The sequence below is a fragment of the Leptonychotes weddellii genome, chromosome 5 (assembly GCF_054177405.1).
Source record: "Leptonychotes weddellii isolate Sample4059 chromosome 5, ASM5417740v2, whole genome shotgun sequence".
Taxonomy (NCBI): Eukaryota; Metazoa; Chordata; class Mammalia; order Carnivora; family Phocidae; genus Leptonychotes; species Leptonychotes weddellii.
The window spans coordinates 14,739,807-14,806,509 of record NC_138373.1 but is presented as its reverse complement, the minus strand read 5'-3'; the positions used below and the strand labels follow the sequence as shown (position 1 = coordinate 14,806,509).

General features: G+C 55.0%; 5 protein-coding genes across 15 annotated transcripts in view; 4 read left to right on the top strand and 1 right to left on the bottom strand.

Moving 5' to 3' along the window:
• ORAI3 (ORAI calcium release-activated calcium modulator 3) overlaps positions 1 to 4,814 on the top strand; it is a 5,147-nt gene extending 333 nt beyond the window's left edge. The window contains exons 1-2 of the mRNA XM_006729843.3: positions 1 to 123; positions 3,321 to 4,814. The exon at positions 1 to 123 is cut by the window's left edge and continues 333 nt beyond it. Coding sequence (XP_006729906.1) covers positions 1 to 123; positions 3,321 to 3,983 — 786 coding nt within the window. The 3' untranslated portion in view covers positions 3,984 to 4,814. The remainder of the gene's footprint in view (positions 124 to 3,320) is intronic.
• Positions 4,815 to 6,455: 1,641 nt separating this feature from the next.
• SETD1A (SET domain containing 1A, histone lysine methyltransferase) lies at positions 6,456 to 29,137 on the top strand. Of its 5 annotated transcripts, none has more exons than XM_081819678.1 (19): positions 6,456 to 7,101; positions 7,887 to 8,051; positions 8,273 to 8,368; positions 10,114 to 10,384; positions 11,511 to 11,632; positions 11,862 to 12,091; positions 12,382 to 13,240; positions 13,397 to 14,182; positions 14,522 to 14,698; positions 14,833 to 14,920; positions 15,659 to 15,816; positions 15,961 to 16,048; positions 18,101 to 18,442; positions 24,451 to 25,479; positions 25,878 to 26,050; positions 26,154 to 26,264; positions 26,449 to 26,568; positions 28,150 to 28,287; positions 28,375 to 29,137. In XM_081819678.1, exons 2-19 carry the CDS (start codon positions 7,902 to 7,904, stop codon positions 28,546 to 28,548), a joined length of 5,112 nt encoding a protein of 1,703 aa, XP_081675804.1. In that variant the 5' UTR covers positions 6,456 to 7,101; positions 7,887 to 7,901; the 3' UTR covers positions 28,549 to 29,137. The 5 variants fall into 5 exon arrangements, with proteins under 5 accessions (XP_081675804.1, XP_081675802.1, XP_081675805.1 ...); XM_081819676.1 differs by having other exon boundaries at positions 6,456 to 7,140; XM_081819679.1 differs by lacking the exon at positions 6,456 to 7,101 and adding an exon at positions 7,166 to 7,306 and having other exon boundaries at positions 18,155 to 18,442.
• A 224-nt stretch (positions 29,138 to 29,361) lies between these two features.
• On the top strand, positions 29,362 to 33,041 carry HSD3B7 (hydroxy-delta-5-steroid dehydrogenase, 3 beta- and steroid delta-isomerase 7). 4 transcript variants are annotated; one of them, XM_031024313.2, is made up of 7 exons: positions 29,362 to 29,760; positions 30,094 to 30,261; positions 30,468 to 30,623; positions 30,876 to 30,984; positions 31,117 to 31,162; positions 31,337 to 31,499; positions 32,014 to 33,041. In XM_031024313.2, exons 1-7 carry the CDS (start codon positions 29,574 to 29,576, stop codon positions 32,427 to 32,429), a joined length of 1,245 nt encoding a protein of 414 aa, XP_030880173.1. In that variant the 5' UTR covers positions 29,362 to 29,573; the 3' UTR covers positions 32,430 to 33,041. The 4 variants fall into 4 exon arrangements, with proteins under 4 accessions (XP_030880173.1, XP_030880172.1, XP_006729907.2 ...); XM_031024312.2 differs by having other exon boundaries at positions 29,367 to 29,760; positions 31,063 to 31,162; XM_006729844.3 differs by having other exon boundaries at positions 29,371 to 29,750; positions 30,090 to 30,261; positions 31,063 to 31,162.
• Positions 33,042 to 33,127: 86 nt separating this feature from the next.
• STX1B (syntaxin 1B) lies at positions 33,128 to 52,580 on the bottom strand. 3 transcript variants are annotated; one of them, XM_031024317.2, is made up of 10 exons: positions 52,475 to 52,580; positions 42,953 to 43,027; positions 42,640 to 42,739; positions 42,444 to 42,518; positions 39,904 to 39,977; positions 39,393 to 39,501; positions 39,137 to 39,210; positions 37,033 to 37,170; positions 36,820 to 36,930; positions 33,128 to 36,462 (listed from the first exon to the last, which is right to left on the bottom strand). In XM_031024317.2, exons 2-10 carry the CDS (start codon positions 42,971 to 42,973, stop codon positions 36,382 to 36,384), a joined length of 783 nt encoding a protein of 260 aa, XP_030880177.1. In that variant the 5' UTR covers positions 42,974 to 43,027; positions 52,475 to 52,580; the 3' UTR covers positions 33,128 to 36,381. The 3 variants fall into 3 exon arrangements, with proteins under 3 accessions (XP_030880177.1, XP_081675819.1, XP_081675820.1); XM_081819693.1 differs by lacking the exon at positions 52,475 to 52,580 and adding an exon at positions 51,299 to 51,465; XM_081819694.1 differs by lacking the exon at positions 52,475 to 52,580 and adding an exon at positions 51,299 to 51,465 and having other exon boundaries at positions 33,128 to 35,238.
• Positions 52,581 to 63,945: 11,365 nt separating this feature from the next.
• Positions 63,946 to 66,703, top strand: part of STX4 (syntaxin 4) — a 7,754-nt gene continuing 4,996 nt past the window's right edge. For both annotated transcript variants that reach the window (XM_081819673.1, XM_006729845.3), the window contains exons 1-5: positions 63,946 to 64,235; positions 64,424 to 64,525; positions 64,639 to 64,738; positions 64,874 to 64,948; positions 65,459 to 65,529. In XM_081819673.1, coding sequence (XP_081675799.1) covers positions 64,206 to 64,235; positions 64,424 to 64,525; positions 64,639 to 64,738; positions 64,874 to 64,948; positions 65,459 to 65,529 — 378 coding nt within the window. In that variant the 5' untranslated portion in view covers positions 63,946 to 64,205. The remainder of the gene's footprint in view (positions 64,236 to 64,423; positions 64,526 to 64,638; positions 64,739 to 64,873; positions 64,949 to 65,458; positions 65,530 to 66,703) is intronic.

Here is a 66,703-nt window from a genome sequence, read left to right as displayed (position 1 = left end):
TTGGACCTCATGGGGGCCAGTCAGCACTCGCTGCGGGCCCTCAGCTGGCGCCGCCTCTACCTCAGCCGGGCCAAGCTCAAAGCCTCCAGCCGCACGTCTGCCCTGCTCTCGGGCTTCGCCATGGTGAGGGGAGGGAAGGGGCGCACAGGGTGGGGGTGAGGCACATGGGGGTAGGGGGTCGCGGGCCAAGTAAACGGGTACCCAAGGGAGATGGGACAGAGGAAAGGGAAAGCAGGGGTTTTTAAGAGGTAAAGGAGTACAAACAAGGTCCCAAGGGACTACTCGAGTCCCGTTTTACGGGTGTGCGTGCGTGTGTGTGTGCGTGTGTGTAAACAGACCCCTAGCATATACTGGGCCATAGGGAGTATAAACAAGCCTCCAAGGTGCCATGAGGGAAGACAAATCACCAAGGGGGATACATATGCGAGGGTGGGGCAGAGAGGTCCAGAAGGAGCGTGGTCCCAGACAGAAGTCATTACCAAGTTCACCGGAGAGATTCAAAGGCAAATCAGAGCTGGGTGGGGGCCCTATAAACAGGACTGGGAGAGTCAAAGAAAATAAACTGGATGCAGTAGTCCCCCAGTTGAAGGCGGCCCCATCCCCAGGAGGATGACCAGTCCCTAGCAGGCACAAAGAGGGCTTGGTGTAACCCAGGACAGCTTTGAGCAGAGAGGATGCCCCTGAGGAAGCTGCTGGGGAAAGAAGGTGATTAGGAAGCTGATACGTGATTCCTGATCTGATAAACTGCAGGTGTGGGAGGATGATATCAGCTAACGGTCCCGAGGAGGCCTCATAGGAAATGGGACTGAAGGAGTCCCAGGGTCAGGAGGAGTCAGCAGACACAAACCCTGCCTCCTCTGGGCCTGTGGCCAGCTGTGTGACCCTGGACAGGCATCCAACCCCTCGAGGGCCAGTGGGAAACTGTGAGATCATAGAGGCTGTGCCCTCTGTAGCCTGCAAATAGCTGCCCCAGAATGAGCTGATTCTTGCCAAACTCTAGATCCCAGTGTGTCAGAGCAAGACACACATCAGAGATGGCTCAGACTACCTGTTTATTGGGCAGGCATAGAAACCAAGGCCCAGAATGGGGCAGTGCCTCTGCCAAGAGTGCTCAGCAGATGAATGCTGCAGAATGATCTAGGACCCTGGATCACTGAACTGTTGTTAGTCCAGAGTTTCTCCACCATCATGATGGGAAGGAGAAAGCAAGCTGGAGGGGGGCGGTCTTCATAGGAACCTATGGAGATGGGGATGGAGGGGTCACAGCACTAGGTGATTTGCGTTAGTCTCTGCCCTGCTCTTTACCAGAGCCTCTGTATTTGAATGATGAGAGGAAAAGTCTATCCCTAGGCGACATCCAGGGTCTATGGTTTTCTCTTTGGGGGCCCAGTATCCATAGGCCAGCCCACTTTTCCTGATGTGGGGTCAGCTAGGGACAGGGAAGTGACTCCCTTTCACCTGTACAGACTGCAGAGGGAAGGAAGTGACTTCATGGACCTGGCTGAGGGAGGTCCCCCACCCCCATCCATGCCGTGGTCCAGCCTGTTCCCAAGGGGACAATCCAGCCTGCTGCTGGACTTGCATGTTGCCAGGGTGACAGCTTAAACGCCAGGACCTTCTCTGCAGGATCAAAAGGCCAGATGAGTGGGTTCTGGGGGCAGGACTGCCCCAGTCCTGCCAGGGGAGAGCAAGGCTGGGTCAGGCTCTGGGAGAAACCAGGCCTAGGCTTGGCCCAGATCTCTGTCTGTGGAAACTGCTAACACTCGCCATGGCCCAGTTTCCCAAAATACTTAGCTTTGTCTTCCTAACCACCACCCTCCAGACTGTACCTTCTTCCTTCCCCCAGCCCCAGAGCAATCTAATGGGTCCTGCTAGAACCAGGCATGGGGAAAGATCCAGATTCTGGTATTTGGGTACCCTGGATTAGAATCACATTATACAAATTGTATTGCCCTGTCATGCAGTACCAGGTAATGTGTGTCCCATGTTATGCAGTACCAGCTTTTAATGTGTATCACATTTATTATTCTGTGAAGTAGGTACCACTACTATGACCATTTTACAGATGAGAAAACAAATCAGAGATGTTAAGAGACCTGCCCAGGATCCCACAGCAAGTAAGTGACAGAATTTGAACTTAGGTAGTCTGGCTCTGGAATCCAAATTTATACAACTCTAGAATAGGATAATCAACGCAAATGTTTGCAAAGGACAGGCAGGTATTATGGACTGAGTGGGGATGGCTATCAGGAGACCCCATGACCTGTCCAAAGGGAGCAGTCATGACTCAACTCTAGCTGATAGTTGACATGTAGGAATGTGGGTCTGGTGTAACCAGATCTTCCAAATTTTCAAGGGGATCTAGAAATAGGGATATTTATAGGAAATCTCTTGAGTTTTAAAAGTGCAACCTAGTTCCTTAAAAAACACACTGTATGAGCCAAGCAAAACATGTGTGCAAAGTTGGCTTGGGTTCATGGTATACCAGTTTGCAAACTCTGGCCTTGGACTTCATTCAGTGTTCTTAAGAACCTTGCTGTCCCCTAACACTAATAATAACACCAGTATTAAGAACAGTTAATAACCAAAAAAAAAAAGAACAGTTAATAACCGTAATAATAACAACAAACACCTAGAGCTTACTGTGTGCCTTATACTATTCTTAGTGCTTGGTGTACATTATCTCACTTAATTTTCACAACAACCCTGTAAGGTAAGCAGGTATCATTATCAATCCCCACTTTCCAGATGAGGAAATTGAGGCATAGAACTAAATCACTTGCTCAAGATTCCGCAGCTTGTAGAGCTGAGAGTAAACCCAGGCGGCCCAGCTCCAGAAACTGCTTTAAAAAAAAGATTTTATTTATTAGAGAGAGAGTGTGTGTGTGTGTGTGTGTGCACGCGTGCGTGCAGAGGGAGAGGGAGAAGCAGACCCCTTCTGAGCAGGGAGCCTGATGTGGGGCTCGATCCCAGGACCCTGGGATCATGCCCTGAGCTGAAGGCAGGCGCTTAACCGACTGAGCCACCCAGCCACCCCCACAACCTGCTTTTTTAACCCCCCTAACAAGGTAAGATTTTCAGAAATGTGTCATCTAATGTGTCAGCCCTCTCGATAGCCAGGTGCAGAAACCAAAGCCAGAACAGCACAGAGCCTTACCAAGGTGGCCAGTTCATTCACTCAACAGAGACTAAGCACCTCCTTCCTGCCAGGCACCGTTCTAGGCCCCAGGGATGCCCTGGTGATGTATACCAACGGGCAAAACAACCCTCTACTGCCAAAGAGGTGGTGGGCACTCAATCCGTCTCCTCTGTCCCCATAGGTGGCCATGGTGGAGGTACAGCTGGAGAGCGACCATGAATACCCGCCAGGCCTGCTGGTGGCCTTTAGTGCCTGCACCACCGTGCTAGTAGCCGTGCACCTCTTTGCACTCATGGTCTCCACGTGTCTGCTGCCCCACATAGAAGCCGTTAGCAACATCCACAACCTCAACTCTGTCCACCAGTCGCCACACCAGCGACTCCACCGCTACGTGGAGCTGGCCTGGGGCTTCTCCACTGCCTTGGGCACCTTCCTCTTCCTCGCTGAAGTTGTCCTGGTTGGCTGGGTCAAGTTTGTGCCCATTGGGACGCCCTTGGGCACACCAGCCCCCGTGGTACCTGCCTCCCAGGTGCCTGGGACTCTGTTACCACTGACCACCTCCCTTCGTCCAGCTTCCAAGGCGTCCTCCACTTCTGTAGCTCCATCACGGGCTGAGCCATCTGAGGCCTGCCCACCCCGGCAAGGGTGTGTTGCTGGAGGAGGGGCCCATGGGCCAGGCTGGCAAGCAGCCATGGCCTCCACGGCAATCATGGTACCCGTGGGGCTTGTGTTCGTGGCCTTTGCCCTGCATTTCTACCGCTCCTTGGTGGCACACAAGACCGACCGCCACAAGCAGGAGCTGGAGGAGCTGAGTCGCCTGCAGGGGGAGCTGCAGGCTGTGTGAGGCCCACGTGCGCTACCGCTGTAAACACTGCCGCCCTCCGGTCTGCAAGGGGACCCCGGTCCGCAGACCCCATTCCCTGCCCCTGCCTGGAGCCGCTTCTTGTGGCCACTCTCAGGCAGAGACCAGATTCCTGCCTTCAGGGTCCTTTGGGCTGGGCCTTGGGGCAGCTTCCACATTCCCAGGGATTCTCCCTGTCAGTCTATCCCAGTCTGTCTACTCAACATCTGGGCTGGGAGGAGCAAGCGAGGAAGTAGCAGGTCTTCAGTCCAAGGATCATGGTAGGTAGAGGGGAGGCAGGGAGATCCTGGTCAGACCTTTGGTGCTGACCCTTAGCCACTTACCCCTGTACAGGATGTGGAGGTCAGAAGGTTACACACCCAGCCAGCTGCCTCAGAAGGCAGTCAACCCTTGCTTTATTTCTGTAGAATCTACTTTGTGGTTGGCATTTGGGGGAAGCTTTCCCCCATCTCCAGATTTTGATGGGTTCCACATTCTTGCTTTAGTTGCTGTAGAGGATTTGTGTGGTTCTACCACAGACATAGGTCCAGCCTTACCTAGGAGGAGCCTCCCTATTTTTGGAGGTTCAAGTGCCTGCCCCACTGCCCTACACCCACACTTAAGCTTCTATGTCTGGTTCTCACTCTCCTAGGCCAGGGCTGGAGATCTTTGGAGACTGAGGGCCCATGTGCCCAACCTGACTCCCTAGAAAGGGTCTTGGGGTGAGAAGGTTTTAAGGGAGAAGGTCCAGTCACTAGCCCTTGGAATACAGAGCTATTCTGACACTGAGTTTTTGATGCACCTTGTTTTGTATAATAAAATGTGTTTCACAGATGTCTCTGTGGCTTTGAATGGGGTGAAGGAGAGGCCGCCTTGGGATCAGGTGACTTTCTCTCTCTCTCTTATTTTTTTAGAGTTTATTTATTTGAGAGAGAGAGTGTGAGCAGAAAGGGAGAAGCAGACTCCCCACTGAGCAGGGAAGCCGACATGGGGCTCGATCCCAGGACTGTGGGATCATGACCTGAGCTAAAGGTAGATCCTTAACAGACTGAGTTGCCCAGGCGCCCCCAGGTGACTTATTCCTAAGAGCCAGGTGCGAGCAGGTATACCAGGAGGTGGAGAATGGTTCCAGATATGACCCCCTTCTGGCGCTGACAGGGGCCAGTAGCTCCTGATTTGGAGACTGAGTTATTCCAAAGCCAAAAATGTTTGCACTCTTGTTCCTGAGCCCAGAGTCTCCATCTCTTCCGTTGTGGATTTAGAATAAGCTTCTTTTGGTGTAACTTTGAGTGACTACTACATACTAGAAGCTAGGTAACCTTATCTAATTCTCACAACCACCTCAAGAGACAAGTATTTATCATTTGCATTTCAGAGATAAGGAAACAGACCTGCGAAAGCTGAGGGAGGATCTTGCCCAAAGCCAATGAAAACTTGGACTACCTTTACCATAGCACGGGGAATCTCTTTCTGATATAAAAAGCCAATACCTTTCAACTGAGACAAGAGACAGGAATCTGCTCTCATCACCATGCGTTCATGAAAATTCTTTTCAGCCTAATTTTCCTCAAAATTTTAAGGGGTTCTAATCCTCTCATCTATTCTTACCACGTTGCGACCTCGGTCAAGTCCGTCTTTTCTCTTTTCCTGTTACTTAGAATTGCGAATTTGCATGAACCAGGCCTACCTTTCCTGCACTGTTCCGACGCCTACAGTAGTCCTGCGTGACAGGAATTAACATCTTTTCAGAGGAAGAATCTTAAGTTCAGAGAGGTCAGTGGCTTGCCCAAGGTCACACAGCGAGGGACTAACGTAGATAGACATGTCTGAAAGCTAGGGCATCCTCAGCTCAAGCCGAGGGGTCTCCTGGGAGTGCCATTACCCAGAAACCAAGATGCCCTGCGTCCCAGCGAAAGAAAAGGATGCCCAGCCTCGGTGACCTCAGCGCCTGGGCCGGTGCTGCCCTCGAGCGGCGGGACCACGTAAGCTTAGCCCCCCCCCCGCTGAAAACGGTGGGCACTGGGACCATGATGCTTGAAGAATCGACCATCCCAGCTCCAGTACGTACTAGTTTATTTTTCACAAGACCTGTTCTAGGGCCTTTAGGCCCCACAAGTCTTATAACATTACTTTGAGGTAGCCTTCGATTGAATCACGAATGGTGGGTCGAGTATAGGTAAAATGCGGCACCTTCTGCAGGCCTCAGTCTCCCAGTCTGTCAAATGGGCATCTTAAACAGCTAGAGGCCCAAGGGGGATGGCGACAGGAAAACCTTCCCCGCATTATGTGCGACGCCAGGCAAACGGCCTGAGTCACCACTGTTGGTTGTATTTTTCCACCTCCTGGGCGCCCCTCCCAGCCCGCACGGTTTCGGTGGGTCCTACAGGAAGCGCCCCCGCGACGCCCGGCTTTACACGCCCTGGCCACGCCCTCTGCGCGCCGCGCCTTGGCCCCGCCCACAGGAGGGTCCGCAGATTCGCCAGGCCGGCTCTTCCTCAGAATTACTTGGGCCTCTCTACACTCGGCCGAAAATTCTCATAATACTCCGAGAGCAGCTTTGGGCCGTAGCCATTTCCCCAGGGTCGGAATTGGGCATCCCCTAAGCTGCGCTACTAAGAAAGATCCAAAAAAGTGGCCAACTCTGCCAACAGGGCTTGGCTAACCAGGCATTATTTTCTTGACTCCAGCAAGGCGGGTGAAGGGAGGCGACAGTGAGGCCAGACCTGTGGCGAATCTGCAGCCTTTTAGGTCTTTGGCCGCGCGAGGAAGAGGCAGGAAAGAGGAGAGAAGGAGCGCGCATCCCGTCCACCGATTCGCCCCGCCCGCCTGACGAATCTGCGTCTGTTCAACGCGCCACTCAAATCTCCCCAGCTCTGGCTGGCCTCCTCCCCTCCGCCCCGCCCCCTTTTTCCTCAGGGATTAGTCGCTGCTTCCGTCGCCGCCGATTCGTCAAGGACCCCAGGCCAAAGCAGCTGGATAGTCGTGGTGAAGCCCACTCTCCGGGGAATGCGGCCAATCTCCAGGCTCCCTGGGCCGCACCTCTCGAGCCTTAAAGGGCGCCGGCCGAGGCGAAGCCGCTCTCCTCGGCCCCGTGGATCTCCTGGCGGCACCCGTGGCGAAAGTGCGAATATAGACGCTGTGCCCGCTGGGCCTCGCGCAGGTGGCGGTGGTGTTTGGTGCGCGCGCCGGGGAGGTGGTGGTGGGGGGGCGCCGCCGCCGCCACCGCTGCGGGGCCGGGTCTCGCGCTGCCGCCGCCGCCGCCGCCGCCTCGCGCCGCTGAGGTGCCGCGCGGGGTGGGGGGAGGGGGAGCCGCTCGCCACGAGCGGGTGAGTGAGGCCTCGCCGCGCGTGCGCGGAGATGGGGGGGCAGATCGCGCCGGGGCGGGAGGAGAGGGCAGCGGCGCGCGTTCCCCCCACCCCCCCCGCCCGGATTCGGGGCCGAAGCCGGGTCTCGGGCTCGGTCTCGCGGTGTTTCCAACGCCCCGAAGAGGTGCCACCTCTTGGCCAGAGGATCGGGGCGCGGGGACGCGAGCGGGTGTGTGGGAGCGAGAGCCGGGCTTGGCCCGGGCCGCTGGCCGGTGAGGAGGCGGGAGGGGGCGGGGCCTGCCAGGGGGCGGGGGAGGGGTCTTGCTCTGAGGCCAAGTGGGGCGCGCGCTAGGCAGAGCGGGAAGGTAAGGGGGCGCGAGATGGGCCTGGGGGCCTGAGGGGAGAGTTGGGAGGTGGAGAGAGAATGGGGTGTTGTGGTGAAAGAGGGTACTTGGGGGAAAATCTGGGGGAGTCACGGGTCATGGTGAGGTGTGGAAACTGGGGTGATGAGAGGACCTGAAGTCGGGGCTAGTCAGTGAGGGGCAGCAAGGGAGTCAGGCCTAAGTCCTGAACCCCCTTGCGTATTCTTCTTTCCTAACAGTGTAAATGAGCAAAGATGGATCAGGAAGGTGGGGGAGATGGGCAGAAAGCCCCGAGCTTCCAGTGGCGGAACTACAAGCTCATCGTGGATCCTGCCTTAGACCCTGCCTTGCGCAGGCCTTCTCAAAAGGTGTACCGCTACGATGGAGTCCACTTCAGTGTCAACGTGAGTGCCCCAGGCCTTGCCAGCTAGGGAACTCTGGGCCCCATTCGTCTCTGTTACCTCTGTTGAGCACCCTGAACTCCCATACCCATAGCCTGCCTTCTTAAAAGTGGGCAACCAGAACCCTGCTCTTTTGCCTGTGGGGCTCCAAATGTGCTTCCTAAAGCTCAACGGCACGGCTTTTTCACCTTGAGCTGTCTTTCTGTTCCTGCTTTCCTTCCTAGGACTCGAAGTATATACCAGTGGAAGACCTCCAAGATCCCCGTTGCCACGTCAGGTCCAAAAACAGAGACTTTTCCCTCCCAGTCCCTAAGTTTAAGGTATGTATCTGCTAGACTCTGGGTGTGGTGGGCCTTGTGTGTGGGGGGGTGTGTGTGGAGGATCCATCCTGTTAGTTTAGTCTCAAGATAAGCTAATGAAAGGGGGAAGGGGCTTTTCTATGAAGGGATCATAACCAGATCTTATAATCTCTGAGGCTGTGAAATTGAGTTGTTCTGGAGAAGAGTTGTGTTTATTTTCTAGAAAGGTATAGGTGAGGTGTTCCAAGCAGGGGTGCTGACTTCTTGAAGAATGAAGTAAAGGTACATTTAGTTGCTGTACATGTCACTGCGTACTCCTAGAAAATGCACAGCATTACAGTGCCCTGGTGTGGTACCCCAGTTTCTCAACAATTAAGGGGAGTGACAAGGCCAGGGACTCCATCTTTGGGAGTCCTCTGCTCCTTACCCCTCGTTTGGTCACTTGATCCTGCATCTTGTTTCTTCAGAAGATTCCTATTTCCCTGTCTAGGCAGGATATTCATCAGGCCTTGGACTGGCCCTCGAAAACTGAAGGTTCTCGGTTTCCTTCACTAATTCTTTACTTTCCTTCCTTTTTAAATAAACCATTTGTAAGGTACTCTCAGTCCATTTTTTTTCACTTTGTATATTCTCTCCGGACAGTCTTTTTCATACGCATAATTTTGACTGTAGCTGAAACATTGGTGACTTCCAAATTTCTGTTTCCAGCCAAAATCAGTCTCTTGAACTCCAGACTTGTATGCCCTGATTGAGGGACAGCTTCATCTGGAGGCCCCACAGACATAGCAGACTCAAGAGATCGAAAACAAGTTATCTTTACTCCTTAATCCCACTTTCCCTTCCATTTCCCTTTTACTGATGAATGGTAAAACCATCTATTCAGCTGCACAAACTGGAAACCTGGGAGTCATCTTTTGATTGTCCTCTCCTGTATTACATAATCTGTTACCAAGTCCTGCTGACTCTTTTTCCTAAACCCATTTTCTTTTTAATCTTAATTTTCCTTTTTCCGTTGCTGTTTTTTTAATGCATACTCTTATATGTTATATGCCTGTGTTCTCTTCCCATTTCATGTTCCACCCTGCCATTTGTCTTTTTTATTTTACTCTTACATTACTTTCATTGCCAAGTCCCATGTTTTGTGCATTGGCACATATGATTATTGATCTGGCCAAGCCTCATCTCCTGCCACACATGTGTTCCACTCTACCGTACGTTTTGCAGCTCCTAGAAAATGCCAAGTTATTTTATAGTTCTGTGTCCTACAAGTCCTTGTCATCTGGTGAACTCTAGCTACCCAAAAAGCCAAACAGGAATGACACCATCTTTATGAATTCTTCCCTGCCTCCACTCCTTCGCTGGGCTCCCAGACACCCTGTCTATACTTATGCTGACATTTGTGTCCTGTTGTGACTGTGTGTCTGTCTGATCTGCTTTTCTGAACAGGAATCTTTTTTTTTTCATCTTTGTATTCCTAGTGCCCAGTCCATGGCAAAAGTTGAACTAGTGAGTTATTCTCTATAATTAGTTTTTTCCGCGTATGTTTATTTCTAAGTTGTACGTTTCTTTTCTTGGTTCTTGCGTTATTTGGTGATGAGAAGAACTCAGAGCAGAGAGGGGTTGGTCTCACGTTGCACTTGTTGGGGCCCTTTCCCCTGTTTCTTTGCCTGTGTTTCCTGGTCTTCTCTCGACCAAGTTTCCCAAAGGGCAAAGGCACCGTGGTCAGTATTGAGACCCCAGACTCAAGACTCCTGTCCTCTCCACAGCTCGATGAGTTCTATATCGGACAGATCCCACTGAAGGAAGTGACTTTCGCGAGGCTGAATGACAATGTGCGGGAGACCTTCCTGAAGGATATGTGCCGAAAGTACGGTGAGGTGGAAGAGGTAGAGATCCTTCTTCACCCCCGTACTCGCAAGCACCTGGGCCTGGCCCGCGTGCTCTTCACTAGCACTCGGGGAGCCAAGGAAACAGTCAAAAATCTCCACCTTACCTCCGTCATGGGCAACATCATCCATGCCCAGCTCGACATCAAAGGTGAGGGCTCTCTTGCCTGCTGCCTAAGGTTGAGCTCCAGCAGAGACTGCACGTGCAAATGCCTGTTTGGGGCCAGGCGCATGGTCAGGTTCATGATTCCTCAGCTGAAACTCTTGGGGCCAGATGTGTTTCTGAAATTAGAACTTTACAGAGGAATTATGGCTTTTATGTGTTTTCTGTCTGTGTGATCTTTGGCAAGGTTGGGTAGCGTCTTATAGTCTAGCACGTGACTGTATTTGTAAGAATGTAGGAAAGGTCATGCTAGGTATGATCAATAAGAACTAGTAAAATCACCTCAGCTCAGATCAGATTTTGAGATCAAATTCCAAAAAATGCTTGGTCTGGAGTTTCTTGGGGTTTTGAAATTTGGATCAAGAATTTGGGACCTGTACAGATGAGTGAAGCAGCCTGGGGTTCTGTGTTAAGAGGCAGTAGGGAGGAGCGAGGGACTTGTGGTGGGAGGGGGTCGGACTGTAGAGTACCGTGCCATCGAAAGGAGGCAGCTGTTAGTTGGTATTAGCCAGTTTGCAAGTGAGAATGAGGACTAATGTTGCCAAGTAATGTTTTGTTATTAAGTCAAAAATCTAGGTTTTTGTGTAAATCTCAGGGTTTTTAAATGCTGCAACCCCCTCCCCCAAATTTTTTTAAGTGATTTTGTAGGGCAAATAAGAGACCTGTGGCCTGGAGTTAGCCCTCAGGCTGCCATTTTGCAACCTTTAGTTTGTAGGATGAAGAGCATGGTGGGATCTAGCATCAGACGACCTGGGTTTGAATTCCAGTCTGCCACTGACCAACTTTGTGACTTTGTGCAGGTCAATTTTCTTTGAGCCTATAAAATAGGGGTACTGATGCTTCTCTCTCCTGGTGATCATCCAACTTAGTAATATAAGTAGAGGCGTTTATTTATAAGCTGCAAAGTGCCGTTCGGCACGTCGTTTGTAATATCGTTAGGTAGAGATGAGATAGAAGATCCCAAAGATAGAGGTAAGGTAACTGAAATCCCTGAATCCAGGACTCCCAAGAAATTGTAGGAAACTTGAGGTCTGAGAAAGAAGTGGGAAAAACAAATCAGGAAGGAGGAGTTTTTTCTGTCTGACTCTGATGGTTCCCATCTTCCTCCCTCCAGGACAACAGCGAATGAAGTACTATGAACTGATAGTCAACGGCTCCTACACCCCTCAGACAGTGCCCACGGGGGGCAAGGCCCTGAGTGAGAAGTTCCAGGGCTCTGGTGCAGCTGCTGAGGCAGTAAGTAGCTCATGGTTGCCGTGGCCCTCGCCACCTGGGCACAGTGCTTGGGTGCCAGGAACAGCATTTGGGAGGTTCTGGACTTCCCTGTTAAGGATAGCAAGAGCCAAGAAAAGATGCTGAGATGCTTTCAAAAGACAGGGAACTGGGGTTCGTGGTTTGGAGAAGGGCAAGCTGTCACATGGTACTTGATCTCTTCTTTTCTCCCTGCTCTACTTTTGCCCTCCAGACTGAATCCCGCCGCCGCTCCTCCTCTGACACGGCTGCCTACCCGGCAGGCACCACTGGTGTGGGCACACCTGGCAATGGAACCCCTTGCTCCCAGGACACAAGCTTCTCCAGCAGCCGACAAGACACCCCATCTTCCTTTGGCCAATTCACCCCTCAGTCCTCCCAAGGAACCCCTTACACATCTCGGGGCAGCACCCCCTACTCTCAGGACTCTGCCTACTCCAGCAGGTGCAGAGTGAACACCCTCTGGGACCCCCAGATTCTGGGAGTTGCCACTAGGAAGAAGAAACCTGAAGTCTCTCTAAAAGGGGAGTTGGGAGTCATTTGTCCTGGTTTCTCTGTGGATTCAGCCAACAAATCCCTGTCCTCAGGGAACTCACTGTCTAGCTAGAAACCCAACAGCGTTTAGATCTTCCTTTGGGGGCGTTGACTCAAGGGGCTTTGGGTCCTGAGAACCAGGACACTAGGGTTCGGTCCTACAGAGCTGAACCCAGCTAACTCCTGCACTCTCTCTCCAGCACCACTTCAACCTCCTTCAAGCCCCGGCGCTCGGAGAACAGCTACCAGGATTCCTTCTCCCGCCGCCATTTCTCCGCATCTTCAGCCCCCACGACCACCTCCACCGCTGTCTCCGCCACGACTGTAGCCACTGCCTCGTCCTCGTCCTCCTCCTCCTCCTCCTCCTCGTTGTCCTCGTCCTCTTCGTCCTCCTCTTCGTCCTCCTCCTCTCATTTTCGTGGGACTGACTCTAACTACCCAGCGTATTATGAGAGCTGGAACCGCTACCAACGCCATGCTTCCTACCCTCCCCGCCGGGCGACTCGGGAGGAGCCCCCTGGGGCATCTTTTGCTGAAAACGCAGCTGAGCGCTTCCCGCCTTCCTACACCTCCTACTTGCCCCCTGAGCCCAGCCGGCCTGCTGACCAGGACTACCGGCCTCCTGCCTCAGAAGCTCCACCCCCAGAGCCTCCAGAACCGGGTGGAGGCGGGGGTGGGGGGGGGCCCAGCCCTGAGAGAGAAGAAGCTCGGACCTCCCCCCGCCCAGCTTCACCTGCCCGCTCCGGCTCTCCGGCCCCAGAGACCACCAACGAGAGTGTGCCCTTCGCTCAACATAGCAGCCTGGATTCCCGCATTGAGATGTTGCTGAAGGAGCAGCGCTCCAAGTTTTCGTTCCTGGCCTCTGACACGGAGGAGGAGGAAGAGAACAGCACCACAGGCCCTGGGTCTAGAGACGCAGGGAGCGAGGTGCCTTCTGGGTCAGGTCACGGACCCTGCACGCCCCCTCCAGCCCCAGCTAATTTTGAGGATGTGGCACCTACAGGGAGTGGGGAACCAGGGGCTACCCGGGAGTCTCCCAAGGCCAACGGACAGAACCAGGTGAGGTTGGGGGTCAGCCAGCAGAGGTCCCTGGGATCTGGGAGGCAGGGTTGGGCCCGGCGGGGGAGGGAAGGGAATCAGGCAAGAGAATGGATTTGAGGAAGAGACTAGGAAATAGGCAGAAGCTTTCTGTGACCCTTCTCTGCACCCCTACAGGCTTCTCCATGCTCTTCTGGAGAGGACATGGAGATCTCCGACGATGACAGGGGTGGCTCACCCCCTCCAGCCCCAACACCCCCCCAGCAGCCTCCACCCCCTCCTCCTCCACCCCCTCCTCCCCCTCCCTACTTGGCTTCCCTGCCCCTTGGTTATCCTCCCCATCAGCCTGCCTACCTCCTTCCACCGCGCCCTGATGGGCCACCACCCCCTGAGTACCCCCCACCTCCTCCGCCACCCCCCCACATTTATGACTTTGTGAACTCCCTAGAACTCATGGATCGACTTGGGGCTCAGTGGGGAGGGATGCCCATGTCCTTCCAGATGCAGACCCAGATGTTAACTCGGCTTCACCAGCTGCGGCAGGGCAAGGGATTGACTGCTGCCTCAGCTGGTCCCCCCGGTGGAGCCTTTGGGGAGGCCTTCCTCCCATTCCCACCCCCCCAAGAGGCAGCCTATGGCTTACCCTATGCTCTGTACACACAAGGGCAAGAAGGCCGAGGGGCCTACTCCCGGGAGGCCTACCACTTGCCTTTGCCCATGGCAGCCGAGCCCCTGCCCTCCTCCTCAATCTCGGGAGAAGAGGCCCGGCTACCTCCCAGGGAGGAGGCAGAGCTGGCAGAGGGCAAGGCCCTACCATCAGCAGGCACCGTGGGACGGGTGTTGGCCACCCTCGTCCAAGAGATGAAGAGCATCATGCAGCGAGACCTCAACCGCAAGATGGTGGAGAACGTGGCCTTTGGAGCCTTTGACCAGTGGTGGGAGAGCAAAGAAGAGAAGGCCAAGGTGAGGGGCAGTGCCTGGGACTGGGGAGACCTTGGGGCTCCGTTGGAGAAGGACTTCTGGCTTATGTGAGGCCCTTAAATCTCTGAGTTTTGATCTTCAACATTTCTGTTTGTAGAATGGGAATGATAGTAGCTGCTTTGTAAGGTGGGTGGACTAAACGAGCAGACTTTGGAGAAAATGCCTGTACGGGGCTGGTGCAGGGGGGTGTGGCATAGATCTGTGTCAAATAGAGGAGTGAGTAGATGCATTTCTGTATTCCTGGGACCTGGGAGTAGTTCTCAGGCAGGAGGCAGGAGGGAGCGCCTGGGTTCTGGGGCTCAGTCCCCCTACTGCCTGCAGCCATTCCAGAACGCAGCCAAACAGCAAGCCAAGGAGGAGGATAAAGAGAAGACAAAACTCAAAGAGCCGGGTCTGCTGTCCCTCGTAGACTGGGCCAAGAGTGGGGGGACCACGGGCATCGAGGCCTTCGCCTTTGGGTCAGGGCTGCGAGGGGCCCTGCGGCTGCCTTCTTTCAAGGTACCCAGAACTGATGTTTCCTCAGAGGGAGGTGAGGGTGGGCTGGGGACCTCCCTTCCGTGGGGTAGGTAGGGGTGCTTGGGATCGGTGAGTGTGTGAGTTCAAAACAGGCCCCATCTCTTCCCACGCCCCAGGTGAAGCGAAAAGAGCCTTCAGAAATTTCAGAGGCCAGTGAGGAAAAGAGGCCCCGTCCTTCCACTCCAGCTGAGGAAGATGAAGATGGTGAGTGGGAGGTCAGGTGGGAGCAGAAAGGGGAAAGGGTACTAGCTTCTAATAGGAATGCAGGAACCAGTGAGAAAGGGGGAAGGTGTCTGAGGGCAAGTGGCCAAGTAGAGGTTTTGCTATAGAGTTAAAGCAGTGCGGAGAGATGTGAGAAGCTTAAGATAGGGTTATTCCTGGGTCCTGGTTGTGGTTCTTACTCTGGCGTGCTGGTTGAAGCTTCCTGTGTTTCATAGTTCCCCCGTAAAATAGAAATGGTAACTTTAACATCTAGAATCCTAGGGTTTCAAGGTTAAACAGGTCGCTTACCTTGGTTTCCCATCTAATGCTTAAGCTCTTCTCCAACCTTCTTTCCAGTTTGCCTAGGTCTGAGCTGTGGGTTGATGGCTTACGTGGCTAGGCAACTTCCTTACTGAGTCCGATTGGCTTCCCTGGAGACCCATTGGCTTAGTGCTATTTTCTTGGGGCAGGCGTAACAAGTCCGTTCCCTCTTCCACCCGACCCCAAAAAGGACAAAAGGTGAAGCGGGTGCGGTGTGGTTAAACTATAGAAAATGCTAGGTAGCTCTGGGGTTTTTGTATTTCTCTGTTGAGCTTCAGCTTCTTGTCTGTAAAATGAGGTCTGTCTGGTCGGACCGTCAGGAAGATCAGGGGTGTGTGCAAAGCTCTTTTCAGACCAGGGGACGGGAACTGTTCCTACTGATGGTAAATTGCCCTCTAACTGCCACTCAACTGCGCCTAGACCCTGAGCGGGACAAGGAGGGCGGAGAGCCTGGACGTGCGGGGACCAAGCCCCCAAAGCGAGACGAAGAGCGAAGCAAGACCCAGGGCAAGCACCGCAAGTCCTTTGCTCTGGACAGTGAGGGGGAGGAGGCATCCCAGGAGTCCTCCTCAGAGAAGGTGAGGGGCCATTGGCGCCCGCTCCCTGCCAAGATTTCCTGTCCCCGTAGCCACCGCCTCTCTGGCCTGGAGCCCAGGTAGCAGTGGCCTCCTGGAGGACAACTGTCCTTTTCTTGTTAGTCCCTATTTGTCCTTTTCTTTAAGGAGGAGGAGGAGGATGAGGAAGATGAAGAAGATGAAGAACGTGAGGAAGCCATGGACACTGCAAAGAAGGAGACCGAGGCGTCAGATGGTAAGTTACAGACAGGACAGCCAAGTTCTGGCTTGGGGAAGAAGGGGTTCCGCTGCCTGTCTAGCCCTTCCCTGAGTCCACAGAAACTTCGTGCTGGATGTTTTGGCCTCCTTTGCTCTTCCCCAAAGCAACTGTCTTTCAGCCCCATCTGTTGGAACCCTTGGCCCATTGTAAACAGTAACTCCGACACCCAGACCGCTCCCTTCTTCTTACCTGCTGTGCTGACACATGGCTCTCGCCTGATGACAACCCAGCAGAACTAACTTATTTTCTCAGCCCCTCAGGATGAGGGGTCCGAGTTCTCCTGCTGCCCCCTGGTACTACCAGACTGTGCCTTTCTGCCTTTGAGCACTGCTCGTCTTTGAAGGCCCGGCCGCCGAGCCGTGCGCCCCCTCATCTCCTCTCCCCCGGCTGCCATCCCCAGACACAACTCCGCTCTTCAGTTGGACACCTGTTTGTCCATCCACATCCATTGAGTCTGGGGCACATGGTTTAGTCTTGCTTCTCCTTCATTTGTTCAGTGCTACCTGTTGAGCCCCTACTCGGTACCAGGCACTGTTCTAGGTATTGGGGACACATCTTTTATGGAACTTGGGATCGATTGGAGGGGAGGAGGAGACTTGACAAATGAACAGATAGCACCTTGGAAGACAGATTCATAGTTTAAAGAAGAAAAACTAGGTTACTGGGGTGGAGAGTAACGGATGGGGGAGCTGGGGAAAGATGGGCTGTTCTAGATATCTTGGAGAAGGAGCACCTCTGAGAGGTGCCATTTCAGCAGAGGCCAGATGGGAAGAATGATGATCTGAGAGGCTGTCTTTTCAGGAAGGCAGAGGGTGGGGTCACCTGCTCTAAGTGGGGAGACTGCCACACATCCACTTGGTCACCGCTTTCTGTCCGTTTCACTGCCTCAGCGTTTCTGGGATTTGTTGCCTTCTTTGTTCCTGCTGGCCTGTCGTTCTCACTTAGAGTCTTTTGCAGCTGTGTTGACTGATTTCCCTGTCTTTGGTTCCATCCTTCCTCCTCTATTCAGTTCATTTTCCAGTCTGCAGATGGAATTCTCTTCCCTCCAGCACACACCTGACACTGTTACTTCCCTCCGTAAAGTCTGTTTCTAGCTCCCTATTTTCTAGAAGATGACTCCTCAGCCCAATACTTTGGGCCATTTATAACCTAGCTCCAATTTATCTGTTGAGCTCCATCTTGCCATCCTCCAGACCCATCTCAGGCCACCACCACCATCTATTCTAAATTCATCCACTTGTGTCAAATAAATAAATAAAATCTTAAAAAAGAATAAAAAATAAATTCATTCACTTGTGTTCTTCAGACACTTCAAAATTCTTAATTTCTTATAAAGTCCTTCCAACATATTGCCATTTCCCAGAGGCATAGAGCATATAACACCTTTTTTTTTTTTTTTAAGATTTTATTTGACAGCACAAGCAGGGGGAGCTGCAGGCAGAGGGAGAGGGAGAAGCAGGTTCTCCGAGGAGCAGGGAGCCCGATGCGGGGCTCCATTCCAGGCCTGAGCCAAAGGCTGTCGCTTAACCAGCTGAGCCACCCAGGCGCCCCGTGCTTATAACACTTTTAAAGCTCATTTTACCCTGGACTCCTTTTTATGAGTCTCGCCCCGGCAGCTTCTCTAAGACCCACCTTGGGAAAAGCTTTGGTAGTTAAAGCAGACCGCTTAGCGGTCTCTGGTCTCCCATCTCCCTTCACCTCTGACGCCCCTGTTTAGCCCTTGTGTCTTCCTAGTGCATTTCTACTTGTCCTTCTCGACTTGAGCATCTCCCTCACAGGGATCCCTCCCCTGACTGGCTCTTCGGCAGAAACCAGGACTTCCCTTTGCCTTGCTCCCCTGGTCTTTCATACTGAAGCTGGTCTCACTGTGAGCAAACAGTGTACTTATCCAACTCCTTGAGGGTTGCACTTCCCAGCACCTGGCACAGAGCCTAACCTATCCATAGTAGTGAGTCAGTGAATAGACCCAGGGCTTGGCCAAGTAAGGGGTGTTCCCACCTCGCCTGATTGCCCCTTCTGGATTTCCAGGCGAGGACGGGGAAAGCGATTCGTCCTCCAAATGTTCTCTGTATGCTGACTCAGATGGTGAAAATGATAGCACGTCGGACTCCGAGAGCAGCAGCTCATCCAGCTCCTCATCTTCTTCATCTTCCTCCTCCTCGTCCTCATCATCCTCCTCATCGTCTGAGTCCTCCTCAGAAGAGGAAGAGGAAGAGGAGCAGCCAGCAGCCGTACCCCCAGCATCACCTCCCCCCCGAGATGTCCCCGCGCCCCCGCCAGCACCCGTGGAAGAGCCCGAGCCAGAGCCGGTTGCGGGCTCCCCAGCCACGCCTCTCCCTGAACAGGAAAAGTCTCCAGCAAGACCTGCAGGTAGGTGGTGCCGAGCCGGTGATTTGGTCTTTGTTTATGTTTGCATCTGTCCTTGTGAGAACAGTGGGGTCCACATTTATGAATGATGTACTAGTACGTGGCTTTGTTTGAAAGCATACAAACTGGACAGAAGTCACCATCTCCTGTCAGTCCTCCCTTGGAGACACTTATGGCCACGTTCAGACTGTGCTGCCAGGGGCGGCTCGCAGAGCCAGAGCAGGCATGTGGCTACCGAGGACAGCAGTGGTCTCTTTCACCGCTCCCGCACCCTGCCCGTCCCAGAACGGTCTCTTTCTAAGTTAATTAAGGAGGAAATTCCCAATTTAATAAGTTCCCCCTATTAATTTTTTTGAGCTTCTGCTTTAATGTGTCATGTGTACTTGCAGGTGATTAAATGAACAAATAGGTGGAAGACACCTATGAACAGCTTTGGCTCAGAAGTTAATTTTACCTTTGCTTTGCCTTGTGGATTTGTACGTTTGACTCTTACTTTATTGTACGTACGCTGTTCGTTCAGGCAGGGGATATTTATTTACTGAGTACAGTTGACCCCTGAACATGCGGGGTTAGGGGCGCCATCCCCCTGTGCAGTTGAAAATCCACCTGTAACTTTTGACTCCGCAAAAGCTTAACTATTAATAGTCTACTGTTGACCAGCAGCCTTACTGATGACATAAGTAGTCGGTTAACACGTTTTCTGTATGTTATACGTATTGTGTGCTATATTCTTACAAAAGAGTAAGCTAGAGAAAAAAAAAACCCTCAAAATCATAAGGAAGATATGTTTATGATACTCAGCCATATTTCTCAGAAAAAGTGTGTGTGTAAGTGGCCCTGCACAGTTCAAACCTGTGTTGTTCTAGGGTCATCTGTACTTATGGCAGGTGTATGGGGTACAGTGGTAGGCACGATAGGCCCTGTTCTCACCCTCCTGAAGCTTATGGTCTATAGGGAAAGACCGTTTAGTTGAGTAATAAATACCTCAGAAAATCTCTCAAATCTGATGGCAAACTGATAAGCCCCATAAGAGAGAAGAACAGGGTTCTCTGAGAACCTGAGCACATTTGTGGGGATGTCTTTGCTGGTCTTTTCTGCTGAAGCATCCTTGGGCTGAAATCAAGGCAGAGCAGGCAGCTGGGCTTGATTAGAATGTGCAAAGTCCCTGAGGGCAGAGGAAACAGCATGTTGGAGACATAAAACAGGCCTTCCGGATGGTGGGGAGCGAGGGGAAGCTGGAATGGCTGGAACTGGAGAGGTGAGCAAGGACGGGGCCGTACAAGAGCACTCGGCCTCATTAGGAATTTGGTCTTTATCTTGAGGGCAGTGGAATGCCATCAGAGGAGTGACGTGATCTTATTTGTGTTTTAAAAAGATGCAGTGCAGAGAGAACTTGGAGAGGGGCCAGAGTATGTGTCGGGAGGCTAGGAGGCTGTTGCAGTTAGTAAGTGAGGCAAGCAATGGCGGTAACTCGGAGTAGGGTGTTCTTAGCATGGCATCAGTAAGTCAGTTTTCAAGATAGGCTTCGTAAATGCATGTGGCCCTCCAGACACCTCTCTCAAATGGTACTGAGAATCTGTGGTCTGAGATGAACAGTAACTGCATAAAGACCTCCCAGTGCTGTTGCACTCTGCTCTGGTGCAGGCCTCTCAAGAGGAGTCGAGGCTCTCATTAATCCTGAGACGCCTCTCCCGGCCTTTCCTAATAAGCCCATCGGTAGCAGGAGAGCTGGTGATCAGAGGGCATCACTCTCAGTAGGGCAGGTAGAAAGAGTGTGGCATGGTCCGTTTTGCATTTCTCCAGAAGGATCATCCTGGTAGGAAGGGGGGGATTTGGAAGGGGTGAGGAAGGAGGTAGGGTGACCCCTGTGAGGGTTTGAAGAGATGCAGGTAAGTGAAGGGCAGGAACCAAAGCAGGGCTGGTTACAGTGAGGTGTAAGGAGTAGAGGTGGGGCTGAGGATTTGAGAGAAATTGAGATGAACCACTTGGTTAAACGACTTCCCAGGAAAGGGAAGATGAGGAGGACCGGCATTAGGAAGAAAGCTGATATGCTTCCTTGGGGTTGACTCTGGTATGCCTTTGGGGCCTCCAGGTAAGAAACATCCAACAGGCAGTTGGATCACTAGATCTGAAGGTCAGATGGGAAGGAAATGTGGCAGCTTGGTTTTCCAAAGGATGGAGTGGTTATGTAGGAGCAGGCCGAAAGAGAGGTTGTTAAGATAGGAAGAGCTTCTGTTGGATTTGGCAGTTAGGGGGTCACTGGTGACCTTATCGTTTTCTTTTTTTTTTTTTTTTTAAAGATTTTATTTATTTATTTGAGAGAGAGAGTGAGAGAGAGAAAGAGCACAAGAAGGGGGGAGCGGGAGAGGGAGAAGCAGACTCCCCGCCGAGCAGGGAGCCCGATGCGGGACTCGATCCCGGGACTCCAGGATCATGACCTGAGCCGAAGGCAGTCGCTTAACCAACTGAGCCACCCAGGCGCCCCCTTATCGTTTTCAGTAGAGTGGGTCAGACTGGAGCCAACTTACGGGGTGTTAAAGGAGTGAGGGCAGGTGACAGAGATAACCAGTCTTGTGGAAGGGTAGACTACTCCTCTGAAGAAGAGTCTAAAGGCCGTGATGAGTGATACTAGGTAACGTTTTTTGAGTGCTTCCTGTGGGCCAGGCTCTTGGCTTAGCACACTGCTGATTGTTTCCTCATGCAGGCCGCACACCATCCCTGTTACTCCCGCTTTCCAGATGAGGAATTTGAGGCTTAGAGAGATGCTTGAGGTCACCCAGCTGGGATCAGAGAGATGAAAGAGAATGCAGGGTTGGTGGAGGGTTAGTTTTTCAAAAACTAAAAAGGTGAAACAAGCATGTAGATTAGAGGCAGGTAGACGGGCCAGGAGAGAGCGCAGCACCTGTCAGGGTGGCCTACCTGGGGGTGGGCGGGTGACCTCTAGGCCTGACGCACGTACACCCATAATTGGGGAGGCAGAGAGATGTGGGCTTTCATGCCCAAGGACGCCCTGTTTCACTCTGTAGTAGGAAGGAAGGGCATTTTCTGAGCACAAAGGGATGGGTAGAGGAGGAGCCTTGGGGAAGGAGAGTGAGGAGTGAGGATGAAAATGGACAGGGCTCGCGACCCAGATGTCCTGCTGAGACTGGGAGTCGGGTGAAGGAGGAGAAAATGCAGGTGGTTGGGCAAAGTTAGGGTTGGGGGTCTCCAGGGTGGCAGCGGTGGCTGAAGGCTGTGGAAAGTGCTGTGAAAGGGGAAGACAGAGCGAGGGCCCTGCTGGCGGGCACAGGGGGCAGGCACAGGAATGAGAGTGGCTCATTTAGGAGGAGGGTGACAGGCTAGGGGGAGCCTGAAGGTGGGAAATGGAACAGGTGCGGTGGCGTGAACTGAAAGGAGCTGAGGAATTGTGATCAGAGGGCAGGGCGTCAGAGGGTTAAGGTCCTGGGTGGGGCCATCTGGGGGTTACCAAGGTCATGTGTGTGAGTGGGGAAGGCTAGCTGAGAATGAGTGAAGGAAGGCACTGGAGAGGGAAGAATGGGGTGAACAGTCCTGGAAGTAGATGGCAGAGTTGGGAGAGGGAAAGAAGGTTAAGGCAGGTCCCTTGGCTTTTAGAGAACAATGGGGATGTTCGAGTTCCAAGGATGCAACTGGATAGAGAGTATGTGGCCCGATGGCAAGAGAGGACTTGTCTGGTGAAACCCAAAGATGGGACCTGGACACCTTTGGGATTTGCCTTTTTTCTGTCTTCTGGTCTGATTCTTTCCTCTCCTGCAGATGGGCTTCCCTGCTTCTGTCCACCCCTACGGAGAAACCCACTCCTATCTTAGATCCTTATTCTCAGGGAAGTTTCTGGTTGGCCTGGCTTGGGTCAGGTTATCAGTTAATGTTGGCTGGGGGCAGGGAGTGGGGCAGGTCATGTTGTAGAAACCTTGGCTTTTGGGAGTTGTATAGACTGGGCAGATATCCCAAAAGTTGTCTCCCTAAAGGAAAAGCATGGCCAGGTTTCTTTGAGAACAGGAAGCGAAAGAGAAATCTGTGTGAAGAAGCTGAGCCAGGAGGGGAATTCGTTCTCCTCAAGAGCCAGGCTTCCAGAGGGCACAGTGGCTCGGTTGGGATGATGGGTCAAAGGCAGGGCTGCCCCAGAACAGCAGAGAGAAGGAGACTTGGAGAAACTGGAGGGCCTGGGACGAGCACCCGGCGCCTCACTAGCTTCAGAGTGTGGCTCACTGCTGGCTGAGACTCCGGCTGCTCTCCAGAGCCTCGGGAGACAGCAGGCGGAGGGCCTTGCTCGGGGTGCCTGGCTGGTGAATGTCTGTTAAGGTCATGGACACAGGTTGGCCTGGAGCTGGCTGCCCTTTAGTTCTGGGAGTGCTAGAGCCAGACGTCAAACCACCGAGTCCCACTGTGGGATGCCCAGAGCAGCATGGGGCAGTTGAAGAGAGCTCGAAGTTCAACCCTGGCCGCCTGAGGTGCAGATCTTATTCTGGCATTTGTGAGCTGTGTGACCTTGGGCCAGTTAACAACCTCCCTCTGCCTCAGTTTCCTCATTGGTAAGCTGGGTTTAATAATAGTACCCACTTCACGGGGTGGTTGTGGGGAACGAAACGAGTAGTTAAGCGACTGCCTTCGGCTCAGGTCATGATCCTGGAGTCCCTGGATCGAGTCCCGCATCGGGCTTCCTGCTCGGCAGGGAGCCTGCTTCTTCCTCTGACCCTCTTCCCTCTTGTGCTCTCTGTCTCTCATTCTCTCTCAAATAAATAAATAAAAATCTTAAAAAAAAAAAAAAAGAAATGAGTAGTTAACATACGTCAAAGTCTTGGATTGGTGCTTGGTGCAAAATACTAGTTACCAGTCTGCTGCCGCCCTGAAGCCTGGCACTTGAGAACCACCGGCCTTCTGGTTCTGAGAGGAAGTTACTACCAGCGTCTTGAGAAGTTGGGGTAGCCTTCACAAAGATGGCGTTGAGCTGGGGCTAAAAGCCGCATGTGAGCTTTCCCAGTAGGCAAGAAGGGAGAGGCAGGTCTGAAAGGCCATGCCTGTTCTGGTGGCTGAAACCTAGGAGCGGAGAGGGTCAGTCCGCAGGACAGGGTCTGCCCCAGGGACAAGTCAGTGTACATCTTGAGCTGTATTCAGACCCCCACACTCAGCAACAGACTTGGGGATCCCAACAGGGAGGATGTGCTTCCTGTCTGGTGGACTGGAGAGAGATCACACCACCTACTCAAGACGGTGTGTCCCCTCCGCAGGCTATCCGCCCGTCCTTGGGATCTCAGCTTCACCCTCAGCTTCTTTAGGGGAGTCTTCCTGAACCCTCCCCACTTTGGCAAACCCTCCTGCTACTTGGCAGGTGGTGGGAAGGAAACAGATTTTATGCAGTGTTTTAATACAAAGGTTCAGCTGCTTACGTTATATCTTTTTCACATCACTAAACAGAGAACATTGTAGTTGAAATAACATACTTTAATTCAGAGAGGGTTAATTGCATCCCCATCATGCAGTGCGGCCGGCAGAAATAGTCTTGGCCTGTGTGCCTAGTCTTTGGACATAGTTCAGTCACTGCCAGTCTTGGTAAAAAGGCTGGAGCCTAAGCGTTGGTTTCTCTAGAGCCCCCATCTCGACTCTGCGCAGTTTGGGCTGTACATTTGTTTCCTGTCATTGTCCCCATTGGACTGTAAGCTCTGTTGAGGGTTTTGAAAGTGTTTGCTCGACTTGTTTACCCCGTGCCTGACACGGGAGTTGGTGCTCCATGAATGTTTGTCGACTGTGTGAACGAGCAGGTGCAGAATCTCCTCCTGCCAAGGGAGCCCACGGTGCCGAGGACATGGCGGGCGTGAGGCAGCTCTGTCGGCCGAGCGAGGACAAGTGACTGCCCGAAGCGGAGGAGAGCCGGCAGCCTGCGTGCGGCCTCCCCGGCGAGGCTGGCCAGTGCCCCGCCCGCACGGAATCCCCTCTGAGGATGGCTGGCCCGAGTTGCTGACCCTCTGCTTCTCCCTATGTGCTTCCTTCCCCAGGTTCCACTGAGGAGCCGCCTCCCAGTGTGCCCCAGCCGCCCGCCGAGCCGCCGGTGGGGCCTGCGGCCCCCGCCCCCCGGCCCGATGAGCGCCCCTCCTCTCCTATCCCCCTCCTGCCCCCACCCAAGAAACGCCGGAAAACTGTCTCCTTCTCTGCCCTGGAGGAGGTGCCGGCACCAGAGCCGCCCCCAGCCGCCCCTCCGCAGATCAAGTCTCCTGGCCCCGTTGCCCGCAAAGCCCCCCGGGCCATGGAGCGGACCATTCGGAACCTGCCCCTGGACCATGCGTCTCTGGTTAAGAGTTGGCCTGAGGAGGTGTCCCGAGGAGGTCGCAGCCGGCCTGGAGGCCGCGGCCGCTCTGCTGAGGAGGAGGAAGCTGAGCCAGGGACAGAAGTGGACCTGGCGGTGCTGGCCGACCTGGCCCTGACCCCAGCCCGTCGCGACGACTCGGAGGCCACAGAGACGTTGGACGAGGCCGAGCGCGCGGGCCCCCTGCTCAGCCACATCCTCCTGGAGCACAACTACGCCTTGGCCGTCAAGCCGCCGCCTTCCACACCGGCCCCTCGGCCCCTGGAGCCGGTTCCTGCCCCCGCCGCCCTCTTCAGCTCCCCAGCGGATGAGGTCCTGGAGGCCCCCGAGGTGGTGGTGGCCGAGGCAGAGGAGCCGAAGCAGCCGCAGCCGCAGCGGCAGCCGCCGCAGGAGGAGCGGGGGGAGGAGGAGGAGGAGGAGGAGGAGTCCGAGTCCTCGGAGAGCAGTGGCAGCAGCAGCAGTGACGGGGGCGGCGCCGTGCGGAGGCGAAGCCTCCGCTCCCATGCCCGGCACAGGCGGCCCCCCCCGCCCCCTCCGCCCCCTCCGCCCCCCACCTTCGAGCCCCGCAGTGAGTTTGAGCAGATGACCATCTTGTATGACATTTGGAACTCGGGCCTGGACTTGGAGGACATGGGCTACCTGCGGCTCACGTACGAGCGGCTGTTGCAGCAGACAAGCGGGGCTGACTGGCTTAACGACACCCACTGGGTCCATCACACCAATATCCTGGGCCCTAGCGGCCGGCCTGCTCTGGACAGGAGGGCAGGCCTCAGTGGTGGGGGCAGTAGCCCCCTCAGGTTGCAGCTAGCCTCTGGGTTTATCTCCCTGTCCGGTGCTCTCTGCCACGGCCAGCCTGGGTGTTTCTCACCTGGTCTCCAGGCCATTCTTTTCTTTCTGCCTCTTGCCCCTTCTCTGCCTCCCAGAGTTTTTCTGGCAGAAAAGGTGAGGTCTGAGACTTCCTTCTCTCCATGTTTCTGTCCTTCTCACACTAAATAATGCTTGGGACCTCCAGCTAAGGTCAGTCACCCTTTCCTTGGGCTGGGACTGGGGGGATAGAGGGGAGAGGGCCCCGGGGATCTGGCCAGTGAGGAACCCATTTTCTTCCTTAACACCCTGCACTCACCAACCTGAGCACTCCAAAACGCAAGCGGCGGCCCCAGGACGGGCCCCGTGAGCACCAGACAGGCTCAGCCCGCAGTGAAGGCTATTACCCCATCAGCAAGAAGGAAAAGGACAGGTACCTGGATGTGTGCCCTGTTTCGGCCCGGCAGCTGGAAGGAGCGGACACTCAGGTAAGGCTCTGGCCTGGTACCTGGCCCCCTGGCATCTCTTCCCGTGGTTTCTCCTTTCACTCACCTCCCGCCCCCACCCCGACCCTCGTCCTGCTTCTCCCAGGGGACTAACCGTGTGCTTTCGGAGCGCCGGTCTGAGCAGCGGCGGCTGCTGAGCGCCATTGGCACCTCTGCCATCATGGACAGTGATCTGCTGAAGCTGAACCAGCTCAAGGTGAGGAGCCGGGACTCGGGGGGGAAGAGCGGCTCGGAGGGAGGGCGGCATCACGAAGTCGCCTGGGGGTGGGCATGGAGGCACGGGGCCAAAAGCACGCTCCTCCCCTTGGAGGAGGGCAGCCAAGGCAAGGGGTTAGGTTGAGGGAGGCACCGAGCAGCACCGTTTGCCTTCTGCCCTCTAGTTCCGGAAGAAGAAGCTCCGGTTCGGCCGCAGCCGGATCCATGAGTGGGGTCTGTTTGCCATGGAGCCCATTGCAGCCGACGAGATGGTCATCGAATACGTGGGTCAGAACATCCGCCAGGTGAGGCCCTGTACCCAGCCCCCAGTCAGATGGCCGCACGGGACGCTGGCATGAGAACCACCTCATCTCTGGGTAAAGCCCCACGTGACCTCCCGGTTCCAAGATGTAGTTGGTGAAACCTGCCTCTTTGTGTTTCCTTCCTTCCATCAACAGTTAGTAATGGGTACTCCTAAGCTAGATGGGAATGATCCAGGAAGAAGCAAGACCAGTGTTCTTTCTCGCTTTAAGGGCCTCCTAGTTCAGTGGGGGAAGACAGCCGCTGCACAAGGAACTGCACCGAACGATGGCATTTGGTCGGTCGGGAAGGGGAAGTTCGGGGAGGCCGCAGCGGTGGGCACACAGTGATGTGGAACCCAGGAGCTGAAGGATGACGACGAACTCCCAGACTCAGATGAGGGGAGGGGTGCTCCAGTTGCCAGACAGTGTGTGCAAAGGCCCAGAGACAGGATAGTCTTAGGAGGGCAAGGAGGTCAGTATGGCTAGTTGGAGAAACCAGGGCCGGCGGCCGCAGTGAAGGTTAGAGAGGCCAGTGGAGGCCAGATTCCGCGGAGCTTAGGAGCCGTGGTGGTGAGCTGGGGCCGGCTGTAGGGGGAGGGAGGCCGTGGCCAAGCGCCCAGTGGTAACGGGCTTTGCAGCGTGAGGGGACAGCCAGAGGCCACGACCGGCGGGGGCGCTGTCACAGGGATCCCATAGAGGCCCAGGTGGCCCGGACTAGGCAGTGGCAGCCTAGTGGCAGCTGAGGTAACAGAGGAGCCTGTGGGTCCAAGGCAGCTGGCAGCAACGGGCAACGAGCTGGCTCCAGTGAGCGGGGCCCGGGGGGAGGCGAGGCCATTTCTCAGCACTGCTCGGAGCAGCTGGACGTAGCTCGGGCTGCCAGCGAGGTGGGCAGTGAGGAGGAGCAGCAGCTGTGTGGTCGAATGGAGTTCCAGTCGGGGACGCGTGCCATTGCCGGGCCCTGGGGACATCTAGAGGATGACGCCCAGCAGCTCCACCGAGGTGGATTTTGGCTGGAGATGGAAGTTGGGGAGGAGTCCCTAGCACTTATCTGGCAGCTGAAGCCGTGGAAGAGAGTGAGATCACCCAAGGAGAGAGCAGAGGGTTGAGCGTCCCATTCTCTGGGAAATAGGAGTCACTCCTCGCACAGGACTGTGGGCCCTTACGGTGCCGAGTGGCAGCCTGTGGGTGCCTGTTTGGGAGAGAGAGGGTCCTCGGAGAAGAGATGAGCAGGGTTCAGCCTCTGAAATGGCCTTGTCATCTCGGGAACTGGCCTGCCCACTTTGGGCCAGGCAGGGGCTCCTGCCCACTGACCCCTGCAGACTTCCCCGAGGTGCCCTTTGGGAGACTCAGAATGGCAGCCAAAGGTATCCGGGGCAGGGCCGGGGGGGCACCCTAAGAGACAGGGCTCCCGGAAGCAGACAGCACCTTGGGTTGGTGGGAGCCAGAGGAAGAGCTCTGCAGGTCCAGGACAGGTCGATGTGGCTCCCAGGGTGGTAGCTGGGGACTGTCCGGGGCCCCTTCACCGGGGCTGGTGGGGTCAGGCTCTGGCTGGCAGCTGACCGTGGCGGCACCCCGTTCTACCAGATGGTGGCCGACATGCGGGAGAAGCGCTACGTGCAGGAGGGCATCGGCAGCAGCTACCTGTTCCGGGTGGACCACGACACCATCATCGATGCTACCAAGTGCGGCAACCTGGCGAGGTTCATCAACCACTGCTGCACGGTACGTGGGGTGGGGGGTCCCGGCCGGGGGTGGGGGGCGGGGATCCCGGGGCAGGGCCCACGGCTCACACTGCCCTCCCCTGTGCAGCCCAACTGCTATGCCAAGGTGATCACCATCGAGTCCCAGAAGAAGATTGTGATTTACTCCAAGCAGCCCATCGGTGTGGATGAGGAGATCACGTACGACTACAAGTTCCCGCTGGAGGACAACAAGATCCCGTGTCTGTGCGGCACCGAGAGCTGCCGAGGCTCCCTCAACTGAGGGGCAGGACGGGTGCCCGCGCCCCTATTTATTCCCCTTGGGGCTCCGCAGGCCTCACCTGCCCCGAGCCCAGTGAGGGAGCCTCAGTTCCTTGAGGCAACGTCTGCCTGCCCCGTCGCCCCTGCCCACCCACCCCCTAACTTTTTTTCTTTGCGGAGAAGAAGCTGTAAATGTTTTGTAGCTGCCAGCAGCTGTTTCCTGTGGAAACCTGGGGTGCCGGCCTGTACAGATCCTGTTCTTGGGGGGCTGCTAGCCCCTTTGCTTTGTGTTAATGGGGACTTCCCCTTTGTGCCCTGCGTGCACCCCTCCCCAGTTTAGGGGTCTCTAGGGGCAGTGGCCATGTTCTCCCCCTGGGGGGGGGGCCCTGTGCCCCCAGTCCTAGGGACTCCGTGCCTGGAACCCTGCCTCATCTTCTGTTCCTGCCAGACCCTGTGGGTCACCCTCCCACCCTGGCGTCTGGAAGCTCCTGTTCCGTCAGGCCAGGATGGTGGGGGGTGGGCCCTTCCTGTTGGGCTGGATTGTACATATGTTAATAGCGCAAACCCAACGCCACATTTTTATAATTGTGATTAAACTTTATTGTACAAAAGTGCTTGGTCAGTATCTTTGGGGAAGAGTAGGTGGGGGATGGGGGTTTAAGGACAGAGGATGGGTTGAGTGAAGAGAGGGGGAAATGGGTGGCCTGAGGTTTGCGGTGGGTAGACGTACAGACTCAACCACCATTGCTCTGGGCCACCTATTAGGCTGGAATGGTCATCCAGAAATCCCCCACCAAGGTCAGCTGGAGCTGGGCCAAGGTCGGCCTCCCTTCCCTTCCCAGAACCACAGCTGCTGCTGGGCTTCTGGCATCCTGGGAAATCCAGCAAGAGGGGAGGACTGATGTCATGCAGTAGGAATGAGGTCACCGCACCCGCTCCGTCCTCAGTGCCCACCCAGCAGGTTGTGGCTTCCCCAGCCCCCTTCCCCAAGTTCTTTGCTGGAACCAGCTGCCAGCGGACTGCAGAGTGGCCGCCAGGGGGCGCCCTATGGCAAGAGTGCTGGGGACGGAGGGGTGGAGGCTGGGCTGGTGTCTGTTCCTGGAATGGGCCAGGAGGGAGGAGGAGCAAGCGGAAGGGGACGGTGTGGTGGCCGGCTGGCCCAGGCGTCGAGAGAAGACGGCCCGTCCGGTGGCCAGTTTGGGTATCCTGGGAGCGTGGCTGCAGGTAGGCCGAGGTGATGCCAGGGCCCCAAGGTCCCTTTCCCTAGTCACAGCCCTTCCCGTCTCCCTCTCCTTTCTTCCTCAGCTCTTTACCTCCTGCCCTCCATTTTTGTCCCAGAACCACCCCCTCCAGCTCAGCCCCTGAGCCCTTCCCAGACGCCAGGCCCTCAGCCTTCTTCTCTCGGGAGCTGCAGTTGGCAGGCTCAGAGGGCAGGTAGCCTGGCTGCTGCAGCCCCAGCTGCAGGTTCGGGAGCCTACCAGGCCAGAGGCGACGGCGAGGGGTAACAGGTGTGCCGCCGGCACCGGGTGTGCGGGGGCAGGCAGCTCGGGTTCTCTTCCCCAGCCAGGCATGGCCGAGTCCACAGAGGTCCGGAAGCTGGTGTACCTGGTCACAGGTGGCTGCGGCTTCCTGGGGGAGCATGTGGTGCGGATGCTTCTGCAGCGGGAACCCCGGCTCTCGGAGCTGCGGGTCTTTGACCTGCACCTGGGCCCCTGGCTGGAGGAGCTGAAGACAGGTGACCATGGTGGGGAGAGACGCGAGGGTGGGGTGGGCGGACTCCGCTGGCCGGGGTGGAAAAGATGATGCGTGTTTGTATCTTCCATGGATGGGATGAATGAGTCACCTTGGGAACATGTGGCTCCTAAGGGTGTAGGCTGAGCCCAGCAGCTGGCCGGCAGCCCCAGCTCTGACACTGCCTCTGGCTGCCCCCATCCCTACCAGGGCCCGTGCAGGTGACTGCCATCCAGGGGGATGTGACCCAGGCCCACGAGGTGGCAGCGGCTGTGGCTGGAGCCCACGTGGTCATCCACGCAGCTGGGCTGGTGGATGTGTTTGGGCGGGCCAGCCCAAAGACCATCCACGAGGTCAACGTGCAGGGTGAGGTGGCTGCTTGTTCCCTACCCCCTCTTTGACCTTGACTTCTGGGATTCTCCTGTGTCTCCTCTGGACACTCCTGCCCCCGCTGTAATGGCGGGTCCGGCGGCCCTCAGCCCCGCTGTGGTTTTCCCTGGACCCGGGGAAGGAAGCCTGGGGCCGTCATCCAGATTTGAGATGCGGGGTGGGAAAGATGCAGAGAGGGAGGAAGTTGTAGCTGGGGTCCACCCTTCCCCTCCCCACCACCTCTCCCAGGCACAAAGAACGTGATTGAGGCTTGTGTGCAGACTGGAACACGGTTCCTGGTCTACACGAGCAGCATGGAAGTTGTGGGGCCCAACATCAAAGGCCACCCCTTCTACCGGTAAGCTGAGGTTCCCCTCAAGACTCTAGGAGCCCCATCTCCCCTCAGCATTAAGAATTTTCCCTCTCCCTCAACTAGGGGCAATGAGGACACCCCCTATGAAGCAGTCCACAAACACCCCTATCCTTGCAGCAAGGCCCAAGCTGAGCGGCTGGTCCTGGAAGCCAATGGAAGGGAGGTGAGACAGGAGGCGAAGAGACACGAAGCCGGGGTGGGGAGGGCTGCCAGGGCGGGCGGGACTTCTCCGCAGCCTGCCCTGGGCACCTCCCTTCCATCTCCAATTTGAGGGGGCCGGGCCAGAGGGCAGGCTGCCGGGTCCTGGGCCTTCACCATGCCTGCCTTTCGCCCCCAGGTCCGTGGGGGGCTGCCCCTGGTGACGTGTGCCCTGCGTCCCACTGGCATCTACGGCGAAGGCCACCAGATCATGAGGGACTTCTACCACCAGGGCCTTCGCCTGGGGGGTCGGCTCTTCCGGGCCATCCCAGCCTCTGTGGAGCACGGTCGGGTCTATGTGGGTAAGGCCCCGGCTACACAGCGGGGAGGCTGAGAACGGGGCAGGGCCCGTGTCGTCCTGGGTGGGCGGTGTGCGCCCCCGGCCAGCGAAGGGTGAGCCACGCGTGGGCCGGAGCAGCCGGATGCGCGGGCCTTGCCTGCACGACCAGAGAGGAAGCGGCGGCCGTGCGAGCTGGGAAGGCGAACGGAAGAACTATGTCCCCGGGCGAGGACAGGACCGCGCTGACGGGAGCCGCATCTCCCCGGGAGAGGCCAGGGGCAGCACCCGCACGGGAGCCGCCGAAGCAGTAGCCTCCACCCAGGCTGGCCCTGGAGGGCAAGTGGCCACAGGGGCTGGGGAGAAAGCAGCCTTTACAAGGGCCGTAGTTACGCGAGCGCGTGCACGTGAGCCCAAAGCCGGGGGCGGGGGCCGGGGTGGGGGGGCGGCTTGGACACCGGCCGGCCCGGGAGAGGGCAGCCTCTCCGCGGGCTCCGGGGCACTCGGGGCCACAGCCGCCTCCCTTCCCCCACCGGTAGGCAACGTGGCCTGGATGCACGTGCTGGTGGCGCGGGAGCTGGAGCGGCGAGCGGCACTCGTGGGCGGCCAGGTGTACTTCTGCTACGACGAGTCGCCCTATAAGAGCTACGAGGACTTCAACATGGAGTTCCTGGGCCCCTGCGGGCTGCGGCTGGTGGAAACCCGCCTGCTGGCGCCCTACTGGCTGCTGATGCTCCTGGCTGTTCTCAACGCCCTCCTGCAGTGGCTGCTGCGGCCGCTGCTTCTCTACGCGCCCCTGCTCAACCCCTACACACTGGCCGTGGCCAACACCACCTTCACCGTGAGCACCGACAAGGCTCAGCGCCACTTCGGCTACGAGCCCCTGTTCTCGTGGGAGGACAGCCGGACCCGCACCATCCGCTGGGTGCGGGCCATGGAGGGTTCAGCCCAGTGACGGTGGAGCTAGGGCCTGGAGCATCCATCCGGGTCCGGAGCCCTCAAACCTTGGAGGGGGGAGTGCGGGTGGGGGGAGGTGGGGAGGCTGCAGTCTGGAGCTGGAGCAGGGGTCTGGGGCCAGCCTGGTTGTCCCTACAGCTCTCCCTGTGTCGCATCCACGAGCCTTGAGTCGGTGTCCTCGTGCCTCTTAAGTTCTAGGGCGGGGCTTTGGGACAGGCGTGTCTTCACTCTCAACCCAGGCCTGACGGCTGGTGGGCGAATGTCCGATGCCCCTGATGATCTCAGCTACCCCGTCCCATTTCCGGCTTTTCAAGCAGGAAGTGAGTAGGACTTCCACGGGCTTCGTGCTGGCCTTCTGAGGTCCAGGCCTGGACTCGGGCCTCCATTCGGCGGGAAGATTCTTTCTGGCTCCTCCCACCACCTTTGGCCCTCCTTGGGGGTCATAGTCCCGTTCTTTTAAAAATATTTATCACCTTTAGACAGCCCTCTCTTCTCTTCAACGAAGCCTAAGATCTGTGCATTCTCCCTTCTTCTGCCCGCTCCACCCAAATTAGTTCCTACAATATTGTGCTGTACATGGCCGAGCCCTGGATTAAAGCTCCCTACCCAAGCCTGTGTCCATCTACCTGTCCGCTCCCCCCTCCTGCCTCCCACCCTGTCTCCCCCTCCCCACGGCGCCTGTCCCATGTGGGGACAGAAGGAAGTGAGCACACAGCACGCCCGCTGTTGGATTGGTTGCTATTTCTCCCGTCCCACGGGGCCCAACCCGGCCCGCGGTGGGGGTGGGGGGGCTCTGGGGACAGGACATGCAGGGCGGGGTGGGGGGGGCAGAATTTTCCTGTGTTTTATCCATTTGCAACTTGTCACCAATAGAGAGAGATGGGACTCTGAGGGCTAACAGGAGAGGGTGGCCTGGCTCTGGGCCCCCAGCCAGGCCCCAGGAGTCCTGTCCCCTCCGGAGAGGAGAGGGAAAGAGCTCTAGAAACCAACGGAGAAACAGAAGGGGCAAGGGCTCATGTCAGCAAACACGGCTACATCACGTGACACGCCAGCGACACGGAAACACACGCCAACGCACACGGCTGCACAGCGGGCGGGGGCGGGACAGGGAGCCGGGGGCCACCCATCTTGTCCTGTGCGGGGCGGGCTGGGGGGACAGGGCGAATGCATAGAACACATCATGTACACACGCTCAACGCGCGGCAAGAGCGTGCATCGCCCGACAGGCACATGGGATGGACACGCAGTGTGCTTCGTGAGAGGCAGGGCTGGGGGGGGAGGGGACAGGAAAGCAGCGAGGCCCGGCCAGGCCCAGGGCCACCCACGGGGCACACATGGGCTTGGGGGGTCGCAGGTGCGTGGAGGGAGAGCCGCACACACTCATCCGAGAACATGCGTGACACCAGCCCCCAGACAACGGTCCACGACACACACCGACACAGCAGCCGACAAGCGGCCGTCACATGATGTGGGGACTTGAAGAAGCTGCGGCACAGCAGCCCCTCGGGGATCCTCCCAGAGACGTGGGCCTGACACCACTCACGGAGGCAGCACTCCAGCCGCGGCTCCGCCCTCGCGCTCGTGGCCCCAGGGCTGTGGGAATTCCGGGAACACCGGGGCTGCGAGGCTGTCCTGGCTCGGCGGCAGGAAGGGAAAAGGGCGGGGGTGCCGGGGCCCGTTCTGATGTCCCCAAAGGTGGCTGACATGGGAGCACGAGGGCTGTAATTAGATGCCGGGGCAAACTTCCCGTCCTGCAGAAGGACATTCTTGGAAGGGATGGGCAGCCTCCCTTCCTCGAGAGAGCCCACCGTGGGGGCTGTAACGACCGACCGGCCTTACACAGGCGGGGCTCAGACAGCTCAGGTAGGGAAGGGGTCAGCTACAAGAGCTGGGGGGGGGCGGGCGGGAGGGGTATTGTGTTCTGGAAGGCCACATCTGCATTGGCTCCCTGTCTCTGTGTCTCTCACACTCACACACACACATACACACACAATGCACAGGAAGCGGGACCCTGGGAAACAATCTGCACACACGTACGCGACCCCTTCGCCCTGTGCACACGCACGCCCAGCCCTGGGTGTACACTCCCGTCCACGCGGGTCCTTGGCTCATGCACCTCCCGCCTGCCACCAGCCTCGCGAACCCACCCGTGCCTCGGGCAGGTGTGGTCCACGCAGCGAGGGAGGCGCTGGCCTCTGCCTCGCCCTCAGACACCCGGGCCCGTGCGTCACCTCAGTCTCCACCCGGGGCATGGGAGGGGGCGGGCAGGGTCGGGGACAGCCATGGCCAACATCTAGCAGGAGATGTGTCCAGGGGAGGGGTCCCGGGACTCAGCTCCCCTGGGGCGGAGGCCACCACACTGGCAGAGCCCGGGGCATCCAAGGGAGTGCTGAAGACACACACTGGCCTCTCCCAGTTCTGAGGGAAACGTGTGCAAGGCGCGAGTGCCCTCCTTTTCAATCTGTCCGGGGCAGCCCTGGACGTGCCCCTCATCGGTAACATCTCCCACAAAGAGCCCTTCCAGGCGGCACCGGCGTGTGGGCAGCTTGGCCGCGTCGGCGGACATGGCCACGCCCGGGGCCGGGGGGGGGGCACCCGCGCGGGGCCTCCTCGGCCCCGGGCACGTGTGAGCACACGGACGTATCCCCGCTCTCCCAGCTGCAGGGCTACCCTCTGGCAGAGACATAGAAAAGACTGGCACGTGGGCATGTGTGCACAGGGGCTCGGAGACCTGGCAGGGCAGGAAGCGCCAGTTGCACAGTGTTGGTGGAACGGTGTGTGGCCACACCAGATGTTGGTCAGCAGCTCTGGGGAGAGAGGGAGAGGGCAAATACAGCTGGATGAACAACCCTGGACGGGGCACACAGGTTTAAAGAAGCACACACGTGTGCATAGGATACCCAGGCGGGCAGAAACACACTATGTAGAAAGCCTCACACTCACTCACACACACACAGAAATACAGATTTTTTGTGCCCACCCAACACGGAGGGCTCCGTCTGAGGGGAAGACCTATCAACACTTGAAGCACATCCTGGACACACACGCACACGCACGCACACACATACTCCTCACACTACCTGCTGGGAGAAGTGCACACGTACATACAGGCTGAGCTGGGTTACAGGTACGTGTATGCTTCCACTCACCTTGGTTACACTCCACAGGCTCACAATGCACACACGTCGTGCACACACACACGCACACGCACGCACACACACACACTCCCTGGGGTTTGCTCAACATCACACCGGGGTGTCTGCCATGGCCTCTGTGCACCTGGGCTGACCTGGATCGTCCGCGAATGCGAGTGTGAGCCCCCGTGCACTCACAGCCCGCCGTCTCTAGAGCAGGCACGGCGGAGGCAGGGGTCATGGGAGGAAGTGCTGTTGTACCGAATCCAAACACTCAAACACAGAAGTCCATGTACACCGATGGCGTCCGTAGAGCTGTGGCCACACACACACACACACACACACACACACACACCTATTCACAGAAGACAGAGCGGGGCTTGGTGGGCTGCTGTGGTACCCCTGGCCACAGTCTACACAGGACAGCCCAGGTGAAGGGGGGAAGCTCAGACGACACACAGACTTGAGGTGGGGGCCAGAAAGGTGATTTGGCGCTTCTACACACATCTACACACGGATACACTCACACACACACACACACGCTGGGGTGTCCACACGTCTTGAGCATGTGCCGGCGGCATGCATGTTGGTGTGCATGTGTAATCACGCCTGCTGCTATCTACGTGCGGGGCCGGGGGTGGTCCATGGCGGGGTGAGGTCCAGGGACTCCAGGGTCTGACAGGAGGTGGGGAAGGGGGGGCTGCCTGGGTCTGTCTCGGGGGTGAGCCTGGAGCAGGGGATGGAGTGAAAGGGGTGGTGGGGGTATTGCTCCCAATGTGGTGGGGGAAGGGTCTGGGAGAGACAGGCGTGGGGGGCCTACAAGCCCAGCGTCCCCCCAATGGATGACGCCAAGACCACCCCCAGCACCACACAGCAAATGATGATCATGATTTTCTTCTGCAGGCAGAAAGGGTTGATAGGGAAGAAGGACGAGAGAGACAGAGAGATAAAGAGAGACAGACAGATGGGGGGAAAGATGGGGGAGGAGGTGTGAGGGAAGAGAGGAGGGGAGAGAGAAAACAGAAAAAGGAAGAGGTCAGAGCCAGAGATCAGAGATAAGGCCTCCCTCTGGATTTCAACACTCAGGTCAGCCCTGGCCTGAACCTAGCCCCAAGCGCTCCGCTCCAGCCCACCTACCCCGCCTGCCTGTCCCCATCCACAGGTCTGCTCGCCTCCCCCAAGGCCAGCCTGTTCCCACCACCACTGCCCCCCACCCCCAGGCGCCGGCCCACTCGTCACCCCCCACCCTCTTACCCTCCGGGCCTTGCTCTGATATTTCACAGCTTTCTTGGTGTCGGACACAGCTCGTTCCACATAGTCCACGGAATGTTCCACGTTGTACTCGATGCGGTCAATCATCTCACCCTGCAGAGAAGATGTGCATAGGATGGGGTGGGGGCTGGGCTGGAGGAGGGGGCACCCCAGGGATCTGCAGGAGGCTCCTAGAAGGTGGGGGAGAGGCTGTACCTGGCTTTCCACGAGCATGGCCATGTCCACAAACATGTCATGCAGCTCTCGGATGCTGGTTTCCAGTTTGATGATCTCGTTGTGCCTCGTCTCGATCTCATTCAGTGCCTGCTTTGTCATCTGTGAGTCCATTTTGATCTAGGGCAATGGGGTGGGGGGCAGGAGGGGAGGAGCTGCAGAGCCCCCTTCACTCCTGTAGCAGTTTGGATTCCGCAGCCAGAGGGTCTGGGTTCAAATCTGACTGTCATTTACTAGCTCTAACTGTGGGCAAATTGTTTAACCTTTCTGGGCTTCAGTTCCCACACTTGGAAAAGGTGGATGACAGCAGTGCCCACCTCCCAGCGTTCTTGTGAACAGTAAGTGAGTTACTATGTATCCACCAATTAGAACAGCATCTGCCTGGCACACAGTAAGCACTAAAGAGAAGTTTGTTAAGTTACAAGAAATAGAAGTTGGCCTGAGCCCACCACCTCACCCAGGGCTTCCTCTAACACACACACACACACACACACACACACACACACACAAACACCAGGGAAGCCCAGGGAAGAGCAATAGGGGGGGTAGAGTACCATTAGTACTGGGGGCCCCTGTCTGGTCAAAGGCAGAGGACCCAGCAGAGAAAGCAAGTAGAAGCAGAGAAGGCCCAGATGAGAAGGCAGTGTGCCCACTCTGGAGCCCCCATGACATTAGGCGGGGGAGAAATAAAGAAATGCACCGCAGCCCTCAAGAGTCAGGGAGAGAGATTAACTCCAACCCACAATCAGATATTCCTGTCCCCCCCCACACACCTGGCCTGAGCCAGGCCACTCGCTTCCCAAACTGCTCACTGCTCAGACCTCATCAAGCCATTCCTCTGCTCTGAAGCCCTCCAGGGCTCCCCACGATTCCTCCCTGCTCCCCCCCCCCCCCACAGGCTGTACACCTCACCCTATCCGGGGCTCGGTCTCCCTTTCTGGCTTCATCTCCTACATATCCGCTAAGAGCCAAAATCATCCAGTGGCTGTTTGGCAAGTGGTCCTCTCTCCCTGTCTTTGTTCAATCTGTTCCCTTTCTCTAGTGGGCCTTTCGCCCAGCTCACCATGTCCAAATATTCCGTTTCTTAAAGCACAGCCCAATGCCACTTCCCCCAGGAAGCCCTCCCTGGCTCCAGTAGTTAACCACTACCTTAGAGCCTGTCTGCAGGATGCACATCCCTCAGGCAAGATCCCGACCACCCTGCATTGTAACGACGGGTTTCCACTGTAATGATGGTGGGTTCATTGGCAGGGATCAGATCTGTCGTCTTAGAACCCACCAGGCTCCCCTCCGTTCTCAGACAGAAGCCTGGGCAGGGCTGTTTGGGAGGGCTCCAGGCTAACTGGCCCTAATCAATTTGCTCAAAGCTAATTTAACAAAGATCAGTTCTCTAAGTAACAGTTTGCTGAAAACTGCTAAACAGTCACTGAAGACACTCGAGTTCTGGTCTAGAAATCTTAACCAGAGCCATTCTGCCATCAGAAGCAGAGACAGAACTGGGCAGGCCAAGGCAAAATGTACAAAGAGAAAGAAGAACTACAGTGGGGGAAGCCCATCCACTCACATTTAAGATGACGAGGGCAGGGCAGGGCGTAAAACTTTAGCAAAACTAAAACTGGTATTTTTTTTAAAATTTCATAATGTAGGCAAGTTAGTCATTTGGTGAAATGACCTGCTTCAGTAGGCAGACGTCAGAGCCCTAAGTGACAGGAGACGGCGGATCTGAATCCTGGCTCTGAGGCCTTGGGCAAGTTATTTAACCTCTCTGGTGAATCTCTGGGTCAGATGTCCTCATTGGTGAAATCTGGCTCCCTCAGAGGCTGGTGGTGAGGACCGAGTGAGATAGCAGGCAAGTGTAAATATGTAAAAGTGCTTAGAACAGTGTCTGGCTACTCAAAATGCTGACCATTTTTATGGGGGTGCCTTCCTGCAGGCCCTGCTCCCATGGAAATCCCCAGCTCCGGGTCCTGACTGCCCACTGTTTGTGATTCCAGGGTGGACTTAGGACCTTAATTCAACCTCAGCTCGGGGAGGGAGGAGAAGTAAATGTTTTCCAAAGCCAGATCCACCCCCACCCGGGGCTCACATCATCCGTGAAGATGGCCAACTTCCCGCTCTCCAGCATGTCTTCCAGTTCTTCGTTCGTCGTGGTCCTTCCAGCTGTGGGGAGAAAGGCCTCCGTGCTCAGGGACTGGGCCAGTCTGGGGGCCTGAGGTAGTGGGATGGGGCAGAGACCCAGGAGCCCACCCTCCCACCCGGCCTTAGGCCTCCACGGAAGGCCCGGGGCAGCCACGGAAGAGCGCTGGGGCAAGCCTGCGAACTCTGCAGCGGGGCACACGCACTGATCTCCAGCTGCCGCTGGATCCGGTCCTTGCAGCGGTCCCGGTACTTGGACTGGGTCGCGTTATATTCGGTCATTACTTCCACGAACTTCCGGGACAGTGTGGAGTGCTAGGGTGGGGTACAGACACATCAGGAGGCCGGGACAGAGCGGGGCGAGAAGGCCAGTGCAGGGATGCAGTGGGGAGGAGAGGCTGAGCTGGCCTACGGCCCTTCTTCAGCTCGCGCCGCGATCCCAACCCCGGACAAGTGCTCAGTCCCAGGACGCCCCCGCCCCCGCGCCCGCCGCCCTCCCCTAACCCCCTAGCGCGCCGCGGCCCCGCCAAACGCGCGGAGATATGGCCCGGCCCCGCCCCCCGCCAGAACCCCGCCCAGGCGCCTCCTTGGCCACAACCCCGCGCCCTGCTCCGCTCTGGCCCGCCCCCTCTCCTTTCGCGGCTCCCTCCCGGGGCTCCTTTCCCAGTCCGATCCGATCCGGTCCGGTCCCCGCCCCGCCAGGCCGCGGCCTCCTACCTGGGTCTTGCGGATGCGCAGGTCCGCGGAGGAACGGTTCAGCCCCTCCTCTTGTTCAATGCTTTGTTCGATTGCTGCGGGAGAGAGGGTGCAGTGACCGGCCGGGAGACCCGGGGCCTGTGGGGCGGGGGTCCGGGACGTGGGAAGGGTCGACACCCCGAGGCAGGCCCCGGGCCTGTGAAGAGATGTCACACCCATGGCGAGGGCAGACAGTAAAGGATCCAGGGTGCGGGTGAATAGAGGACAGGCGTTTCAGGGGGAGGGGAGATGAGGGTCGGTGGGTCACCAGGCAGAAAGGGGCTACTTGTCCTGGCGGAAGGGTTGGGACTTAGAAAGTTCCACAGCTGTAACTCCTGCTTGACCCCACGGGGGTCTCCAGTACGTGGGGAACTCTCCACTTCCTACAGCCTCTGGAAAGAGTGCAGGAACCCATCCTGCGGTTTTTCTGGCGGAAGGCAGGCACTTCCAGGTGGGTCAGGTTCTAGTGGCCGCCTCTTTCTTGGAAAATTCTACGCGGAGAGAGGGATGTCCGCCAAAAAACAGCTCTCCCCCCCAGCCCTGGAAGGTGATCTCTGTTTCGGGAATTCCCACTTCTAAAGGATGTTCTGGAAAAGCGCATAGATTAACTGGGATTCCTGCTTCTGGATCATGCACTCCTGACATCTGTCCTTCAGATTTTCTAAAAAAAGAGCTTGCCTGCGATAAGATCTACAGTGCTCTGAAAACGCAGCAGGGATGAATCACCTGGCCCTCCAGACCTGGAAGGGGCTCCAGGCCATTCTTGAGAACATCACTTCTTTGTTCTGCTGGCAGCGGGAAAAGTTGGGGGCTGAAAAGCACCCCAACGTTCCCCTGCCAGCAATGGTGGGCACAGTGACCGAGTGACACCTGGCCCACCTGCTGCAGGAAAGGCCAGAAAGGCATAGCACACCCAGGGAGGTCGCAACCTCTGGCCCCTACAGGGACCCTGTCGTCAGACTTGGGGCTGGAGCCAAACCCTGCAGTGGAAGGTCCTTTAGAGGGTCTCATTGACTTCTTACAAGAATCCTGAGAGTTCAGTGGTATCAGCCCATGGATCACACTAGAACCTGAGGTTCAACTGGGGAAAACGACTCACTTAAGGTCACACACAAAGCCTGAGCTCATGCCACCAAATAGCTGGAGAAAGATGGGGGAGAAGAGAATCTTCTCTTTTTCTGGAGGTCTGGAAGGTCAGCTTCTCTATGTCACTGCTACTTTTCCTAGCTTCCTTCTTGGTCTGTTCCCGGACCCCTAATCCGTGGAGCCCACCTCATGGTCTTACAGAGAGTGTTAAGGTGAGAGCTCGGTGGGCCCAAAGAAGTCTTTAAGCTCAGGGATTTTTAAACGGTGTTCCGTGGAACCCTGCTTCTGGGAAAGAACCTCAGGGGCTGTTGCTGGGAGTAAAAAGGGGAGACCAGCTGGGTAGGGCCCTGGGCCTCCCAACCCCAGTTCAGCCAGAACAGCCTGTCTTTTATGTATTGTATATATTGGAGTTCTTTGTAAGATTTCATTTAAGGAAAAAAAAAAATTTGCTACCCCTTGAAAAAAAAGCCTGCTTTGAAGTTGCTTCTGTTTTTCTTACTGTGCCAGTGAGGAAGCCGAGGGGAGGAATGAGTTGATGATGGAAGTTGTCCAGAATTGAGTTGATGATGGAAGTTGAACTCCCTCTGCCTGGATTTGTACTTAATGTGCTCCCAGTTTAAGTCATTTTCCTTTCCAGGATACAAGTGTAGAAGGCTTATTTTTACAGATCAGCACTGAAGGCTCACACATGACCTCCCACTGAGTCCGGAAAGTCCCTGTTCTCAACTCTCTGGACCCAGGTCGGTGTGGCCAAGGCCAGGTACCTGACATGGTACCTTTTCCCCAATGCCCCGCAGTGGGCCTCAGACAAAGTACGTGCTTGGCAAATGTTTTCTGATGCTGAATCTACCACATCACGGTAACACTGCTATTCCCCTGGCACCCGCAGACAAGGAGGTTCCCAACCCACAGTGCTTTGGGGGAAGGTGGTTATTACCAGCACCCAAGTCCTTAAATTAGAGTGAATACATAAGGATTTGGCAGGTCCCTCCTGAAAGCTTGCCAACTCCTGATGTCAGCCACACAGTCCAATCTGTCCTGAGCCGAGGATACCAGTTCAGAAGCATTTGCTGAGCCCACCTACTGGGTGCTTAGCGCTATGCCCGGCAATTGTTCTGGAGAAATAAGGATTTAATGAAACCGAAGCCACTTGCAAGACTCTCTCTTCTGGTGGACCTTCATGCTGGTGGATCCAGCAGCGCTCAGACGCAACTTGGGCAGAAACCCTCCTCTCCCTCATTTCTTTGCCATGTATCTTTCTCCAAAGAATCTGGAGCAAGGAGCGGGGGGCAGGGGGGGGAATCTGGGGTTCTTGCTTTCTCACTGTTTAGGAATCTGGGTCCTGGAAATCTGTAGACACTCCTTACAGAAAGACATGTTTGGTCTAATGAGGGCAGAGTTGTTTTTCTCCTTAGTCTGGGGATTGCATTCCTCACCTTTCAACTTGGACCGAACCTTGTTGGCTGTCTTCTTGATGTCTGCAGTGAGGTCCTCCAGCTCCTGTTTGGTCTCTGAGGGGAGAGCCAGAGCAGATGAGAAGTCTGGATGGGAGCCCAGACCCCCTCTCCTCCCTCCCCCCACGCACACTGTCCGCCCCCATCCCCCTCGCAGCTGCCCAGCAGCGGTACTCACTCTCATCTGGGTTGGGGGCGGCCAGGATGGCACTATGCTGTTTTTTCACTTGCTCCACATCCTCTGACAGCTTCTCAATGCAGCCCCGGATCTCTTCCACCTGGGGCAGCAAATCAGCTGTGCCCAGCCAAGTCGCTGAGCCAGGCAAGGGGCCCTGAGGGCTTAGTCAGGGTTCGGGTAAATGGGCCAGAGCCGAGGGATGGGTAAAAGGACAAGAGGGGGTAGGAGTGGAGAGCAGGGGTGGGAACAGGGCGAAGGGAGTCGTTGGCCGGGGGCCAGCTTCTGGGTCTGGGAGCACTGGAAGCTCCGTTACCTGTTCAAAGAACTCGTCCATGAAGTGGTCCCGATCCACATGGACCACCTCCTCTTCATCATCACTGTCTTTCGCCTGGGAGGCAAAGAAAGGCAGAATCCTACCCTGAGCCTGATGCTCCCAGCTCTAGGCTCAGAGCAGGGGTCTGAGGAGGTGTCATCTGCAGGGGGCAGGTCATTCGCAGGGCAAATGCAAGGGCCCCAAGCGGTCCGAATGAACACCGGAAATCTTGTGGAACAGGGTCCCGGAGGCCAGGCAGCTGACAGCCCAAAGGACACCTTGGAGGGAATTAGCAGAAGGCACCCTTTCAAGGGTGGAAGTGGACCTGACAATGCAGTCACCCTGGAGGTGGGTGACACCCAGGACAACTGCCATTAACCGGTCTCGTCCCCACCAGCTAAATGTCAGCCTTGCAGGAACCGGCTCTGGGCTCCCGGGAGGGGTCTGGAGTGGAGGCCCAGGAGGCTGACCCTGGCCGCTGTCTCCCCGGCCGCTCCTGTCCAGGCCTCACTTTGCTCCACTTTCTCTTCCCCTCCAGCCTCCACCCAACCAGCCGCGTCCCCTGTGCGAGGTCACTTCACGGGTAGCAGCAGGTGCCGAGCTGAGCAAGCACCGTCAAGCCCAGGGGGGCTGGAGGAGAGATACAGGCAGCACCCCGACCCCCCTGGCTCCCCGTGCCTGCCTCCTCCCGCCTGCTTTCACCCCCTCCGCTGCTCTGCGCCTCTCATGTATTCACTTGCTTTCATCCAGCCTCTCCCAACTTCACACCCACCTACTCTCACTTGCTTGGATTTCCCAGTTGCAACCTGCTGCGGCTCAGCCCTCCACCCCCCCGGGCTCAGAGACACAAAGGGATTTACCCACCCACACCGCCACCGCCAGACAGACCAGTGACACAGACAGAAGGGCTGACACACAAGGCACACAGAAATAGGCCCACTGACACCCACGCGGAGGTACACTGACACGCTGACGTTCACCCACCCTCGGCCCCACGGCAAAGCTGCCTATTGCCCTGCGTGGCCCCACAGATGTGTCCCCGCGCCCCCAGGGATATTCGAGAGGGCCCTGTGGGCCTGTTCTCCCGGGCTCCCCGAGCCTCAGGCCTGCACACTCATTCAGGGCCAGGTAAGAAGACGGGGGGGCGGACTGGGCTGCGCAGTGCTGCACGCTCCGGACTTGAGGCTCTTCTCCACTTGGGGCAGAAGTCAGAGAACAAAAGCTGAGCCCGGCAAGCTTAATTAACGTGCGGAGCCCTCATCAGCCCCAGTGGACATTTAAACAGAGTTCAGCCTGACTTCCAGAAAGAACCTATAGCCCAAACAGGACGGAATCGGACTACCGGAGCCTGAATGGTATCCAGACGGGATCTGAAAGTGTCCACCTGGAGCATAGCCCGCTGGGATCTAAAGAGAGGCGCTCCCATGGAACCTCGACAGGGTCCGAGCAGATCGCAGACAGGACCTGCCAGAAACCAGACAGGCTCAGCCCCAGCTAGACTCGGGCAGACGGATCCCACCAGACAGCTCAGATCGAACCTAGACAGAGCCAGATGGGACCGAGATGCAATCTAGGCAGCCAAGTGAACTCGGAATCAGCAGAGCCCCGACAGCCCCAGGAGGAGCCTGCAAGCCTGCGGGAGCCCTCCAGCTGCACGCTCTCGATGCCCCCCCAGCTTCCTGCCCAAACGGAACGCGGGGGATTCTCCCCGCAGACGCTGGGTCCCACCGCACCGCAGAAAATGTATTCAGCGCTTCCATTTAATTTCCAGACAATCCCAAACATCCACTGGGAAAGGGAGGCTCCTCTGTCTCTGCCCACAGCTGCCCTCGGAAGGAGAGATGGCCCAGGCGGGGCTTGGGTATTCTGAGAGGGCCTCCGGCTTCTCAAGTCTCCACCAGACCCAGGGCTAAGCCGATAGACCTTGGCCCCCAGAGGCTCTGGGAGACTCAGCTCACCTTGGAGGACCCTGATGCCTTGTCCTCAAGCCAGCTGCCCCATGGGGTCTCCTTCCCCTAGAGCCAAAGCCGTTCCTCTGCCCCTTCTCTGACTTTGGCCCCCTGCCCAGCTGCCCACAGGTCATGGGGCGTCTCTCTGGTCCGGGTGCCTGGGAACTTTCCTGTTCTCCGCCTCGTCCCCAGGCTGACTTTCGACTTTCTAAAGTTTAATTTCCCTCTCTCTCTCCTGTTTGTCCCCAGAGCCAAGTTCCCTTAGATTCTGCCCCGGGGCATCCCTGGCTGCCTGTTTACTTGTCCTTGAGAGAGGAAGAAAGGTAGAGGCCCAAGTATGACTTATTTGGTATAATAATTACAGGGAGCTGAGAGCTAATAATCCTCTACAGTTCACCAACACTTTTACATCTCTAATCCCTTTTGATCCTCACCACACAGCCCTGAAAGGAAAGCCCGAGCAAATATCATTGTCCCCATTTCACAGATGAGGGAACGGGAGGTCAGAGGGAGGAAAGGGAAAGTGACCTGTCCAAGGGCGCCTAGGCTGAATGGGCTGGAAATTACAAGCATCTACGATAGACTCCCTCACAGCCCCTTGTAAGGCTCGAGGCCAGGCCACCTCCTTCCAGGGGCTCTGCCACAGCTGTTTCCCTCTCAGCTCAGCTCCTGCTAAGGCCCCATCTGGTGGGGCTCCGTGCCCTGTAATCCTAGGAAAATAACTTTTAACAGCATCTTCGGGGCACCTGGGTGGCTCAGTCAGTTAAGCAGCTGCCTTCGGCTCAGGTCATGATCCCAGGGTCCTGGGATCAAGCCCTGCGTCGGGCTCCCTGCTCAGTGGGAAGCCTGCTTCTCCCTCTCTCTCTGCCCCTTTGCCCCTCTCCCCCTGTTCGTGTTCTCTCTCTCTCTCTCTCAAATAAATAAATAAAAATCTTAAAAAAAAAAACAAAACAGCATCTTCTACATGGGTCTTACATCCTCGTTATCTCATTGAATCTTTCTTTAAACCCTTTAAGGACCACTGGGCAGCATAATTATAATTATGGCAAACATTTACATACATGTGATCATGAGCTGGGCACCGTTCTATGCCCTTTGTATATATCTGTCCATTTAATTCTTACAAAAGCCTCCTGAGGTAGGTATTATTATAGCTCCCTTTTATAGATGGGGAAACTGAGGCACAGAGCGGCTAAAGAACTTGCCCAGGCTAGCAGCTACAAGGCCACACGATTTCTGCCTTCTGGGCTTCAGCCTCTGCCTTGGCTGAACAGCAATAACGTTTGCCCAAATGCTGGGTAGGTGGAGGCAATGAGACCAGGCAGGAAAAATGTCTAATGCTACCAGAAAGACGCAGTGTTTAGTGAGGGTTGGCTAGGACCCCCTGCCCCTCCCGTGTTACAGATGAGGAAACAGGCTCAGAGAGGTTGCCTGACCTGCCGAAGGTTTCACAGCAAAGCAGGCCAGAGGTGGGACCTGAACTGCCTAGTGCTTAATCCCAGGCTTCCCCCCCGCAACCGTCCCGCTCTGCCTGTCCCCAGTACTGCTGAACTCCTGTGGCTGGGAGAGAAAGCCAGGAAGACGGGCCAGGCTGCAGGAAGAGCCCAGGTAGAAGGCCAGGCGTTCTACCTCCCCTCGCCCTGCTCTGTGATCTGCCGAGGCAAATCTCAGCCCTTCTCTGTGCCCCAGATCGTCTACGGAAAAGGCAGGCCAGTGCACCAAGGGCCCTCACTGCTCTGAGGGGTGCACATTTAATAATGAGCGCGGCCTCCATTTCCGGAAGAAGCTGGCCAGCCTTAAAGAACGCAGGCTGTGGGCAAATGAGATCACCCAGAAAAAGATGATCATATGCCCCCGATCCACTTTATGGACAATTCAAGCCTCAGTTTCCCCATGTGCAAAATGAAGAAGATAAGAAATCTAACACGTGTGTACTGATTACAGTGACCTGGGCCCTGTGACAAGGGCTTTGTGTGTCTCCTTTAACCCTTATAAGCGCTCCATGAAGCAGATACGATTCTTATGCCCACTTGACAGAGGAGGAAACTGAGGCATGGAGCGATTAAGTGACTTGCCCAAGATGACAGAGCAGGCGCTGTATGGGGCGCTGACAGGGTGGCACCTGGGTTCGAACCCAGGCCCTCTGCTCTCCCTGTTCACCAGCTTGTCAAGCGCTTGAGAGAATGACATGAGAGACTGCAGGGGTCCCGGGCACCTTGTGGCTCCGCCTGGGCATCGGGGGCGTCAGATCCAAGCCTCCAGCTGCAGTCTTTCCCATCAGAGATACCAGGGGCCCTCGGGTGCGCCGGTGCGGGGGGACAACACAGACAGATGTGTGGATGGAAAGAGAGGGACGCAGTGAGCCAGCAAGTCAGGGACCAGAGACAGCTGGTGAGGAGGTGACTAACACAGCGGCAGAAAGAGCCTGGTGTTGGGTGACAGAAGAGTCAGAGAGTGTGTGTGTGTGTGTGTGTGTGTAAACACACGTGCACACAGCACACACGTGCTCACATGTTCTCCTCGGGGGCGCAAGCTCGTCATCTGATCTGGAGGTAGGAGCCTCTGTCCGCCGCACCCCTGCTCCTGCCCATCTGTCTCCCTGACTGGGCCTTTCCGCCCTCCCACCCCCACCATGCCAGTCTGCCCTCCCTCCTTACCCACCTACTCCCTTCCTCGTCCTCCCTCTGCCCCACTGAGTCATTCATTCACCTGGCGGAGAGGCATGAGCTGAGCCAAGCTCTCTGGCTGCTTCTGAGAACACAGTGGTGGACAAGACAGGACACAGGTCCTGCCTCCAAGTAGCTGAGGGAGGGGGAGAACCAACAAGACCGTTTGGGTCTGTGCTAACTAGCAGGGGGGAGATGGACCCGACGTGAGACAGAGAAGCGGCCATCAGGGGTGGCCCTTTACAGGATGGTCAAGGAGGGCCGTTCCGGGGGTGGGTGACATTTGCTGACACAGAATTTAAGGCGGAGGGGACAGCGGTCCGGGTGGAAGGAAGAGCATTCAAAACAGAGGGACCAGCAAGGGCCAAGGCCCCGAAGCAGGGCTGAACTCGGTGGGTTTGCGATGGCAGAAAGGAGCCCTGCGCAGCTGGGGGACAACAGCCCGTCACCGGGGCTCTGCCGGGCCCTGCGCACTCACGCGGGTCACCCCTCCCTGCTGTCATTCAGGGGTACCATTTAAAGCCCTCTCTGTGCCTCGCCCATACCTGAGTGCTACCCAGATGACTCAGTCCCTGCCTTCAGGTGCGTGGCTTGTCCCATAACAGCCCCCACGCCCACCTGGCCTCAAATTCCAGCCTCCCTCACTACGGGCCTCACCTTCCCCACCCCCCAGGCCACTGCACAGTCCACAACGCGACCCCACACGCTTCCCTCTCTCCCCAGTACGCCTCTCTGCCCCACCTGCTCCCCCTTCTCTCCTCTTGAGCCCCGTCCCTGGCCCCGCCCCTTGGGCCCTGGGACACCAATCCGGCCGATGAACTCCACTCCAGCCCAGCACCTCCCAGCTCGCGCCCAGAGGTCCTTGGTGAACTGGAAAACAGAAAACCCTGTTTCAACACCAGCTCTGCCATTACCAACTGTATGACCTTGGTCAGGTTGCCTCTCTGGCCCTCAATCTACTCCAAAATAAATTAGGGGTCACATCCTGCCCATCCCAGGGGGCCGATGTGAGGTTCAAGGGAAAAAAGCAAGTCAGCTGTAGAATAACAAACACTCAAGGGCACTACTGTGCCCAGGCTCCTTCTGGACACTTTTTGCCTATTACCTAGTTTCAATCCTTAGGACAACCCTGCGAACAGGTACTATTATTATTCTCAATTCACACGTGAAGAAACTGAGGACCAGAGAGGTTAAGAAACTCACCCAAGGTCACACAGGAAGTAGCAAAGCTAGGATTTGAACCCAGACAGTCTGACTCCCGTCTCTGTGCCCTCACCGGCTATGGGATGAACAGATCTGAGAACCCCTGGGGAACTCTAAAGTACTGCTGGAAAGATATTCAGCTCCCTTGAGCTGACGTCCCCTCCCGCCACTACCCCCCATCCCTCTCAGCATCTCAGAGACCTCTTTAGCAGGCCTCTCCCCTACCCTGCCTGGTCTCTCCTGCCTCCCAGTCTCCTCGCTCTCAACTTTGGTGGGGAGACCCTTGCACTCCTTGCATCTGGCACCTTCTTTCCACCCTACCCATCCCCTCCCAAATCGCCAGTCTCCCTGAGCTGTGACTAACACCAGAGCCATTTACCCAGACCCCTTTACCCCTCCACACCACCTCCCACCTCCCCCACCTGACTGCCCACCCCCTGCAGCCCCAGCAGCCAGAACTCCTTGCCTCTGGGCGGAGGGGCTCCCTGATCCACTTGGATGAGGATGCCATGCCCTGCCCCCCCATCTTAGTCTTAGGGTTTTCCCTCCCTCTCTCTCTAATTATACCACAATTTTGCCACCACCTCACCTCAAACCGCTTTCCCTTTCTCTGGGTTTTGGAGTCATGGGATAGTGTTGGCAGCAGGGGATCTGGGTTCAAATTTGCATTCCTTACTCGGGAGCTGGGTGACCTTGGGCACGTTATTTAACCACTCTGGGCCTCAGTTTCCTCAGCTATAAGATGAGGTAGTCTCTCAGTCTACATACCTTACCAGGAGGTCAGTGAGGGGCTAATGAGATTATGGATGGCAGCCTGCTTTGAAAACTGCCTGGTGAAAGAAGGGGAGTTTAGAGCACGGTGCTGGAGCCAGCCTACCTGCCTGCCTTTTCCTGGCTCTGTGACCGATCAAATTACTCAACCTCTCTGGGCCTCAATTTCCTTACCTATAAAATGGGATCATACTAGTACCAGGGTTGAGGCGAGGACCAAAATGAGTAAATATGAATAAAACGCTTAGGACAGTTTCTGACTCTAGAGGGTTGATTATTTTTATTATTGTCACTTAGCGGATGCCTGGCCCCCATATTCAGTGAAAGTTGAATACAGAAACCTTGAAAATTCCCTTTCAACCACCAGTTTCTTCTTCCTTCCCATTTGCCAACATATCTTTCCCCGGAGACAACAACAGTCACTTTATCTTCCAGCCCCTTCCTCCTATCTTTCTGTAGCCTGGTTTCCCTCGCCCATATCCCGGGGGCTCTCCAAAGACGGGGCTTTCTACCCCCAGTGTGGAGACCTCTGTTTCAAAGATCAAAAAAGCAGAGACCCATGTCAACTTGCCAGACTGGGAACCCAGGTTCCAGTCTGATCCTCCCACCCACTTGCTTGGTGACCTTGGGCAAGCTCCTGCTATCTCCACACCTCAGCTTCCTCATCTGTCAAATGGGGTAATAACCCTGGGAGCAGGGAACAACCAACAGGCTCCTCCTGGCAGAGACCCAGTGCATCAGGATACATCACGGCTGGGGCTAGTACTTCATGGACATGACACCACAGGCCCTGAGCAAACAGCAGGCAGGCAGCTTCGCCTCCTCGGCCCCCAGGTCATCCCCACAAATGCCCCAGCGTTCTCCCGACCCTAGAAACCATTCTCATCAAGCCCCCACTGGCCAGCCCCTCCAACTGGCAGCCTCCACTGCGGACATCAGCGCCTCCCTCCTCCCCCCTGTCACCTGAACACAAACTGCCTGGCCAGACTCGGGAGCTGGGCCTCTTCAGGCCTACAAACCAGGGGCCCACCTCGACCTGCCCCTGCCCCACTTCCCCCCAGCAGAGCACACTCCATGTCACACAACCCAATTCCATGGCCCTGTGCATGGAGCCTCCTCCCCCTCTCCTCTGCAACCCATCTCCCACCTCTGGGGTCACCCCATCTCAAGCCCTGGCCCTCTGGCTGTCTCCTGAGGCCACCCCTTCCCTCCTTGTCTCTGAGAGGCGCCCCCTCCCCACAGGGAGCAACACATGCGTGTGCACACACACACACACACATACACTTCAGTCACTGCCAGGTGTTGGCATCTCTGTCCCAACCTGTGTCCTTCCCCCTGGCACCCCCCAAACCTTGGTCCCGCAAGACTCAGCCTGGCCCAGTAACCGCCCCCATCTTTCCAATTCCGCAAATCTGCCCTGGGGATGACGGTACCCTCCAGTTCTCTCCTGATATTCACTCTCTCCCATCCCCGGATTAGACCCTCAGGGCCCTCCTGGGAATGTGGGCACGCAAAGCCCCTGAAACCTCTCCTGCCCCCCTTGAGCCTTAATGGCCTCCAACCTCTTCCAGCCACTGTCCCCAGAATGCAGGTTCATTGGAGACATCAGGTGCCTCCAGATCCTGGGGTGCCCCTACCACCAGCCTCCCGTCCCATCATTTGCCCCTATGTCCCAGCACCTCCCCCCACTCCACCCCCACGCGCTCCCCCGATATTGGGGTCCCGCCCCCCCCTTTCCCCCCCACCCCCAAGCTCACACTCCGCAGCTCCTGAGTCCGATCCTTCATCCTGCGACGGCTCCTTCTCCTCCTCCTCCTCCTCCTCGCCCTCCTCCTGCCTCCGCTCCCTGCCTCCTGCCTCGGTGCGGGAGGCCGGAGTCTGGGGGCGCCGGGGGGCACCCGAGCCGCTGGGGGGGGCCCGCGGGCGGGGGCGGGGCCGGGGGCGGCGGGCCGAGGGCCGGGCAGGGGCAGGGGCCTGGGCCGGGCTCGGCTCTGCCGGGGCTGCGGTGGCGATGCGGCTGCGGCACAGGCTCGGATGGAGGGATGCGGGAGCCGAAGCGCGGGGGAGGGGGGCGGAGGGAGGTAAGGAGGAAGGGAGGGAGGGGGGAGCCGGGAGGGGGCGGGGAGCAGGGGGCATGCGCAGCGCCGGGGGCTGGGGGCGCCTGGGGCTTGTAGTCCGGCTGAGGGTGGGGGGGGGGGTCCGGGGAGGGGGAGTGCAGAGGCCTAGAGGCGGGTGGGGAAGGGCAGAGCCGGAGAAGGAGGGAGAGATTGGCCGAGAGACCAAGGAGCTGCGGCGGGAGGCAGCGAGCTGCTGGGTTGGGGGTGGGGGGGACGGCAGAAAGGGGGTAAGGGAGTGAATTCAGGGAAGGGGTGCTGTGGGAGGGGAGGGGGTGCTGTGGATCCCTTTACACCGGGAGATCTAGGGAGATTTTGTGTTTGGTGTCGAGTATCTGTGTGAGCAGGCACGACCACCTCTGTGCGTGTATCCCTGCAGGGGGTTCTTTGGACACTAGAAATAGCGAAACTGACCCTCTAGGTGGCTTTTGTGATGCAAGGAATCAGCCAAGCCTGAGAAGGACAGGGACTTGTTTGTTTTGGGGTTTATTTTGCACAGCCTTCCCCACTCCAACCGTGACGATCTCCCGGCAGCGATGGGTCTCAGAGCTCTGCTTGTCTACCTCCGGGGACAGGGGACTCACTACCTTTCCAGACCTCTTGGCTTATCTTTACATGGCTCTGACTGTTGAAAAGGAAATTCGTCCTTATTGGGAAGGGAATGCTGGTACACCGAAGGATCCAAGTACCCTCCGTCCTTCTCCTTTATGCCCACCTCTCCTCTCTCCATCTCCATATTTTAACATCACATTAACTACTCCACCCCTGCAATGGAGCTTTCGCCCCTGACAGGCCTTGAACCTGCTTCTGCCAACTTACCCGTTGACCTCCTTGGTGCCAAATCCATCGGCCACTGGTCAGGCCTCACCCTTCATGGTCTTTCAGCGACATATGACCCTGATGACCTCTGTCTTCTTGAAACCCTCCCCTCCTTGTCTCCCAGCCTGCCTCCTGCCTCCTTTCCCCTCTCCCCCACCCCCAGCCTCTGAATGTTGTTTTCCAGCCTCCTTCCAGATCCATCCTTTCTCCCACAACCCCTCTATATCAGGGTTCCCACCTGCCCCACCCTGCGTTCTCTCTCTCTCTTTTTTTTTTTTTTTAAGATTTTACTTATTTATTTGACAGAGAGAGACACAGACAGAGAAAGGGAACACAAGCAGGGGGAGTGGGAGAGGGAGAAGCAGGCTTCCCGCGGAGCAGGGAGCCCGATGTGGGGCTCGACCCTAGGACCCTGGGATCATGACCTGAGCCTAGGATCATGACCTGAGCCGAAGGCAGACGCTTAACGACTGAGCCACCCAGGCGCCCCTTCTTTTCTTTCTTTATCCTCTGGCTTCCCAGGGTCAACTGCACTTACCTGCCCCAGTCCCCACATCTATACCTGCAAGTCAGATCCTCCTTCTCAAAGGCAGCAGCTACCCGGAATCTGAGCCCTGAGCTGGGCTCCGACAACAGAGGCAAAAGATGTCATCAGAGACACGAGTAAATCCGTAACTATAGTGAGTGAGGCCAGGGCTTTGATGGAACTTCCAAGACTGTGGTGGCCTTGCCTTCTCCTCCCAAAGCTGTGTTCTCCATCAGAGATGGCATCTCATCAGCCAGTCACTCAAAGGAGATGGAAAGCTGACCTTGACTCCCTCACCCATCCCCATAATGCTGCCATGTTCTGAGCGTCCGCTGCGTCCTAGGTGCCATGCTGAGTAGCTCCTAGAACCTTCCCAACGGAGCTGCTACTGCCATGATCCCAAGTGCACAGATCAGGAAACTGAGGCTTGGAATGCTTGAGTAATGGACCTAAGTTCACAAGGTTAGTAAAGGACAGGGCTGGGGCTCTCGCAGGCAGCCTTTGATTACAAACCTTATTCTTGTAAAACCACAGTGTTAAAGCTTCTCCCTCAACTGCCAAACCCAGAGCTGCCTCCTGGGTCCTCTCCCTTCTCACCACCTCGGGTCAGTCTAGGCCCTCATTGGCTTTCACCGGGAGCATCAAAAGAGCCTCCTCTCTGGTCCCCCCACCTGCAGCCCTTTCCCTGAATGTCCCATTTTCTCCCCAGGTGTTAGTGTGATTGTCCCCTAAACAAATGTGGTAATATCAGTCCCCTGCACCAACGACTCCGCCCGCCAGGCCATGGCCTCCCAGATTACACTCAGTGGCTGCTCTGGCATTTGAATCCCACCACCCTCACCTCATCTCTCCTACCACTTCCCTCCCTGGGCCGCAGACCCCAAGCCTTAACCACACCACGGGATCCCAGACCCTGGACACCCCGGAGCCTTTCACCGTGCCATCTCCCCTCTGCCCAGGACCCTGTCTTGCCCCTTCTTGGATAGTCAGACTTACCACCCTTCAGGCCTCTCCCAGCAGTCTAGGCAAACAACCTCAGGAGGTGTGGGCTGAGTCAGCTTCTCCCTGAGACCAGACTGGGCCTGACTCATGTCTGCTTCTCTCCAGCAACCAAGGTCAGGCGCAAAGCAGATGTTCACTAAAAATCTCAATGAATAAATGAATGAATGAATGGCGTATTCCTTCACACCCTTACCCAGGCATAAGGACAAAGGAAATAAGTTCCACGAAGGCAGGGACTTTTGTGTGTTTTGTTCATGGCTGGTTCTCCAATGGCACATAGGCACCCAGCACATAGAAGGTGCCCAAATATTTGTGAAATAAAGGAATGAGTGAAAGGTGTGCATCTCAAATCTGGCTGCAGCTCCAAAGGTGGATGCAGGAACATGCAATGTGGTAACAGTCGTAATTCCTCTCATTGTTCAGCGATTCTTAAAGTCCACCCAATAACCCTATGAGATGGGTCGCCTGCACCATGCCCCAGCCTCCTGCGCCGTCTCCCAGCCTGACTGGCCTTTCTAAAGCATCAGGACGACCAGTCCGGCCCCTGCTCGGAAGGCCTCCCCACGTTCCCGCTGTCCGTGAGATAAAGCCCAGACCTTCTACCCTGCCTTCCCCCTTCAGCACACGCCACCATCACTCATGTACTCCGATTCCAGTGACACGCTAGTCCCCGCATTTGCCCACCCCATGCTTTTTCTCATGTTCCTCCCGACTCCTGGAACACCCCTTCCCTCTCACATCCCGAAGCCCCACTCCTACCCTTCCCTCCAGTTTAACTGCTCAGTCTTTCTTGACCCTTCTGAAGATGAAGGGGAAAGCCGGTTAAATATGCAGATTACCAGGCTCTTCCCTGGAAATTCTGATTTGGTAGATCTGTGTTGCAGCTCAGGAACCTGGGTTTTGAGCAACTACCTCTAGAAATTCTTAGGTTTAGTCAAGTTTGGGAACAACAGTGTATCTAGGCAGGGCCAAGGCTATGTTATGCTACATAACAAACATCCCCCGAATCTCAGTGATTTAATGCGACCAAGGCTTATTTTTGCAGTGCGCTTGGGTTATTCCTGTCCTTCAAGGAAGATTCAGTACTTCAGGTGGAGAAATTTCCACATAGCTTATCAGCCCAGTGGACTCTGAGGGCCTCATGTTCAAGGACCCCATCTGATTAATCTCTGCCTCCCCATGGTACCTGGCACAGGACCCATCTCTCACACCTGCTGTGCTCAGGAACAGAAGAATGAATACCCATTTGACTTATTCATCCGTTAACCAGTGAGTATTTATGGAGACCCCACTATTTATGGAGTATTTATGGAGACCCTCCTCCTTGTGGCAAGACTATGCTGTGGTGCTTCAGGTAGAGTGGTGAGCAAAACAAACATCAACCTGTCCATTTCCATGGAGCCAGTAACCTAATTTCTCTAAGTCCTAGGTCCCAAATCTGTAAAATGGGCCATAAGATTCACCACCACCCCTCTCCCCAAGGCACAGTGTGAGGATTTACTGAGAAAACAGGCATGGAAGCCATCTGTAACTAGAAAATCCGAATTCAAGCAGATGTGAAAGAATATTGTTGTCCTGTTCTTCCACCCCTCACATCCGGCTTTCAGGTTTTATTCATTACAGCCCTGGAATTTGGCCGCACAGCCTTCTCCCTATTTCCACTGCCTATTCGAACCATCATGAACCTGTAAAATGAACATAATGTCAATAACACGGATACTAGTAGTGATGGTAATAGTTAAATCTCACATGGTGCCGATCACGTGCTGGGTCCTATTTTATGTGTTTTATTCGTATGATTTAACCTTCACAACAGCCATCTAAGGTTACTGTCACTATCTCCATCCACAGACAAGGAAACAGAAGTGCACGGAGTTTAAGTAATTTATTCAAGGCAGGAGCTGGGATCCAATCCCGGCAGAAATCCTGGACTAGCGAAACATTCTCTTAGCCGGTTCGTATCTGGCTGCCGGGGGCCTCGTTCCAGTCCTTCTCTCCATCAGAACCAGAGTCCATGTCATGCAGCGGAGACCGGATCGTGGCTCTGACTTTGGAAGAACTGATGTCATTACAATATTGACATCGTCCTGTCCATTTACATGGTATATCTACCCATTAGTTTTGGATTTCTTTAAAATCTTTTGATAAAATTTATTTTTTTAAAGATTTTATTTATTTAGTTGACAGAGATAGTGAAAGAGGGAACACAAGCAGGGAGAGTGGGAGAGGGAGAAGCAGGCTTCCCGCCAAGCAGAAAGCCCGATGTGGGGCTCGATCCCAGGACCCTGGGGTCATGACCTGAGCCGAAGGCAGACGCTTAACGACTGAGCCACCCAGGTGCCCCTCTTTTGATAAAATTTTAAGTGTTCTGTCATGGGGCACCTGGGTGGCTCAGTGGGTTGAGCGTCCAACTCTTGATTTCAGCTTGGGTCATGATCTTGGGGTCGTGAGATCGAGGCCCACATCAGGCTCTGTGCTCATCAGGAGTCTGCTTGAGATTCTCTCTCTCCCTCTCTGCCTCTCCCCGCCCCCAAAATAAGTAAATAAAATCTTAAAAAAAAGTAAAACATTCTGTCATAAAAAACATTAATGTATTTTTTTTTAAAGATTTTATTTATTTATTTGAGAGAGAGAATGAGAGACAGAGAGCATGAGAGGGAGGAAGGTCAGAGGGAGAAGCAGACTCCCTGCCGAGCAGGGAGCCCGATGCGGGACTCGATCCCGGGACTCCAGGATCATGACCTGAGCCGAAGGCAGTCGCCCAACCAACTGAGCCACCCAGGCGCCCGACATTAACGTATTTTTAAAAGGTTTACTTAGGCACTGTATATTTCTATAAATGGTATTTTTACATTTCCTAATAGTCTGTTGCTATGATTCATAAAGGCAGTTTATTTTAAATAATTTCTCTTATTCCAGCAAACTTGCCTCCACATATAGCAAGAGCCAGATATCCAGGGGTGATCTAGGACCCTCCTACTCCCTTACCAATTTTTCCAATCTGCAACCATGTTTGATAGACTCTGTCACTTTAATGGATGTTCCATCCCCAACTCCAGGCCTCATTATTTGCTAACTGATTTCCCAATCAACCTTCACCTGGCCAGGGCAATTGCGCCTTTGTGCAAATAGAAAAAGGTGTCCCTTCCTCAGGACACTGTACCTCCATCTGTCAGACAATTGTAATAAATATTCAAATATGCGAATGGGCACAATGTGGTTGGTGACTCTCTTGTGTGATAGCCATCTGTGGTGGCCCTGCACATGGCTACCAGCAGGATCATTGTAAAATGAAAATATGATCATAGTATTCTGTTATGGGCTGAATGTGTCCCCCCCCAAATTCATATGTTGAAGCCCGAACCCCTACTGTAACAGTATCAGGGGGTGGGCCTTTGGGAGGCAAATAGGTTTAGAAGAAGTCACAAGGGTGGAGACCCTGATGGGATTGGAGCCCTTATAAGAAAAGGAAGACACCGGAGCGTCCTCCTTTTGCCATGCGAAGATGCAGCAATCCATCCGCAATCCAGGAAGAGACCCCTCACCAAGAACCAAATCTGCAGGCACCCTGATCTTTTTCTTCCAGCCTCCAGAACTGTGAGAAATAAATGTCTGTTGGTTAAGCCAGCAATCTGCGGTATTTTGTAACAGCAGCCCAAGATGACTAAGACATATCTCTTTGTTTGAAATTATTCAAAGGTACCTTCTTTCTTTGATACAGTTATTTAAAATAGGTAATACTTTCACCTGGTTCAAAAATCTAAATGACATAAAAGGTTTACAGTGAGAATTCTTACTCTTGACAACGGTGCTTACCACCTTGTTCTCAGGAAACATCTGTAGGGAACCACTTTTATTAGTTTCTTCTGTAACTTTCCAGGATTTCTTTGAGGATACAAGCATACACACACGCACGCACGCGCACACACACACATACACACAGACGTGCATGCCCACAGACACATTTCTTTTCTTTTCTTTTTTTTTTAAGATTTTATTTATTTGACAGAGAGAGACACAGCGAGAGAGGGAACACAAGCAGAGGGAGTGGGAGAGGGAGAAGCAGGCTTCCCGCAGAGCAGGGAGCCCGATGCGGGGCTCGATCCCAGGACTCTGGGATCATGACCTGAGCCGAAGGCAGACGCTTAACGGCTGAGCCACCCAGGCGCCCCCACATTTCTTTTCTTATACCACAGGAGCATGATATACTCATTCTACACCTTGATATTTGACTAACAAGATATTTTAAAGCACTCTCACGTTATATGGGATGAACATCCTCATCCTTTTTGACAGCTGCTTACCTGCTGATGGACAAATTTGCAAACAAAATCCAATGAGTAACACTGATATATATGTCATTTCATACATGGGCAGATATCGTGAGTTAAAATTCTGTTTCCCCCCCTCCCCTTTGCACAGGCATGGACTTGTGACTTGTTTGGACTAATTGAATATGGCAGAAGTAATGTCATACAGCTTCTGAGCAGGGCCTCAAGAGACCTTGCAGCTTCTACTCTCACCCTTTTGGAACCATGAGGACACTATGCTATGAAGAAACTCAGGCTGGGGGCACCTGGCTGGCCCAGTCAGTAGAGCCTGCAACCCTGATCTCAGGGCTGTGAGTTCAAGCCCCACATCGGACACAGAGCTTACTTAAACAAACAAACTCAGGATGAAGTACCACATGGAGAGAGCGGCTCAGCCATCCCAGCTGACTCAACCATCAGAGCTAAGGTCTCAGACTAGTGAGTGTGACAGCCACGACGGGCCATCCAGCCCCAGCTGAGGTGCCCACTGACTGCCATCACGTGAGTAACCTAAGATAAGATCAGCAGAAAAACCACCTGGCCATCCTTAGAATCTGGAGAAACAATAAATCGTTGTTGTTTGATGCCAGTAAGCATCAAGGTGGTTTCTTGGGAAGCAATAGCTAACTGATACAGGTAGCCTTTCAGATAGATTTTCACAAGTGAGAATGCTGGCTCAAAGTGTGTATACATTTATAATTTTGATAAATATTATCTGGGCCGGGCGCCTGGGTGGCTCAGTTGGTTAAGCAACTGCCTTCAGCTCAGATCATGATCCTGGAGTCCCGGGATCGAGTCCCACGTCGGACTCCCTGCTCAGCGGGGAGTCTGCTTCTCCCTCTGACCCTCCCCCCTCTCGTGTGCTTTCTCTCTCTCAAATAAATAAATAAAATCTTTAAAAAAAATATTATCTGGGTTGTACCATTTTGCATTCCTGCCAACAACGGGTGAAAGTCCCTGTTTCCCCACAGTCTTGCCAAAAGAGTGACAAAACAAAATGTTTTGTGAGATATAATGGGTTATTGCTAATGCAATAAAGGAAAAAAAGGCATTTCAGTATTTCTTTTCATTTCATTTCATTGTCTTTTCATTTCTCTCATTATGTGTGAAGTTGAACATCTGCATAAGTGTTTAAGGCCTTATGGATTTTCTCTTTTGTGATCTGTTATGTTCTTTGCCCATTTTTTATTGAACTGTTGGTCTTTCTTATCAATATGAAGAAGCCCTTTAAATAGCAGAGAGATTACCCTTTGTATATGATAAGAATTGCAAATATTTTTTCCTAGTTTATTGTCTTTTGATTTTGCTTTGATGTTTTTTTGCCATGCAGAATTTTTTTCCATGTAGACAAATGTATTAATCTTTTATAGCTTCTGAGTTTTGAGTTGGAGTTGGAAAGGCTTCCTCACTCTAAGAGTTATAAAGAATTTTTGCCCATATTTTCTTCCAGTATTTTTAGGGGAGCTTATCCTGACAAATTGTGTGATCCATCACTTTTAAAATGAAGTTCAAGGCCAAGGTTATGGCCCATGTGATCAGGAGTAACCCACGTGGAGAGGCAACAGGAGAAATAGAAGCTAGTTTAGGAGATTCTCAGGGGGAGACAATGCATCCTGTTTGAAACATGTTGTTGAATTTAAGGTGCCTCTGGGACCTCCAGGAAGGGATGTCCGGGAGACAAGTGGATTCAAGGATCTGGAGGTCAGGAGAAAATTTGGGCCTAGAGATACGGATTTGGGAGCCAGTTAAAGCCACAAGACTGTGTGTAGTGTCTGAAGAGGAGAGGTTCTCAGATGGAACTCTAGGGAGTGGTCAAAGTCAGGCCACAAACACAATCATGAGGAGAAAGCTGTGGGGGCTTCATCTCTGTGGGCCTTGGGGCTTGGCACAAAAACCGCCTCAGAGACTTGTAGGATAAACAGAAGCCCTTTATGTGAAACATGCATGAGTATCTTTGGCTCCTGGGGCCAGAGCAAATAGGGAGTGGGAAGAAGACAAAGAACCTCCCAGCGGTCAGCCCCTCCCAGCAGGTGTGGAAGAGAGACCCTGTGACAGGGGAGGGGAGAAGGCTCAGTCTTGCAGGCAAAGTCTTCCCCCTCTCCTCCCCACAGATGATCTAAAGCAGGGCATCAGCAGGTGGCAGCAAGTTCCCAAAGGTAGGTGGACACAGTGCGCCTTCCCCCGGCCCACGTTTTCCTTGGATCATAGCGGAGAGGACAAGAGCGCAGAACCTAGAGCTCCACTTTCTGGGTTCAAATCCCGACTCTCTCCTTCCCTACTGTGTAACCTTCGGCAAGTTACTTAATACCTCTGTGGCTCAGTTTCCTCCTCTGTAAAATGAGGACAATAACAGTACCTATCTTGTAGAACTGCTTATGAAAATTAAATGAGTTAATCTTTACAAAGTGCTAATACTGGTGCCTGGCACATAGCAAATGCTCTATAAATATTACATTAAAAATAATAACCTCATTCATTCATGAATATTTATTGACCAGCTACCATTTGCCAGGTGCTCCTGGAGGTACTGGTGAAAATCCCTGTCCTCGTGGAGCTTCCATTCTGGTAGGTGGAGAGGAGGAGTGAAGACAGACAATATATAAAATTAATATAAATAATATAAAAAATACATGGTGTGTCAGATCCAGGTGGAGACATGAGAGACATGAGAAGCTGGCAAGGTCCCTAGCCTCATACCTGACGCACAGTGGGGTGCAGGAGATGGAAAGCGGAAGGAGACCCTGGACAAGGAGCAGAGAGGAATCCGTGCGGAGACACTGGGGCTGCTCACCCCCTCAGGGTAATGATCAGCAGCAGCACCGCCATATAATGGCAGCAAACACATAGCACTCAGTCCGTACCAGGCCCTGTTCTATTCACTTCACACATATCATCTCATTTAATCCTTCCGGCAATCCTTTGAGGTTGGTACTGTTATTGTTCCCATTTCTCAAATGAGGGAACTGAGGCATAGCAAAGTTATGTAACTTGCCTTAGAGAGTTGTACGATGAGGTGAATGAGCTGGGATTCCAGCCCAGGTCATCTGGCTCCAGTACAGGTAGGATGTTGGTAGGAGGGACCTGCAGGTGGAGGGGACCGGACCGGCTGCCATGCCTTGGGACTGGGTAGGGCTTGACCTTCCCACAGACTGAAAGGAACACACATACACAGCCCTAATACCTACACATCCAAGACCCAATATACTTAACACACACTTCAAGCTTGTTCAGAGGTCCCAAAAGGAATAACCCCCAAGTCATGAAATAGAGATAAGGACTCAGCTCTAGAGAACTCCATCTCCAGAGCCATTCTCCCTATATGGACCCTGCGCCCCACCCTCTCCACATACCACTCCATGAGGCTTTAAGCCCAGCTTCCAGTGGCCTTAAGCCACCATTCCAAACCCTGTGATCCCACCCAGAGACCACAAATACAATAATGAGTATCATAATCCTGGGAAATTTAACAAAGGCACCAACAACTCCAGATCACAGCTGGGAACTGAGAAGGCAAACCATCAAGAGGCTAACAGAGAGGCAGGTGGGACTGGTGGTCCTAGAGAGAGCTGGAACCCACAGTCGTAAAAGCCCACAGAGGGGGCAACCCTCAACAGTTCACAAGATGCTTCCATAGTCTTTTTCACCTCACTTGATACTGTTCAATTCTTACCTTAGGCAAGGCAGAAATTACCAGACCAAGTTGTCAAATGGAGAAATTAAGTCCCAGAGAAGAGCAATGAGTTATTCAAGACCACATGCAGGACTGGGAGTCAGATGTCCAAAAGCCCTTCCACTGTCCCACTCAGAGAGACAAAGTATGAGAGAGAGAGAGCGAGAGAGAGAGGGAATGGGGGGAGGCAGGGAGGCAGAGGCTGATATAAAAGACCCTAAAGTGGAGAAATCCTTCTTCATGATCTCCAGGGGACCCCAAGGGGCAGGGCTTGGCCTCCCGAAATCCCTCCAACCCTTCATTCCTCCTGTAGGTTGATCAGAGCTGCACACCATCTTCACTCCTTCGTTCCCAACCCCAGGTGAGCTGGGTTCTGAAGGGAATAGAAGGATCAAAGCCCTTCGAGTAGAATCAGACAGCATTTTTAGTTTCCAACCTCATAATCAATGAACTTTAGAGCAGGGAATACCCATAAAGATGATCTCCCCATCCCTCTAGGCCACCCATTGTATAGATGGGAGGTTGAGGCCCAGAGACAAAGAAGTCACTTTCCAGAAATCCATACCAACTCAGTCACAGGAATCTAGATTTTCTTACCGGGGCATACTAGAGAGAGGCCATTCTTCCCTTTGCTTGAACCTTCATGTAAGTTCCCTGGAAAGAGCCCTGGAATCCAGGAGACCTGATTTTTATTCTGGCTGTGCTGAGACTCACTGAGTGGCCTTGGGGACTCCTCTTACATAATCTAAGTTTCATAAGTGAAAGGTGTTTTGTCTTTTAGGCCCTGATTTATCTCTGACCCCTAGAACAGTCTCTGGCCCATAATAAATGCCCAATAAATATCCATTGAATGAGTGACCATCTAGAGGGCTAGGGCAGTGTCACCATGAGAGGCTGAAGCCTGAAAGACTAGGGAACCACGAGCTTTATCTTCAGATACATGAAAGGCTAAATTTCTGTCCACAGATATTTATTGAGGACCCATATGTGCTGGGTACTGGGGATTCAGGTAAGAACAGAACTGCCATGCCCTGACCTCAAGAGCTCACAGTCCACTATAATGTGGAATGTGTGCAGATTTTTTTTTGCGGGCTTCAGAGGGTAGACCCAGATGCTAGGTAGGGAGTTAGACGTAAGTGGCAGACTGCTCAATGTAATACAGACACTTTTCTCAGCTTTAGTTACCCTGAAATGGTCTCATGCTCAGAAGGTGGTGAGTGCGGCGGAACTGCAGTGTTCAAGCAGGGCGCCAGCCGCCCACCTGTCAGAGGCTGCGCCAGGAGTATGCGGGAGAAGAGATTTCTGCCTTGGGTGAGGTCACTTTCCACCCCCAGATTCTCTGCCTACAAAACCCTGCAATTCTCTAACGCTGGATCTTAATATTCTCTGAATTTCAAGGTCCCATGATGGTGACAGCCGCGAATTCTAAGTTCTCTGTCTGCCCACACCCCCGGACCCAAAAGAAATGAAGCCGAATTCAGCAAGGGGCCTACCACCCACTGCCTCAAAAGGTCTCTGGGGATAGCCAGTAGCCCCCTCCCCGCTTCGTGGGGGCTGGAGGGGCGTAGCTTGGGCGCCAGGGTGCCGGAGACGTCGTGGGGAGAAGGGTGTTCCAGAGACGGAGTTGACAGCGCCGAGACACGTGACAATCAGAGCGTCACGTTCTGTGGTCCGCGAAGGTGGGACCGGGCCGGTCATGTGACGTGGGGGGGGGGCACCATGGGGTGATGTGAGATGCAGGGCCTCTTAGATTACGCACCAATGACGCATTCCCACCCGGTTTGGCAACTAGATTTCCGTTGGAAGATGCGACAGTTCCGGCAAAGGGGGCGGGTTCTCACGTCCTGGCAGCTTTGCTTCCGTTCGGGGCGCCGCAGCTTCCGACCTCAACCTCTCCCTCGGGCGAGGAAGAGACGCGACCCCGTGCGCATGCCCCGATCATCCCAGAGGGGCGGGGCTGAGGCTGCGGGTGCGGGAGGGGGGGAAAGAAAAGGGAATTCCAACCTGTGGAATCTTGGGGGGTCCCCGAGGTCGGCTTCTTCCCATTGACTGTGGATGGTGCCCGGGACAGAGCCTCTGGTGGCTCGTGGGGAGGTTTGGGGGTCTGCAGGGTGAGGGCGGAGGGGAGTGTCACTGTCAGAGTGCGAGTGCGGTACGGGAGTTCCAAACTTAGTCTTGAGGCCCTCGGGGCTCCGGCGCCGGGGAGAGGGAGCTCGGGCCACCATGCGCGACAGGACCCACGAACTGAGGCAGGTGAGAAGTGGGGGCTGCAGGGTTGGACACGGGCGGACGGGACGGGGTCTGGCTGGAATACAGGACTCCTGGTCTTCGGGGCAGGGAGGGGAGGTTGAGGGCTAGGAAGGAAAGACCCGGAAGTCCGTGAGTCCTGCGGGGAGAAAGCAACAGCAAGGAAGTGATGCCAGTGACCCCGGCCCTGGCAGGGGGATGACAGCTCGGACGATGAGGACAAGGAACGGGTCGCGCTCGTGGTACACCCGGGCACGGCACGGCTGGGGAGCCCGGACGATGAGTTCTTCCAGAAGGTAAGAAGCTGGGGTCTCTGCCCTGTCTTCGCGAGGGGGCTGGATGACCCGAGGAGCAGCGCGGTCTGGAGTACCCCCTTATCTCCTTCAGCCGTCTCGGTCACCTTCCCCAGGTCCGGACAATTCGACAGACTATTGTCAAGCTGGAGAATAAAGTCCGGGAGTTGGAGAAGCAGCAGGTCACCATCCTGGCCACGCCCCTTCCCGAGGAAAGTGAGTGAAACCCCAAGTGCAAACGCAAGCTCAGCCGGAGGGATTGTGGGGATTGTAGTTCCATGCAGGTGGTGGCCAGGGAGGTTTGTTGAGGTAGGGGCTGCTGTTTGGGAGTCATGGCTTTCTCTTGTTCAGGTATGAAGCAGGACCTGCAGAACCTGCGTGAGGAGATCAAACAGCTGGGGAGGGAGATCCGATCGCAGCTGAAGGGTGAGCTCCTAGGGCCTCAGACAGATCCTTCCCTGTGGTCCAGCCCAGCTCCTGGTATATCTGGGGAGTGTGTGGCCCAGAGAGGCCAGTGATGTATCCAGGTCACACAGCAGGCCTAGGCCTAGAATCTCTTTCTCCTGGCTTCCTACTTTGCACAGCACATGCCTGCCTCTCGAGCTCCTTTATTTAAAAGGAAACTATTTACTCCTACAATTCTTGCTGCCCAATGTGCATTCTTTGGACAGGCAGATGGGGGTTTCTCAAGAGGCCTCTGTACACCTGTGCGAATTCTCTGATGTACTGCAAAGAAAAATATACTTTCTCCCATCAGAGGCTCAGAATTAGTCATTTATGATCAATTATAATTCCCAAAAGAATCCCATGGAGATAAGCACCTCTCTGTTACATGGATGGGGTATGGCCCTGGCCCTGTGTCCTGGTTCCCACATGATTTTCCGAAATCACAGATCAAATCCCCTTCCCCACTAATACCCTTGTATCTTCCCACAGCCATAGAGCCCCAGAATGAGGAAGCTGATGAGAATTATAACTCAGTCAACACAAGGATGAGAAAAACCCAGGTGGGTTATTATTCCCAGAACTAAGACATTTTGCAAGGGTTTCATAGATCATTAGATGGCCGAAGTAAGGAGGAAGGGCTCTTAGAGATCAAGTCCAATCTGATGGTTTTCAAATGGGGAAACTGAGGTTGAGAGAGAAAAAGGACTTGCCCAAGGTCAAGACTCCCGACTCCCAGTCCACTTAACATCCTGTCACCTTGTCCATTTAATGAGAAGTTGCTGAGTCCCCAGATATGACCTGGGTTTGGCTGTGGAAGGCATGCTTTCTAGAAACCAAGATGGGGAGTCAAGCTTGACTAGATGACAAAGACATTACTCACATAGGGTTTGGTAGCTAATATCCCTGCCCAGGGAAGAAGGGGGAACAGTCATAAATGACTGGGAGGTTTCCTGCCCATGTGACAGGGACATGCTCTGCGCCATGGGTGGAATTCAGGAAGTGAGGAAGAGGAACTTCCCTGGAGATGGAAGGTCACTGAATCAACATCTTAGTAAGGAGATTTGAGGTGATCTAACTGCCCACCCCCCGCCCCGGGTGCCCAGTGAGGAGTAATTTTACTTCCTGGAGGTCAGAGTTGGAGTAGGTGGGCCCAGAGCTCAGCAAGTCCCCTAGATTGAAGGTAGAGCAGTTTGGGCATCTTGCAAGGGTGCAGCTGAAGGCAGGAGAGCAGATATGTCTCTGAGGAAGGAGCTCCAAGGAATGAACACATTGAAGGCAACAGGGGAATGGACAAGATGAGAGGACGTTTCAGGGGGAGCCTGTAGTGGCCATCAGTGTGAGAGGCTGAGGGCGCAGCTGGACCTGTAAAATCTAGGCAATGGACTGACCTCCAGGTATATTAGTCTAAGCAGTGAGGCTGGTGTTCAGCAAGCATTCACAGGTATTTATTGAGTGCCTACTGTGTGCTAGACCCTTTTCTAGCTGTTGGGGATCCAGCAGTGAACCAAAGAACCCTATCCTCATGGAGCTTACGTTCTGGTGGGGAGAGACAAACACCATAGTGAATATGTACATTATTTTAGAACACAGTTAAGCATTAAGGGGAGAACTGAGGAGAAGAGGGGTTGAGAGTGCTGGGAGAAGGCAGGTTGCCGTTTTAGTAAGGTAGAGAAAACCTCATTCAGAAGGTGGCCTCAACCCAGAACGCGCCCGAACTCATCTGATCTCGGAAGC

Excerpts from the sequence above, each read along its gene's own strand:
- HSD3B7 (XM_031024312.2), top strand. The coding sequence starts at position 29,574 with ATGGCAAGAGTGCTGGGGACGGAGGGGTGGAGGCTGGGCTGGTGTCTG. Across the intron at positions 30,624-30,875 it reads CCACGAGGTCAACGTGCAGG|GCACAAAGAACGTGATTGAG; the intron begins GTGAGGTGGCTG and ends CACCTCTCCCAG. Across the intron at positions 31,500-32,013 it reads GCACGGTCGGGTCTATGTGG|GCAACGTGGCCTGGATGCAC; the intron begins GTAAGGCCCCGG and ends CCCCACCGGTAG.
- STX1B (XM_081819693.1), bottom strand. The coding sequence starts at position 51,328 with ATGAAGGATCGGACTCAGGAGCTGCGGAGT. Across the intron at positions 39,211-39,392 it reads CCAGCGGCAGCTGGAGATCA|CTGGAAGGACCACGACGAAC; the intron begins GTGCGTGTGCCC and ends TTCTCCCCACAG. Across the intron at positions 37,171-39,136 it reads TGGCCATCTTCACGGATGAT|ATCAAAATGGACTCACAGAT; the intron begins GTGAGCCCCGGG and ends CCATTGCCCTAG.
- SETD1A (XM_081819678.1), top strand. The coding sequence starts at position 7,902 with ATGGATCAGGAAGGTGGGGGAGATGGGCAGAAAGCCCCGAGCTTCCAG. Across the intron at positions 25,480-25,877 it reads CCACTGGGTCCATCACACCA|TCACCAACCTGAGCACTCCA; the intron begins ATATCCTGGGCC and ends AACACCCTGCAC. Across the intron at positions 26,265-26,448 it reads TGAAGCTGAACCAGCTCAAG|TTCCGGAAGAAGAAGCTCCG; the intron begins GTGAGGAGCCGG and ends TCTGCCCTCTAG.